Source organism: Drosophila biarmipes, unplaced genomic scaffold (genome assembly GCF_025231255.1).
Source record: "Drosophila biarmipes strain raj3 unplaced genomic scaffold, RU_DBia_V1.1 ptg000017l, whole genome shotgun sequence".
In the NCBI taxonomy this organism is placed as follows: Eukaryota; Metazoa; Arthropoda; class Insecta; order Diptera; family Drosophilidae; genus Drosophila; species Drosophila biarmipes.
Window position 1 is genome coordinate 5,352,458 of NW_026114535.1, and position 72,089 is coordinate 5,424,546.

General features: G+C 37.8%; 1 protein-coding gene across 3 annotated transcripts; it reads left to right on the top strand.

Moving 5' to 3' along the window:
• Nucleotides 1–23,608: 23,608 nt before the first annotated feature.
• LOC108024891 (rabankyrin-5) lies at nucleotides 23,609–53,274 on the top strand. Of its 3 annotated transcripts, none has more exons than XM_050890243.1 (7): nucleotides 23,609–23,833; nucleotides 31,486–32,228; nucleotides 50,324–50,407; nucleotides 50,468–50,562; nucleotides 50,622–51,481; nucleotides 51,536–52,955; nucleotides 53,021–53,274. In XM_050890243.1, exons 1-7 carry the CDS (start codon nucleotides 23,830–23,832, stop codon nucleotides 53,157–53,159), a joined length of 3,345 nt encoding a protein of 1,114 aa, XP_050746200.1. In that variant the 5' UTR covers nucleotides 23,609–23,829; the 3' UTR covers nucleotides 53,160–53,274. The 3 variants fall into 3 exon arrangements, with proteins under 3 accessions (XP_050746200.1, XP_016950521.3, XP_016950519.3); XM_017095030.3 differs by having other exon boundaries at nucleotides 23,610–23,833; nucleotides 50,273–50,407; XM_017095032.3 differs by lacking the exon at nucleotides 31,486–32,228 and having other exon boundaries at nucleotides 50,273–50,407.
• Nucleotides 53,275–72,089: the final 18,815 nt, after the last annotated feature.

Below are 72,089 nucleotides of genomic sequence, written 5' to 3' on the forward strand. Positions count from 1 at the left end.
GCGAAGATGCATATTCACTCGTGGATCCATGCTAAGAAAAAATAACTAATTTCTTAAGTGAAACAAAAAATAAAAAATTTGAATAAAACATGAGTTCTGTAAAGAGCAAAAGCTATGCTTAATCTAAAGCTGCGGTCCACACAGGTTTTTTATTAACCCAAAAAAATAAGTCTATAAATGATTATGAAAATTTTTTTAAATTTTCTTTGAAACCCAACTAACAGTAGCTAATAATAATATACATCTTATTTGATGCATAGTAAGTAAGATTTAAAAAAAAAATTAAAAATATTTTTTTTACCACAAAATGGTCGGTTAAAATAATAGTAGTGAAATGTTTCAAAATTTTTTAAAGCAAAAAGAAAATGTTTTTAGGTTGAATTATTAAATGTATTAAATTGATCTATTTTTCAGTTTTATTTTAGTAGTTTCTTTCATATCCTTTGTTTGCTTTCACAGATTCACAGTCCTTATGCAAGTTATATGACACATTATTTAGGGGCTCTTACCCAATTTGTAAACAACTTTGAGCCGAGAGCCAATTTCCAAATAACTCTGACAGACCCGAGATAAATCCGTGGTCAGTTATTTCTTTCAACCAGACCTCCGAATCATTTCCACCCAGATCAATTTCACGCAGACCAAATCAAACGGATGCTGTAAACATCCAGTCCGCTAACGTAAACAAAAGATTCCCAAAGCAAACATCCAGTCCGCTAACGTAAACAAAAGATTCCCAAAGCGAGCCCCGAGTCTGTTAACGTAAACAAAAAGATCCCCAAAAGCGGTCCCTAAAACTCCGCTAATGTAAACAACAATTTCCGGCTAAGATTGGACTTCAAAATGAATTGGCAAATTGCATCATCCTATTTTCCGACTCTCTTGACCCATTCTCTTTATCAATTTTTGGGGATAAATTCTCTTAAGCCGAGGTTTGATTATTGATCATTGAACTAGAGATCAGGCAGTCCGTTTTTGAGATCCGAATCGAGCAGTAGTGCAAATCGAGGAAAAGTAAGTTCGACCTATTAAAAAATTTTAGTAGAGATTAAGTGATTAATAAATATAGGTAAATTTTTTAAATTAAATCACAAGTGAGAAACTTTATTGGCGCCCAACGTGGGGCCGTGCGATTAAAGAATTCTAAAAAAGCAAAGCTTTAAAATAAAAACCAAAAAAAGTTTTAAAGTGAAAAAAGGAATTTAGCGCGGCCAAAAAAAACCCGATACAGCCGACGTATAAATAAAAAGTTTGTGTTGATAAAAAAAACTAAGGTGGAAATTAATCTATGAAATAATCTCCTTGAAATCTCAAATTACAAAATAGTGATCATAACATAAATTCACTGCTCGGACAATATAAAAATCAAAAAGCGACAAAAAATTGTTTTCATCAAAAAAATAAACATTGTGAAAAACAGTTTTAAAAAATCTTCAAAATCAACAAGAAAGACATTCTGAAAAAACAGGCTGAAGGGCAATCCCTCGCCAAATATTGGAAAAGAAGGAAGACCTAATTTAAAAACAGAATTAAAGAAGGAAGACCCCGAGACAAAATCTAAAAACAAAAAAGAGGAACCACCCCAATAAGGATCATCATTCAGGATAGGGACGACCCCAACAGGCAAAATAACAACAAGAAGAAAAAAAATAAGGACTATTCGTAAGCGATACTATTTTATTATTATCATACATTTTTATTAATATAATTATATTACAAATTTGTATGTAAGGAAATATAAATATACAAAGTGGAAGAGTTAATTTCAAATTTCGAAAGAGTTCTCAAAATGCCAGAACCTTCAATAAGCCAGACTGGAGCAAATAAAAGACTCCACATGAATCCGTCCCAAGAAAATACAAGCCATCCGGCAATAACAAACAACACCATGTTAAATATAGGAGATTTAATTAAGCAAATTGTAAATTTTGAATTAAATCCATTAAATGCGGAGATAGTTAACTTAAGATCGCAGCTTTCTCACAAAATTAAAACGGTTGAGAATTATCGGATAGAGATTGTAGATCCGAATATAAAATGCGACACATCTTATGAGATCATCAAATCTGTTAGGGAATATAAAGGTGAAGAGGATAAATATGTAAGCTGGAGAGAATCGGCAGAAGTAGCCATGGGGCAATATGCCAGAGGGAGTGAAAGATTTTATTCTGCTTTATCAATTTTACGAAACAAGATAACAGGAATGGCAAACGACGCCTTAACCCATAACGGTACTGTATTAAACTTCGATGCCATAATGGCCAGACTTGACTTCGTCTTTAGCGACAAACGACCAATTCACATTATTGAACAGGAATTAAATGTATTGAGTCAGGGAAAATTATCCATAATGGATTATTATGGTACAGTTAATAGAAAATTAACTGTGCTAATTAATAAAACTATTATGACCTACGGTAGAAATAAACCTATAACAGCGGAAATGAATGAGAAACATAGGAAGACAGCTCCTAGAGTTTTCATTACCGGCCTCAACAGCCAAATTTCAGGTACTATTTTCTCAATGAATCCACCTGACCAAATGCAATGGTCATAGTTCAGGAATTGGAAAGCAACAACATGAGGGCTCATTTCGCAAATAGTTTCTCTACTACTCAGAAAAAACATAGCGAGCCAAACCTTAGTGGAAATGGACAAACACATTTCAACCACAAGAAAAGACAGCAAAACAATAGTTACAGTAACCAGCGAAACAATAATAATTTAAGGTTTAATCATGACAACTACCAGAACAAAAATACTTACAGTTATTATAATCAGAATAAAAATAATTCTTGGAACCAGGGTAGATTTTATAATAACCAACAAAAAAAGTGGAACACCTATAGACACCCACAAAATAACCCGGAACCAATGGAGGTAGATGAGTCTATCCAGGTTCAGAATAAGGCTAACAACGGCTTTAATCAAGGCTATAATAAATATCAAAATAATAATTATAGTCAGAACAAGTGGGATCAAAGAAAAAAAATTGAGACCCAGAACACTCAGCAAGGCCGAGCCCAAAATAAAAGGGTACCAACTGGAACTGTTAACCAACCGGCTAACAAATAACATTAAGGAGAACCATTTTTTAGACAAAAGTCAGGAGTAGGCTTACCCTACTTAATTAGAAATGATCCAAAAATAAATAAAAAATTAAAAATATTAATTGACACTGGGGCAATTATAGGGCCATTTACAGCAAACAATAACCTTATGCTCAATCAGCTTCAGATTTTGTAAATTCTGAAATAAATCGAATGTTAAATGAAGAAGTTATAAGGCCAAGTAGAAGTCCTTATAATTCACCAGTACTAGTAGTACCAAAAAAGGGTTTCAATGAAGACGGAACTCCAAAACCCAGACTCGTAATTGATTATAAAAAAGGTAATGAAAATACAATACCAGATAGATATCCAATGCAGGACCCTTCAGTGATTTTGTCAAACCTTGGGAAAGCCAAATACTTTTCAACAATTGACTTGGAATCTAGATTTCATCAGATTCTCATGAATGAACCAGACATTCAGAAAAACTCATTTTCAATAAACAACGGGAAATACGAATTACTAAGAATGCCTTTCGGTTTGACCAACGCTCCAAGAATATTCCAACGAGCGATGGATGATATTTTAAGAGAACAAGTGGGTAAAACATGTCACGTTTATATGGATGACATAATTATATTTTCAAAAACAATTGAACAACATTACAAAGACTTAATTCTCATTATTAAAATTTTGCTGAACGCAAACATGAAAATTTCAATTGAAAAATCAAAGTTCTTTAAATTAGAAACCAATTTTCTCGGTTACTTTGTTTCCCACAATATAATAAAAACCGATCTTAAAAAAATGTATACTATTGTAAAATATCCGATAAAAATATTCGAGAGCTTAGAAGCTTCCTAGGCCTTACAGGATATTACAGAAAATTTGTGCAAAATTACGCAAAGATAGCTAAACTTTTAACAAAATATTTAGAAGGCCAAAATGGCAAAGTATCAAAAAAGGAATCACGTAAAGCTTTAATAAAGTTTGGTGATTCAGCTGTAAGAGCTTTTAACGAGCTCAAAGAAAATTTAATTGCACAAGTAGAACTAGCCATAACTTTTAGCCATTGTATGGGCTTTTAAAAATCTTCGAAATTACTTATATGGGGTTAACAACATCGAGATCTATACCGATCATCAACCTCTTTTATTTTCCATTCCCAAAAAAATCCAAATATTAAGATGAAAAGGTGGTATTCCTTTATTGAAAGCTATTCACCCAAAATTATTTACAAGCCAGGAGCAACAAATGTTGTTGCGGACGCTTTATCTAGGATTCAAATAAATAACATAACGGAAAGTAATGAATCGGTCTCAGATGAAAATACTCAGCATTCAGCAGAGAGTAGTTTTGAGAATGTAATACAAGAAACCCGAAAGCCCTTAAACCAGTTTAAGCAACAATTGCTAATAGCAACGGGGAGGTATACAATACATGAGTCGAATAATGTATTCGGATATAATAGACATATAATAGAGTATGACACTCCAGAAAATTTAGTATCAATCTTAAGGAATATATTCCACCCAATATAACAATAGGAGTTCATTGTTCTCTAGAAGATTTTTACAGAATTCAAAAACCACTTAAGGACAATTTTATAAATATATTTTTATACACTAAGACATTTGTCCAGGATGTCGAGAACGCTGAAGACAGATCTCTTATTATCACAGAAAATCATTGAAGAGCTCATAGAGGGCTTGATGAAAATTATAAACAAATAACTAGACTCTATTATTGGCCAAATTTATACAAAAAGCTTAAGGAGCTTATAAAGAATTGCACTATCTGCAATCAAAACAAATACAAAAGACACCCAGTACAGATTCCTATCGGTCAAGCACCAATTTCAGAAAGAGAAGGTGAGAATTTGCATCTTGACATATTTTACGCCCAAAATCTTATATTCATTACTTGTATAGATTCGTATTCGAAATACTTAGTAGTACAAGAAATCTCTAATAAACTAAATATAGAAAATAAAGTTTCAGAAATTTTACAACAATTTCCATTAGCTAAATCTTTGATGATAGATAACGAACCAAGTTTTTCTTCATCCCAATTTAAATCTTTTGCAGAAAGAAATGGGATATCTTTATTCTTTACAGATCCTCGACATAGTACGTCTAACGGACAAACAGAAAGGGCACACTCTACCTTAACAGAAATTGCTCGCTGCATTAAAGATGAGCTTAATTTAATTGATTATCCCGAAATTATAATTAGAGCAGCACAAAAATACAATTTAACAATTCATTCAATAACCAATCATCGACCTTTTGATATATTATTTAATAAAATCAAACACGATGATATTTCTAAATTATTATAGCAAGCCCAAGAAAAAATGTTGCATTTTCACAATAAAGATAGACAAAATAAGAATTATCACGTAGGAGAGGTTACTTACGAAAAGAAACACGGGGAAAGGAACAAGCTTAATTCTAGATATAAAAAACAAATAGTTAATGAAAATCTCCCAAATAAAGTTATTATAAATAACAGAATTCGTACGATTCATAAAAATAATATTAAATAACTTGTTTCAAATTACAGATAATGATTTCAATAATGTACTTATTATTGCTGGTAGCTACAACCAAATCCGAAATTATGGATTACACGAACAATGATTTCCTTCATTACATCATTCATCACACGCAAATTTATTTCATTTAACTAATATTAGTCTTTATAGAGAAATAATTAATCTTGAAACAGAATTTCAAAAGGGTCACGACAACAAGAAGATTTTTTTTAGGGAAAAATCCCACTTATTAAAAATTATCAAAATACTTATCTCTCAAGTTATACCCATTAGATCAAAAAGAGGCATTAATGAAATAGGCAGCATTTGGAAATGGATAGCGGGAACACCAGATCATGATGATTTCATAACAGTCCAAAATAAAATCGATGAGTTAATACAAAATAATAACGATCAATTCGTTATTAATTCTAAAATATTTAAATAGATTAAATCTTTGTCTGAACAATTCAAAACAGCCTTTAAAAATCAGGAAATTCCACTTTAAAAATATCGTCTGCGCTCGCTTACTTACGATCTTATGAATTTAATGGACACAATTACACTTTCCAAAATTGATGTATTTAATACTAAAATTCGTAACAATGATGATATACTAGAAATTTTTAAGCACGAAGATAGATAGAGAAAAATCCTTTTGTATCAAAATCCGAGAAAAAAATAAAAAAAGTAGATGTAATTCAAGATGGAGCCATTTCTGTAAATGGAGAAAATACAGCTAATGACACTCATTTAAATGGGTCATATTTAATAACTTTTAATGGCACCACTAAAATTAATAATATTTCCTACACCAATGTAGACAGGTACTGGAATACATCACAGCTCGAAAATATACAGATTTTTTAGTAATTTATTATATCTAATGATTCGGAACTCACATTCGATAATATTAACATACTAAATCCATTTATTCAAATTAAACACACTCAAATACCAGTCACGTTAATTTTAATCATATTCACATTTATATTTTTAACTATTATGAAATTAATCAAATTCAGAAAATTTTTAATATTCAAACCATGGCAAATTCATATAGAAATTAAACCAGAAAATAATATTTCCGATAATGAAATAAATAATATACCCGACAATGAAAATACCCTAGAAGAAAATATCATTGTCGAATTAACCCAACAATTACATTCAATATATACCCATCAGTTCCAGAGTCGGGACGATTCAATTTAGAATGGGGGGAGTTATATGACACATAATTTAGGGGCTCTTAACCAATTTCTAAACAACTTTGAGCCGAGAGCCAATTTCCAAATAACTCTGACAGACCCGAGATAAATCCGTGGTCAGCTATTTCTTTCAACCAGACCTCCGAATCATTTCCACCCAGATCAATTTCACGCAGACCAAATCAAACGGATGCTGTAAACATCCAGTACGCTAACGTAAACAAAAGATTCCCAAAGCAAACATCCAGTCCGCTAACGTAAACAAAAGATTCCCAAAGCGAGCCCCGAGTCTGTTAACGTAAACAAAAAGATCCCCAAAAGCGGTCCCTGAAACTCCGCTAATGTAAACACCAATTTCCGGCTAAGATTGGACTTCAAAATGAATTGGCAAATTGCATTATCCTATTTTCCGACTCTCTTGAGCCATTCTCTTTATCAATTTTTGGGGATAAATTCTCTTAAGCCGAGGTTTGATTATTGATCATTGAACTAGAGGTCAGGCAGTCCGTTTTTGAGATCCGAATCGAGCAGTAGTGGAAATCGAGGAAAAGTAAACGAGCAGTAAATTAACTAAGTTCGACCTATTAAAAAATTTTAGTAGAGATTAAGTGATTAATAAATATAGGTAAATTTTTTAAATTAAATCACAAGTGAGAAACTTTATTGGCGCCCAACGTGGGGCCGTGCGATTAAAGAATTCTAAAAAAGCAAAGCTTTAAAATAAAAACCAAAAAAAGTTTTAAAGTGAAAAAAGGAATTTAGCGCGGCCAAAAAAACCCGATACAGCCGACGTATAAATAAAAAGTTTGTGTTGATAAAAAAAAAGTAAGGTGGAAATTAATTTATGAAATAATCTCCTTGAAATCTCAAATTACAAAATAGTGATCATAACATAAATTCACTGCTCGGACAATATAAAAATCAAAAAGCGACAAAAAATTTTTTTCATCAAAAAAATAAACATTGTGAAAAACAGTTTTAAAAAATCTTCAAAATCAACAAGAAAGACATTCTGAAAAAACAGGCTGAAGGGCAATCCCTCGCCAAATATTGGAAAAGAAGGAAGACCTAATTTAAAAACAGAATTAAAGAAGGAAGACCCCGAGAAAAAATCTAAAAACAAAAAAGAGGAACCACCCCAATCAGGATCATCATTCAGGATAGGGACGACCCCAACAGGCAAAATAACAACAAGAAGAAAAAAAATAAGGACTATTCGTGAGCGATACTATTTTATTATTACCATATATTTTTATTAATATAATTATATTACAAATTTGTATGAAAGGAAATATAAATATACAAAGTGGAAGAGTTAATTTCAAATTTCGAAAGAGTTCTCAAAATGCCAGAACCTTCAATAAGCCAGACTGGAGCAAATAAAAGACTCCACATGAATCCGCCCCAAGAAAATACAAGCCATCAGGCAATAACAAACAACACCATGTTAAATATAGGAGATTTAATTAAGCAAATTGTAAATTTTGAATTAAATCCATTAAATGCGGAGATAGTTAACTTAAGATCGCAGCTTTCTCACAAAATTAAAACGGTTGAGAATTATCGGATAGAGATTGTAGATCCGAATATAAAATGCGACACATCTTATGAGATCATCAAATCTGTTAGGGAATATAAAGGTGAAGAGGATAAATATGTAAGCTGGAGAGAATCGGCAGAAGTAGCCATGGGGCAATATGCCAGAGGGAGTCAAAGATTTTATTCTGCTTTATCAATTTTACGAAACAAGATAACAGGAATGGCAAACGACGCCTTAAACCATAACGGTACTGTATTAAACTTCGATGCCATAATGGCCAGACTTGACTTCGTCTTTAGCGACAAACGACCAATTCACATTATTGAACAGGAATTAAATGTATTGAGTCAGGGAAAATTATCCATAATGGATTATTATGGTACAGTTAATAGAAAATTAACTGTGCTAATTAATAAAACTATTATGACCTACGGTAGAAATAAACCTATAACAGCGGAAATGAATGAGAAACATAGGAAGACAGCTCCTAGAGTTTTCATTACCGGCCTCAACGGCCAAATTTCAGGTACTATTTTCTCAATGAATCCACCTGACCAAATGCAATGGTCATAGTTCTGGAATTTGAAAGCAACAACATGAGGGCTCATTTCGTAAATAGTTTCTCTACTACTCAGAAAAAACATAGCGATCCAAACCTTAGAGGAAATGGACAAACACATTTCAACCACAAGAAAAGACAGCAAAACAATAGTTACAGTAACCAGCGAAACAATAATAATTTAAGGTTTAATCATGACAGCTACCAGAACAAAAATACTTACAGTTATTATAATCAGAATAAAAATAATTCTTGGAACCAGGGTAGATTTTATAATAACCAACAAAAAAAGTGGAACACCTATAGACACCCACAAAATAACCCGGAACCAATGGAGGTAGATGAGTCTATCCAGGTTCAGAATAAGGCTAACAACGGCTTTAATCAAGGCTATAATAAATATCAAAATAATAATTATAGTCAGAACAAGTGGGATCAAAGAAAAAAAATTGAGACCCAGAACACTCAGCAAGTCCAAGGCCAAGCCCAAAATAAAAGGGTACCAACTGGAACTGTTAACCAACCGGCTAACAAATAACATTAAGGAGAACCATTTTTTAGACAAAAGTCAGGAGTAGGCTTACCCTACTTAATTAGAAATGATCCAAAAATAAATAAAAAATTAAAAATATTAATTGACACTGGGGCAATTATAGGGCCATTTACAGCAAACAATACCCTTATGCTCAATCAGCTTCAGATTTTGTAAATTCTGAAATAAATCGAATGTTAAATGAAGAAGTTATAAGGCCAAGTAGAAGTCCTTATAATTCACCAGTACTAGTAGTACCAAAAAAGGGTTTCAATGAAGACGGAACTCCAAAACCCAGACTCGTAATTGATTATAAAAAAGTTAATGAAAATACAATACCAGATAGATATCCAATGCAGGACCCTTCAGTGATTTTGTCAAACCTTGGGAAAGCCAAATACTTTTCAACAATTGACTTGGAATCTAGATTTCATCAGATTCTCATGAATGAACCAGACATTCAGAAAAACTCATTTTCAATAAACAACGGGAAATACGAATTACTAAGAATGCCTTTCGGTTTGACCAACGCTCCAAGAATATTCCAACGAGCGATGGATGATATTTTAAGAGAACAAGTGGGTAAAACATGTCACGTTTATATGGATGACATAATTATATTTTCAAAAACAATTGAACAACATTACAAAGACTTAATTCTCATTATTAAAATTTTGCTGAACGCAAACATGAAAATTTCAATTGAAAAATCAAAGTTCTTTAAATTAGAAACCAATTTTCTCGGTTACTTTGTTTCCCACAATATAATAAAAACCGATCTTAAAAAAATGTATACTATTGTAAAATATCCGATAAAAATATTCGAGAGCTTAGAAGCTTCCTAGGCCTTACAGGATATTACAGAAAATTTGTGCAAAATTACGCAAAGATAGCTAAACTTTTAACAAAATATTTAGAAGGCCAAAATGGCAAAGTATCAAAAAAGGAATCACGTAAAGCTTTAATAAAGTTTGGTGATTCAGCTGTAAGAGCTTTTAACGAGCTCAAAGAAAATTTAATTGCACAAGTAGAACTAGCCATAACTTTTAGCCATTGTATGGGCTTTTAAAAATCTTCGAAATTACTTATATGGGGTTAACAACATCGAGATCTATACCGATCATCAACCTCTTTTATTTTCCATTTCTCAAAAAAATCCAAATATTAAGATGAAAAGGTGGTATTCCTTTATTGAAAGCTATTCACCCAAAATTATTTACAAGCCAGGAGCAACAAATGTTGTTGCGGACGCTTTATCTAGGATTCAAATAAATAACATAACGGAAAGTAATGAATCGGTCTCAGATGAAAATACTCAGCATTCAGCAGAGAGTAGTTTTGAGAATGTAATACAAGAAACCCGAAAGCCCTTAAACCAGTTTAAGCAACAATTGCTAATAGCAACGGGGAGGTATACAATACATGAGTCGAATAATGTATTCGGATATAATAGACATATAATAGAGTATGACACTCCAGAAAATTTAGTATCAATCTTAAGGAATATATTCCACCCAATATAACAATAGGAGTTCATTGTTCTCTAGAAGATTTTTACAGAATTCAAAAACCACTTAAGGACAATTTTATAAATATATTTTTATACACTAAGACATTTGTCCAGGATGTCGAGAACGCTGAAGACAGATCTCTTATTATCACAGAAAATCATTGAAGAGCTCATAGAGGGCTTGATGAAAATTATAAACAAATAACTAGACTCTATTATTGGCCAAATTTATACAAAAAGCTTAAGGAGCTTATAAAGAATTGCACTATCTGCAATCAAAACAAATACAAAAGACACCCAGTACAGATTCCTATCGGTCAAGCACCAATTTCAGAAAGAGAAGGTGAGAATTTGCATCTTGACATATTTTACGCCCAAAATCTTATATTCATTACTTGTATAGATTCGTATTCGAAATACTTAGTAGTACAAGAAATCTCTAATAAACTAAATATAGAAAATAAAGTTTCAGAAATTTTACAACAATTTCCATTAGCTAAATCTTTGATGATAGATAACGAACCAAGTTTTTCTTCATCCCAATTTAAATCTTTTGCAGAAAGAAATGGGATATCTTTATTCTTTACAGATCCTCGACATAGTACGTCTAACGGACAAACAGAAAGGGCACACTCTACCTTAACAGAAATTGCTCGCTGCATTAAAGATGAGCTTAATTTAATTGATTATCCCGAAATTATAATTAGAGCAGCACAAAAATACAATTTAACAATTCATTCAATAACCAATCATCGACCTTTTGATATATTATTTAATAAAATCAAACACGATGATATTTCTAAATTATTATAGCAAGCCCAAGAAAAAATGTTGCATTTTCACAATAAAGATAGACAAAATAAGAATTATCACGTAGGAGAGGTTACTTACGAAAAGAAACACGGGGAAAGGAACAAGCTTAATTCTAGATATAAAAAACAAATAGTTAATGAAAATCTCCCAAATAAAGTTATTATAAATAACAGAATTCGTACGATTCATAAAAATAATATTAAATAACTTGTTTCAAATTACAGATAATGATTTCAATAATGTACTTATTATTGCTGGTAGCTACAACCAAATCCGAAATTATGGATTACACGAACAATGATTTCCTTCATTACATCATTCATCACACGCAAATTTATTTCATTTAACTAATATTAGTCTTTATAGAGAAATAATTAATCTTGAAACAGAATTTCAAAAGGGTCACGACAACAAGAAGATTTTTTTTAGGGAAAAATCCCACTTATTAAAAATTATCAAAATACTTATCTCTCAAGTTATACCCATTAGATCAAAAAGAGGCATTAATGAAATAGGCAGCATTTGGAAATAGATAGCGGGAACACCAGATCATGATGATTTCATAACAGTCCAAAATAAAATCGATGAGTTAATACAAAATAATAACGATCAATTCGTTATTAATTCTAAAATATTTAAATAGATTAAATCTTTGTCTGAACAATTCAAAACAGCCTTTAAAAATCAGGAAATTCCACTTTAAAAATATCGTCTGCGCTTGCTTACTTACGATCTTATGAATTTAATGGACACAATTACACTTTCCAAAATTGATGTATTTAATACTAAAATTCGTAACAATGATGATATACTAGAAATTTTTAAGCACGAAGATAGATAGAGAAAAATCCTTTTGTATCAAAATCCGAGAAAAAAATAAAAAAGTAGATGTAATTCAAGATGGAGCCATTTCTGTAAATGGAGAAAATACAGTTAATGACACTCATTTAAATGGGTCATATTTAATAACTTTTAATGGCACCACTAAAATTAATAATATTTCCTACACCAATGTAGACAATAAGGTACTGGAATACATCACAGCTCGAAAATATACAGATTTTTTAGTAATTTATTATATCTAATGATTCGGAACTCACATTCGATAATATTAACATACTAAATCCATTTATTCAAATTAAACACACTCAAATACCAGTCACGTTAATATTAATCATATTCACATTTATATATTTAACTATTATGAAATTAATCAAATTCAGAAAATTTTTAATATTCAAACCATGGCAAATTCATATAGAAATTAAACCAGAAAATAATATTTCCGATAATGAAATAAATAATATACCCGACAATGAAAATACCCTAGAAGAAAATATCATTGTCGAATTAACCCAACAATTACATTCAATATATACCCATCAGTTCCAGAGTCGGGACGATTCAATTTAGAATGGGGGGAGTTATATGACACATAATTTAGGGGCTCTTACCCAATTTCTAAACAACTTTGAGCCGATAGCCAATTTCCAAATAACTCTGACAGACCCGAGATAAATCCGTGGTCAGCTATTTCTTTCAACCAGACCTCCGAATCATTTCCACCCAGATCAATTTCACGCAGACCAAATCAAACGGATGCTGTAAACATCCAGTCCGCTAACGTAAACAAAAGATTCCCAAAGCAAACATCCAGTCCGCTAACGTAAACAAAAGATTCCCAAAGCGAGCCACGAGTCTGTTAACGTAAACAAAAAGATCCCCAAAAGCGGTCCCTAAAACTCCGCTAATGTAAACACCAATTTCCGGCTAAGATTGGACTTCAAAATGAATTGCCAAATTGCATCATCCTATTTTCCGACTCTCTTGAGCCATTCTCTTTATCTATTTTTGGGGATAAATTCTCTTAAGCCGAGGTTTGATTATTGATCATTGAACTAGAGGTCAGGCAGTCCGTTTTTGAGATCCGAATCGAGCAGTAGTGGAAATCGAGGAAAAGTGAACGAGCAGTAAATTAACTAAGTTCGACCTATTAAAAATTTTAGTAGAGATTAAGTGATTAATAAATATAGGTAAATTTTTTAAATTAAATCACAAGTGAGAAACTTTATTGGCGCCCAACGTGGGGCCGTGCGATTAAAGAATTCTAAAAAAGCAAAGCTTTAAAATAAAAACCAAAAAAAAGTTTTAAAGTGAAAAAAGGAATTTAGCGCGGCCAAAAAAACCCGATACAGCCGACGTATAAATAAAAAGTTTGTGTTGATAAAAAAAAAGTAAGGTGGAAATTAATTTATGAAATAATCTCCTTGAAATCTCAAATTACAAAATAGTGATCATAACATAAATTCACTGCTCGGACAATATAAAAATCAAAAAGCGACAAAAAATTGTTTTCATCAAAAAAATAAACATTGTGAAAAACAGTTTTAAAAAATCTTCAAAATCATCAAGAAAGACATTCTGAAAAAACAGGCTGAAGGGCAATCCCTCGCCAAATATTGGAAAAGAAGGAAGACCTAATTTAAAAACAGAATTAAAGAAGGAAGACCCCGAGACAAAATCTAAAAACAAAAAAGAGGAACGACCCCAATCAGGATCATCATTCAGGATAGGGACGACCCCAACAGGCAAAATAACAACAAGAAGAAAAAAAATAAGGACTATTCGTGAGCGATACTATTTTATTATTATCATACATTTTTATTAATATAATTATATTACAAATTTGTATGAAATATAAATATACAAAGTGGAAGAGTTAATTTCAAATTTCGAAAGAGTTCTCAAAATGCCAGAACCTTCAATAAGCCAGACTGGAGCAAATAAAAGACTCCACATGAATCCGCCCCAAGAAAATACAAGCCATCAGGCAATAACAAACAACACCATGTTAAATATAGGAGATTTAATTAAGCAAATTGTAAATTTTGAATTAAATCCATTAAATGCGGAGATAGTTAACTTAAGATCGCAGCTTTCTTACAAAATTAAAACGGTTGAGAATTATCGGATAGAGATTGTAGATCCGAATATAAAATGCGACACATCTTATGAGATCATCAAATCTGTTAGGGAATATAAAGGTGAAGATGATAAATATGTAAGCTGGAGAGAATCGGCAGAAGTAGCCATGGGGCAATATGCCAGAGGGAGTGAAAGATTTTATTCTGCTTTATCAATTTTACGAAACAAAATAACAGGAATGGCAAACGACGCCTTAACCCATAACGGTACTGTATTAAACTTCGATGCCATAATGGCCAGACTTGACTTCGTCTTTAGCGACAAACGACCAATTCACATTATTGAACAGGAATTAAATGTATTGAGTCAGGGAAAATTATCCATAATGGATTATTATGGTACAGTTAATAGAAAATTAACTTTGCTAATTAATAAAACTATTATGACCTACGGTAGAAATAAACCTATAACAGCGGAAATGAATGAGAAACATAGGAAGACAGCTCCTAGAGTTTTCATTACCGGCCTCAACGGCCAAATTTCAGATACTATTTTCTCAATGAATCCACCTGACCAAATGCAATGGTCATAGTTCTGGAATTTGAAAGCAACAACATGAGGGCTCATTTCGCAAATAGTTTCTCTACTACTCAGAAAAAACATAGCGATCCAAACCTTAGTGGAAATGGACAAACACATTTCAACCACAAGAAAAGACAGCAAAACAATAGTTACAGTAACCAGCGAAACAATAATAATTTAAGGTTTAATCATGACAGCTACCAGAACAAAAATACTTACAGTTATTATAATCAGAATAAAAATAATTCTTGGAACCAGGGTAGATTTTATAATAACCAACAAAAAAAGTGGAACACCTATAGACACCCACAAAATAACCCGGAACCAATGGAGGTAGATGAGTCTATCCAGGTTCAGAATAAGGCTAACAACGGCTTTAATCAAGGCTATAATAAATATCAAAATAATAATTATAGTCAGAACAAGTGGGATCAAAGAAAAAAAATTGAGACCCAGAACACTCAGCAAGGCCAAGGCCAAGCCCAAAATAAAAGGGTACCAACTGGAACTGTTAACCAACCGGCTAACAAGACGAAGAGATTAAATAACATTAAGGAGAACCATTTTTTAGACAAAAGTCAGGAGTAGGCTTACCCTACTTAATTAGAAATGATCCAAAAATAAATAAAAAATTAAAAATATTAATTGACACTGGGGCAATTATAGGGCCATTTGCAGCAAACAATACCCTTATGCTCAATCAGCTTCAGATTTTGTAAATTCTGAAATAAATCGAATGTTAAATGAAGAAGTTATAAGGCCAAGTAGAAGTCCTTATAATTCACCAGTACTAGTAGTACCAAAAAAGGGTTTCAATGAAGACGGAACTCCAAAACCCAGACTCGTAATTGATTATAAAAAAGTTAATGAAAATACAATACCAGATAGATATCCAATGCAGGACCCTTCAGTGATTTTGTCAAACCTTGGGAAAGCCAAATACTTTTCAACAATTGACTTGGAATCTAGATTTCATCAGATTCTCATGAATGAACCAGACATTCAGAAAACCTCATTTTCAATAAACAACGGGAAATACGAATTACTAAGAATGCCTTTCGGTTTGACCAACGCTCCAAGAATATTCCAACGAGCGATGGATGATATTTTAAGAGAACAAGTGGGTAAAACATGTCACGTTTATATGGATGACATAATTATATTTTCAAAAACAATTGAACAACATTACAAAGACTTAATTCTCATTATTAAAATTTTGCTGAACGCAAACATGAAAATTTCAATTGAAAAATCAAAGTTCTTTAAATTAGAAACCAATTTTCTCGGTTACTTTGTTTCCCACAATATAATAAAAACCGATCTTAAAAAAATGTATACTATTGTAAAATATCCGATAAAAATATTCGAGAGCTTAGAAGCTTCCTAGGCCTTACAGGATATTACAGAAAATTTGTGCAAAATTACGCAAAGATAGCTAAACTTTTAACAAAATATTTAGAAGGCCAAAATGGCAAAGTATCAAAAAAGGAATCACGTAAAACTTTAATAAAGTTTGGTGATTCAGCTGTAAGAGCTTTTAACGAGCTCAAAGAAAATTTAATTGCACAAGTAGAACTAGCCATAACTTTTAGCCATTGTATGGGCTTTTAAAAATCTTCGAAATTACTTATATGGGGTTAACAACATCGAGATCTATACCGATCATCAACCTCTTTTATTTTCCATTTCTCAAAAAAATCCAAATATTAAGATGAAAAGGTGGTATTCCTTTATTGAAAGCTATTCACCCAAAATTATTTACAAGCCAGGAGCAACAAATGTTGTTGCGGACGCTTTATCTAGGATTCAAATAAATAACATAACGGAAAGTAATGAATCGGTCTCAGATGAAAATACTCAGTATTCAGCAGAGAGTAGTTTTGAGAATGTAATACAAGAAACCCGAAAGCCCTTAAACCAGTTTAAGCAACAATTGCTAATAGCAACGGGGAGGTATACAATACATGAGTCGAATAATGTATTCGGATATAATAGACATATAATAGAGTATGACACTCCAGAAAATTTAGTATCAATCTTAAGGGAATATATTCCACCCAATATAACAATAGGAGTTCATTGTTCTCTAGAAGATTTTTACAGAATTCAAAAACCACTTAAGGACAATTTTATAAATAAATTTTTATACACTAAGACATTTGTCCAGGATGTCGAGAACGCTGAAGACAGATCTCTTATTATCACAGAAAATCATTGAAGAGCTCATAGAGGGCTTGATGAAACTTATAAACAAATAACTAGACTCTATTATTGGCCAAATTTTTACAAAAAGCTTAAGGAGCTTATAAAGAATTGCACTATCTGCAATCAAAACAAATACAAAAGACACCCAGTACAGATTCCTATCGGTCAAGCAACAATTTCAGAAAGAGAAGGTGGAATTTGCATCTTGACATATTTTACGCCCAAAATTTTATATTCATTACTTGTATAGATTCGTATTCGAAATACTTAGTAGTACAAGAAATCTCTAATAAACTAAATATAGAAAATAAAGTTTCAGAAATTTTACAACAATTTCCATTAGCTAAATCTTTGATGATAGATAACGAACCAAGTTTTTCTTCATCCCAATTTAAATCTTTTGCAGAAAGAAATGGGATATCTTTATTCTTTACAGATCCTCGACATAGTACGTCTAACGGACAAATAGAAAGGGCACACTCTACCTTAACAGAAATTGGTCGCTGCATTAAAGATGAGCTTAATTTAATTGATTATCCCGAAATTATAATTAGAGCAGCACAAAAATACAATTTAACAATTCATTCAATAACCAATCATCGACCTTTTGATATATTATTTAATAAAATCAAACACGATGATATTTCTAAATTATTATAGCAAGCCCAAGAAAAAATGTGATGATTTAATACAAAATAATAACGATCATTTCGTTATTAATTCTAAAATATTTAAATAGATAAATCTTTGTCTGAAAAATTCAAAACAGCCTTTAAAAATCAGGAAATTCCACTTAGAAAATATCGTCTGCTCTTGCTTACTTACGATCTTATGAATTTAATGGACACAATTACACTTTCCAAAATTGATGTATTTAATACTAAAATTCGTAACAATGATGATATACTAGAAATTTTTAAGCACGAAGATAGATAGAGAAAAATCCTTTTGTATCAAAATCCGAGAAAAAAATAAAAAAGTAGATGTAATTCAAGATGGAGCCATTTCTGTAAATGGAGAAAATTCAGTTAATGACACTCACTTAACTTTTAATGGCACCACTAAAATAATAATATTTCCTACACCAATGTAGACAATAAGGTACTGGAATACATCACAGCTCGAAAATATACAGATTTTTTAGTAATATATTATATCTAATGATTCGGAACTCACATTCGATAATATTAACATACTAAATCCATTTATTCAAATTAAACAAACTCAAATACCAGTCACGTTAATATTAATCATATTCACATTTATATATTTAACTATTATGAAATTAATCAAATTCAGGAAATTTTTAATATTCAAACCATGGCAAATTCATATAGAAATTAAACCAGAAAATAATATTTCCGATAATGAAATAAATAATATACCCGACAATGAAAATACCCTAGAAGAAAATATCATTGTCGAATTAACCCAACAATTACAGTCAATATACCCATCAGTTCCAATGAATCGGGACGATTCAATTTAGAATGGGGCGAGTTATATGACACATTATTTAGGGGCTCTTACCCAAATTATAAACAACTTTGAGCCGAGAGCCAATTTCCAAATAACTCTGACAGACCCGAGATAAATCCGTGGTCAGCTATTTCTTTCAACCAGGCCTCCGAATCATTTCCACCCAGATCAATTTCATGCAGACCAAATCAAACGGATGCTGTAAACATTCAGTCCGCTAACGAAAACAAAAGATCCCCAAAGCGAGCCCCGAATCCGTTAACGTAAACAAAAAGATCCCCAAAGCGGTCCCTAAAACTCCTAATGTAAACACAATTTCCAAGATTGGACTTCAAAATTAATTGGCAAATTGCATCATCCTATTTTCCGTCTCTTTTGAGCCATTCTCTTTATCAATTTTTGGGGATAAATTCTCTAAAGCCGAGGTTTGATTATTGATCATTGAACTAGAGATCAGGCAGTCCGTTTTTGAGATCCGAATCGAGCAGTAGTGCAAATCGAGGAAAAGTAAACGAGCAGTGAATTAACTAAGTAGAGATTAAGTTATTAATAAATAAAAATAAATTTTTTTAATTAAATCACAAGTGAGAAACTAAATGTGCATGGAATAAGCCAAGAAATGGCATCTCTGTACAGGAAAAGAGCTACAAGTCCTTTTTAGAGCTTCCAAAAGTTAATAGTTATAGCTTGGTTTTATTTCTGAGATTGATATATTGACATCACACCACAAATTCTCAACAGGATTGAGATTGGGTTACTGTGGCGGCCTTTCCATTACATTTACTTGGTTGGACGAAAACAAATTCATACTTGAATGTTTTGGATCGTTATCCTGCTGGAACGTCCAAGCAAGAGGCCTTTCCTCGGGGGCATATGGGCATATATATTAGCCTTACTCCATAATACGAAAAACTCGCCGAAATTATAATTGATGAACCACCATGCCTTACCATTTTTAACGTATATTTTGGGATAAAAGCACATGGGTTGGTCATCTAACAAACTGCCGAGAGCCTTGGTCTCCAAACAAAAAAAATTTTGGACACACCGACCACTAAAATGTTCCTTCACTTATCCAAAGGCCAATTCAAGTGCTATCTTGCGAATTTTAAACATTTGGCGGCATATTTTTTTGTGAGTAGGGGCTTTTTTCTTGGACTTCTTGAAATTAGGTTAATATCTCTAAGCCATCTTGTTACCGTTTCCAAACTTACATCTGAGTCACATCATTTTTTAAGGATGCAGCAGTCGCAAAAGGCTCTGTTCTTGCCTGTCTTGTTAAGCGATCCACTGATTTTTTGTCCAATAATTTGGATCGACCATACGTTTCATTTGCTGGCTCACATCTAATAGCAATTCTGACTATTGTAGAAGAGCAATCAATACTATTGTGCACTAAGGCAAAAGTCTTTCCAGCAGAAATCAATTTTTTAATCAGATCTCTCCTCTCGGCAGTATATTGTTTTTTGCGCCCCTTGTAGCCAGGAGTGTCGAGAAAGAATCTAAGAATGCTCGGGACTATTAAATAACATATAAATGTATTGTTTAACAACACATACCTTCTTAAAAATGTAGTAAATTTAATTATTTTTGTAATTTTTTTTGTCACTACTATTATTTTTACTGGGTCATACACGCGGGTTTTTTCAAAAAAATGCTAGAATAATTAAAAAGTGTTATGAGAACCAAATTTAACTCCACAATTTTAAAGGGTAGATACTTAGACTTACTTAGGTGAAAAAATAAACTAGATTTGCCAAGAAATAAAGAAAATAGTAAGAAAAACTCTTAGTGCAAGCGGCACTACTATTATTTTGACCGCAACTGTATGCTTCTGACGGTGGGCCAGTAAATGTATTCAGTTAAACAGAGTTTTTGCCATAGAGAGCATAGAGAGCTCTGCCGCTCTCTTTGGAGACTTTGCCATTGATGCCACCCAGTCGAAAAACGAAAATTTCCCAAGTTCTTAAAATATGACAATTCGTTCATGCGGTGAGTTTCTTGGGATATTATATATCCGAACCGGTCTCACTCAATGTTTTGTTTTCGTATTTGATCCTCACCACTATTGCTGTTGCTTTGCACATGTGTGGTGTGTTGAAAAATCAAAGTTAGCAACTTGAATTGGCTCTCAGCAGAGGTTGGTCAGGGGTTCGGGCAGAGAAAATGGTTTCTCTAAATTGTTTTTTACTCCATATTTTCGCTTCAGCGTCCAACTACCGCTTCTGCGACATTTTCTCACATAAGAAATACACGTGTATAAAAAAAGACGACAAAAAGGCGCTACAGGCGACAGTTCGCTATAATACCGCTTACACAAACCGATTCAGTACTCCAGTTTTTGTTCGGTATTTGTGTCAGGAGTTTAGGTGATTTATGTACTTGGCGATTGGGGTTTTTTTTTTTAGAGAAAGTCATTTAAATCCAATGGTATCGTTCTAAATGTTGGTCGGAAGCCAGCAATTAATATAATTTTAAAATCAAATATTGCTTTGCTTCTTTTAAGAAAATTACGAACTTCTGCTTATTGCCTACTTAGACTTATCATCTTTTGCAACAAAACGAGCATTAAAAAAGTCTGCTAATTGCGCATCCATGTCCCAGTATTATTGTTTAAAATATGCATATGTCTAGGAACCGTATGCGAGAAATATGTTAAAAATGCTTTTAAGGACCAAAGACTTTTACCTTGTGAAATTTCTTGTGGCGTCACCAAAAACGTCTTTATTTCATATATTCACTACTCTTGCTTGGATAAAAATCTCATCCTTGAACAAGTTGCTATTATCATACAAATAATCCTTTGGCGCTGAAACCATTTCACAAGTTAGCGTTAAATTAGTTTTGCGTTTTGGTTAAGTTCTTTTCCGGAGCAACGCAATTTAAATTTCCTCTCCCATTGGATAGGGGTAGCTTATCACGATTCGCTTAAGATAATCTTTATGTGGGAGAAATCCGCTTTTCGCTGTTGCAAATTTAGTGGCTGTGTGAACAGGGTATAAGGCTGTAAAAACATCGATAGTGGCGCCGTCAACGTATTCTAATGCTTAAAAGGAGATTATCGATATTATCGCTCTAAGCAAAATTGTTCCATTAAAGATATTCTGTATAAATAAATTCACAAGCTTTTTAATAATAAACCTTTTCTATTAATATTAATCATTTAATTTTAAAATAAATTTTTTGTTTATGTTAACAAGTGATTCTTCCTTTTAGTGTCCGTGCAATCTGCAATGCACTTCCGATTCCCAAATTGCCAACATGGTCCCTGGTAAACCGAGTTCGACCGACATATACTCCAGCTAACCCTTAGAGGGCTGCTTTTTTCGCTGGTGGTTCTCATAAAAAGATACTAATACCCTGCAAGCATTTTCTATCTCGGAAGACACTTCTAAGTGACTTCTAGAAGATGAAAACTATCGTCCGCGATATCGCATTCGGATCGCGAAAGTCATTCCCGCCGGTGTCACTTCGGCGACTCTTGAAGTGTCTTCGGCGACACTTCTTGTAGTTACTTAGAAGTGACTTAACAGATGCTTGTAGAATATAACAGAATGGATTTTTCCCATTGGAACTCTTGAATAAAACATTCAATATTTTGCACTTTTTTCTATAAGGTCTTTGAGCGTTGTAGACACGGTCCTTGGCATGTCTGAAATGCTGCTTAATAATTTTATTTATGTCCATCTCCGTTCACATCAGAAATTTAAAAATAAGCATTTTTAAAATAAACAGACAAAATTTTTTTATATTTAAATTTAAAAAAATTTTAAGGAATTAACTTTCATAATCAGGTGAATGGTCATTTCACTGCAATCACGCCAGGTAATGTGTATGTATCTTAAAGTAATCGTACAGCTTCACGTAAATTCGGACTCTTCGTTGAGTTGGACATTTTAATATGTTAAACTATTAAAAAATTCCGAATATTAAAGCAAAACACCCATTTTATATAAAACTGGACTGACCACATGCAAATTGCGAAATAAGCTGACGCTCGGACGAAAAACAATAGCATATGTAAAAAGGGATAGGAAATTTTAGAAATAAAGGGTAATAAAAGGGTATCGTTTCCTTCTTTTTTCCCAGTAACTTTATTTGTATCATCTATATATCGTCCAGAGGTGTCTCAGTAGCGTGATTTTTGTGTTTTCAATCAATTTTTAAATTTGTAATACCTCTTCGGCACGAACACAGCAATTGCTTAAATTTCTTATTCTTTGGCCGTGGCTAACGGCGTCACGTCAAATTCACTGCCTACATCTGGTATTTTTTCTGGTATATTTTTAGTATGAGTACGGCGCTGAGAAGCAGACTTGACAAATAGCGTATGCTGCCTATTGGCATCTAGCTTATAACTGAGGTCAGCTCGCGCTTTTCGTCGATGTGAGTACTAGGCTTTAAAGGTAAAACATTCATTACGAAAACGTTATCAATGGTGAAAAGTAGCATTTGAAATAGAAGGCGCTTAAGCAAAAGGAATGTTTTGATTAGCTGCAGTTGTTTAAATCAGATGCTAGATTTAGTTTTACATTTTCTAAAAACCGACCTGTTTCCAACAGATGGGCTCTAGGGACAAACGAATAAGCTGCATGATACGCATGGTTAAAAAACATCGATAGTGCCGATATTACCATCGATGTTTTCACAGCTCTGCTAATTATTTAGTTTTACATTTTCTAAAAACCCAACTGTTTCCAACAGATGGGCTCTAGGGACATAAGAATAAGCTGCATGATACGCATGGATAAAAAACATCGATAGTGCCGATATTACCATCGAAGTTTTCACAGCTCTGCTAATGCAAAACATTGGTATACGCCTTCCATTTCATTTTATAAACATCTTTTGATTATAAGTGGAAGTTGTTCATAATTACATGATAAAATGGGTATGTAATTAAAAGTTGTGTTTTTCTTTTCTATTTCTTATTATATTTTATTCAACCTTGGAAAACGAGTTTCAACTTAGTTACAAATATGTTATATTATGGTTTTTATAAGATTCAAATAAAATGTAAAATTTATATTGATGATAGAAGATATGCTCCTTAATCAGCGGTCGGCAGAGCCCTTTAGGTGAGCATAGGGAATTGTTCTGACCACCCGCTGCTCGCTCACGTATAAAGTATGTATGTAAACCAGCGGTCGATCCTAGATTCCTATATATATAAATATGTATATTGTTGATATTTTTTGAATAATAATAATAATTGTATGAATAATTGTATGAGAAACGAGGGATGCCACAGGAAGCGCAGAACAGCGATTCAGCGTAAGATACTTGTGTGCATTAATATTAACTTTACACGGCCTAGCGCTTAAAGTGCTGCATTATCCCTTAAGCAGTCTTATTTACCATAGGACTATCAAATAATTAAAACGGAGTCACAGATATGGCGCACCGCTGAATAAATTTAGAATACTAAAAAACTTCATTATAGATTTCAGTGCAATTAAGAAGTTTTTTACAGCAACGTTTTAAAATAAAATTATTGATTTAAATGTCGTTAAAAACGATGCAACCGCAACTTTCTACATATTTGCGCAAAGCAATCCTTGACACGTAAAATCAATGTGGCCAAAATAGTTGTATAAGATTTACTTACATATTGGTTTTTTAATAATTTAATTATTTCCTATATAGGCAAACGATAAAACATGAAAGCAACAATGTAACATATATAACAAAAAGGAGCGTACTATTTTTACGCCCTGTTTTTCCTGGTCATGATGATTTTTAAATCATAATTAGTAATTAGTTCAGCAGAAATTCCCTCAGTGATCAGGTATCATTTTGTTCTGCTGAACGCAGGCATTGTTAGCCAATGTCAAGCCTTTCGAAGGACCCTGCAAAGTTTTTGGCAGCTTAAAAATATTTTAAAGGTTCATTTGCCAGATCCTATTGCCTGGAGAACACATCATGTCACATGAGATGGTGAATAGAACCGAGATCGGTTGCTATATTCAGATATCGTCTTTACATCTTTATATTGTTAGTTTCTTGGTTTATTATTGGAGGATTTTTCTAATAGCTAACAAGTATTTAGCTAACTAGTAAATCTGAGGGCATAATCTTGCATTTTTGATTTATGTCTTCCATGCGCCTCCCCTACTTTAGTATAGATGCTTTTTAAAGTATAACCACTTTTGCTTTAACTAAAGTTAAAAAAGATTTAGTGATACAGAAATACCTGAGTGCCTCGCATTCGTAAGATCAAGAACGAATTCCAATTTTGACACAAAACGATTCAGATGAACATTTTTTAAGGTAAATATGCGTGCCTGTTGCGTTTGAATTAAGGGCCATTCTAAGTGTTTTTCAATAGAATGCATCGAGGAAGATCACCAAACGGAATCAAATGTTGATTTAAATCGTATGATTTCTGTACACATCCCTATGGACGGCAGTCCACTTAGTAACGAAGGGCACCAGGAGGGTGTGCGAAAGCGACTACTATATATACACGAAGTATTTACAATCTACAGTAATCGCCCGATTGTTTTGAGTGAGTGTTTTCGAAAGGTATTGCAAAAACTAAAAGAATTTCATACCAATCAATTGTTTTGGGAGAAAAAGTGGTAAAAGTGTAACAGTTAAAATTAAATACCACCGCTTTAAAATTATGGTCTAATGTTTTTTATTTAGATTTTTTTGTATCCTTTATTTTGATTTCTCAAAAACGGCTCTAACGATTATAATTTAAATTTACGACATATTATTCATCAAAAATGGCATTTACCAATTCAGAACATCTACCACTGCATTAGAATTAGTTTGCGTATCCAAACTCTTTTTGAAGGCCCTGAAAATTTAAGGTGTTGTGAAACTTGGTAGTTTGGCGAGAAAACAGCTATAAATAGCTTAATTTTGAACTTGTAAATATAAAGGAATTTTGAAATAGTTTTTTCGCTTTCCTAACATGATTTGTCGAAATACTAGCGTTTAAGAATTATGACCAAACGTTTTTTTGTTCCGATATTTTTTTTTAAATTTTTCTTATTTCTCAAAATTTGCCCAAACGATTTCGGGCTAAGCCCTAAAGTGTATACCCATTTACATTTCCTCACGTTTTACATGCAACACATTGTTGTAAAGGTCCCGTTTAAAAATTTTGTTTCAACAAAAGTGGCTATATGTACTGGTTCAGAACCCATAATACTGCCTGAATGTTAAACTATTTTTTGCGTATCCATACGGTATAGGGTGTATGTTTTACATAAGAAACTTGAATACTATTTATTTTCTGAAAGTAGATGAATTTGGTGCTTGATTTTTAACACATCAATTTCTGATATCAAACAAAAACACATCTGAACGAGGTAAAAATCTAATCACAATCTGACTTACAGCAAACAAATGTTTTGATATTAACTTTTGTGACGAAAATGTATTATACGATCTACTAAATACATTTTTCTTAATTTTACATTCGGCACACTGCTGTTCAGTTGTCAGAAAATTAAATCCGATCGAACCACCATATATTTCGAAAAATCGGATGGCATTGGTAAGCCAAGAAACCTATCAGGAACGCATTAGTTAAAAAAATTATTTAACACTATATAGAATAGTTCAGTGGCACTTTTAATGTCTGTACAATTGTACAAGTCTGTCGATTATAATAATAAATCATATCGTTAAGTTTATTATAGTCACACTTACGATAACATATCATTTTAGTTGGAGAAACTAAAGGAGAGAGGATATCAGCGCAGGGGAGGCCATTGTGACCAGAATTAAGATCAATAAAATTTTTATCTCTGCCAGTAAATCCAGCACATTTAGCGTGCATCGTCGATTCGCAGAGCCAGCTGAAAATAAAAGGGTCTTTAGTTGAATACGCCAGAGTACAATTTTTCTTAGAACAGACAGGAGCCATTTTATTTAATGAAAATGAAATGAAATAGAATATGAACTAGAAAGGAAATTAACTTCGGCAAGCCGAAGTTTGTATACCCCTTCAATTATAATAAATAATCAACTTTAGTAACACCATGTACAATTTTTAAGAACTGTTGCTGACTTCAGTGATATTAAAAAAAAATTATTTCATTTTTTTTTTTGAAATTCTTAAAAATATAAGAATTTATATTCCCAATATTATAAGATAATATTTTAAAAAGCCCCAAAGCTATAATTTGTTTCATTTTATATTCCACCCATTTTCCGATCGTTCCTATGACAGCTATATGATATAGTCGTCCGGTTTTTATAAAATTTCATTAAAAATTCAGAACTAATAAAAAAATGTTATTTCCAAGCTTAGAAGGTTATTTGTCATATAGCACCAAAGCTATAATTTATTTCATATTATTTTCCCACACAGACGTTTCCGACCCCATAAAGTATATATATTCTTGATCAGCATCACTAGACGAGTCGGTCTAGCCGTGTCCGTCTGTCTGTCCGTTTCTACGCAAACTAGTCTCTCAGTTTTAAAGCTATCGGGCTGAAACTTTCCCTAAAGTCTTCTTTCTATTGCAGGTAGTATATAAGTCGGAACCAGCCGGATCGGACAACTATATCTTATAGCTACCATAGGAACTATCGTGGTAAAATAATATGAAAAAATTATATCTTTGATGTTTTTGTACATACAACCTTCTAAGCTTGAAAATAACATTTTTTAATTATTTCTGAATTTTGAATTAAATTGTATTAAAATCGGACTAAATCATATAGCAGTCATAGGAACGATCGGAAAATTGGTGCGAATAATATGAAACAAATTAAAGCTTTGGGCCTCTTTGACTTATTATCTTATAGTATTGGGAATATAATTTTTACCATTTTTAAGAATTTCAAAATCAATTTAATAAAAATCGGACTACGCTTTTATACAGATGTACGCTACGCTTTTATACTGAAGTCAGCAACAATCCTTAAAATTTCACATGGTGTTACTAAAGTTGATTAATTCTTATAACTGCAAGGGCTGGTTCCGACTTATATACTACCTGCAATAAAGTTTCAGCACTATAGCTTCAAAACTGAGGGACTAGTTTGCGTAGAAACGGACGGACAGACGGACAGAGGGACGGACAGACGGACATGGCTAGATCGACTCGTCTAGTGATGCTGTATAAAAATTAGAAATCGGTGTATAAAAAATCAGAAAAGAAAAATACGCGAAAGCCGCAGTACAAGCCCAGTATAATAGAATGCTTGCTGAGCTGAGTTTTCTCACGCCACTAAAAAGTAAGCATAGGAGAACTGTGCAAACAAACTGTGCTCTTGACAAGCAGAGAAAAGACAAAACAGAAACACGTGTCTCGTCCATTTCTCGTCACTTGAAGTTTTAATTTGAAAAAACTGTGTTATCTTTCTCCTGTTTTGTTAATTTTTTTGCTTTTGCCACCAACCTTTAATTATTACAGGTAAGTTAGTTTATTAATTAATCAATGAAGTAAAAAGTTAAATGTGTTTGCAAGCACATGTGTACAATGTGAACACAAGTAAATCGTTTTGTTAATTTGACCAATACAAACAATGTAATAGTAAAAAACTGTCCCAAACCATCAAATTGTTATTTGTACTCATTACGAAGAAGTTACTAATTCTAATAAGTAAAATTAGGAATTCATATACAAACTCATTATGTAACTATAAAAATGTATAAAATGGACACAACCCATTGATTGTATTTAAATAACTATGATTACAGTTAGGTTACTCACTATAACGTGTTAATTTATAAGCAAAATAAAAAAATAATCATATTTGTTTTTTATCCATTCTTTATAATATACAATTGATTTAGTTTTGTTTAGGCGCACAGGACTGCATTTATGAAAATTTAATTTGTTTCCTTATTGATCTACAAAAAATTATTATCACTTGGAAATTCAACGGCGAAATTCTCGACCGCAAACGCGTTTTGGACTGCTTATTTTGGTATTACTATGGATAACAAATTTAAGTATTATTAAATGTTACCTTTAACTACATTTCCCCAAAGGGAGTGTTAAAAAAATTTCGCTTCTAAAACAAATTACATTAATAAACACAAAAAAGAGCGACCTATGTAAAATAAGGGTATACAGAATGAAAATTTGATGAAGTTAGACATTTGCAGATATTAATTCATAACTTCTTCGTCTAATGACGATTAAAGAAATAATTGGTGTGTTCTTGTAGGCTTGTAGGCATTAAAAATGGCTCCCATTTTAAACGAGCCGTTAAGTCACTAGGCTCACATCCTATCCTTCCATTTCAACTATTCATGCCCCACTCTCCCCTATACTACTGTGGGCAAAAACCAGGAGTTGTTGGCCCATACCTCTGGTCTTTTTCGACGAATTGCTTCACGCAAGCGACGCATAACGCTCAAATAATATTCCTTATTAACAGTTTGGCCAGGTGAAAGAAATTCATAGTGCACCGTACTATGAAAATTGAATAAAACTGCCATCATAACCTTGATTTTTGAACAACTTTGACGTGCTTTTTTTGCCTTTAGCACGATATTCGCTTGATTGGTCTGTTGCTTCAGGGTCGTAAGCATAAAACAAAGTCTCATCGACCGAGAGATTTGACTTTTCGTAGGCCCAAATGGTCTTTCATAATGGTTTTCACAGATCCTTCTGATATTCTGACCATGTCAGTAAGGTCTATAACAGTCAACCGACAATTTTTGAGCACTAATTCCTTCACTTTATTGACGTGTTGGTCATCTGCTGACGTCGATGGTCGTCCGGAGCGCTTCAAGTGATCAACACGTTCACAAGCGTAAATATAGTACTGATACTGACATTGACATAAAATTACCCCAGTGCCATAAACAGTCCTGCCAACTCAAAAAAGGAAATATTTCATAATTTATTATATTATGTTGTTCATAAGCGAATTAGTTATTGAACAAAGCTAATAATATTAAATACCTTTTTGCTTGCAGAATAACAAAAAAGAAAGTGCGCAAAGAAAAGTAAACCGCAAACCACGACGGCTTCTGGAAACTGTACCGGTGGATAGCGATATATATCTAATCTACTTGTGTTCCTAGAATAAAAATAAAAAAAATTGGGATTGAAATCTTTTGTATATATTCTATGGGAAATGTACATAGTACAGTTGCATTCTATATAAAAAGATAATTTAAACTACTATTCTATGGTCTTTGGTACAAGCTAGAGGGTTGAAACTTCAGATTTAGACTCCTAATTTTTGAACACATCTTAGCCATAAAGCTTATATGCAGTAACTATTATTTTTGTTTAAAAAAAGTTTAATAAGTAAATTTTTACAAAATTGGTCCTTTTCAATAAGTACTGTATTGGTCAAGAAAAGAGTTGTATCATTCAAAAGGCATTTAAATGACTTCCATTGTGTGTCCAGTGTGTATATATAAAAAAGTCCAAGCCACTGTTCCGACCAAGAGCTGCTAGCAATGGTGTTAGGCACTGTAGACTTGGGCCTTCAAATTTCAAATTCGATTTTTTGAGTTGCATTTTGTTAGAGAAGTGAACTTCCACCGATAAATCAAACGCGAAGAGAAGAATGCTAGAAGGAGCAAGGCCGAGAGCACAACAGCAAAATAACTGTTGAGAGGGAAGTGTAGAGCTGTTATAGAAGGGTAGAGGCAAATAACGCAAACATTTTTTAATTCCCATCTTAATTTGTCAACTTTTTTTGTTCTGATCGAAAGAAAAATTAATATCATAAAATAGAACAGTTCGGAGAAGCCTAGTTCGTAGACCTTCCGTCTCTGAATCAAAAAGGACCGAGTTCGGAGCAATATTCAACAGTCCAGCCTTTTAGAAAAAGAAATTTCTTTCTCACAACCTTCACGTAGAAAAAACATTACTGACGATTACTGAAAAAAATGAATTAACAGAAAATGTAAAATGCTGGTAAACTGGCAAATAGTTCTCGGCCATAGACAAAAAGAAGGACTTTCGAGCCAAAGCAACATTTTGAGATCTTTAAATTAAATGGCTAAAAATACAATATTAGGGGAGTGGGATTCTAACTCTTTGCATTAGCCATTTCTTCATTTTGACCTGCAATTCATTCACATAGGAAAGAAAGATAAGGAAGATTATTTACCCAGTGTTGAAAAGCACTAGAAGGCAGTGAAAGGAGCGAAAGTTCGCACGCGTAATATTGAGGGGCAATAACTTTACAGCGCTCTATATCATTAAGTTTTATCATTATCATTACAACTATCTATGGCCAGGCCCGTGTGCCTAATGCTATTTCTTTCGAATTTTTTTTAGACGTATTCCCATTTTTAAGCTCTTAACATTTTAACTTAAATCTTTTAATTTTTTTGTTTTAAAGCTTAGAGAGAGAGAGAGAGCGAACATAAAACTGAAAGTTTTTAAAAACTTGTAAATCTGCTAATGCTTACACACCTTACAGGTCTGCCACGCTTTTATTAAACAGGTCGTGTTACAACTAGTTGGTAGCCTAATTTCGATAGTAAGCTTCTTGCTTAAATCTAATACAATTATATATATATATAATATATATAAAATATCTCATGATTACTTAAAAACATGAATAATCAATTTATTGTTTAACTTAAATATATATTTAAAGGTAGAAATGATGGTTCTACAGTACAAAAATTGGAAAAACATTTGACGTTGTTAAAGGAAGAATATTCAAAACAGCAACGCAGCTATGCTGAATTGCAGCGAAAGTATAACGAAATTACTGCTACATCAAAAAATGAAGAATTATCAGGAGGACTCAATAATTTGTTCTCTCGACTTTCAAAGACAGTTGCATTATTATTTGGTAGTCATACTTATGCTGACATTAATATCCGAACGCATTCAAAAGTATTTCCGGCACATAAGATCGTCCTTCATGCCCGCTCCGAAAAATGGGGAGATGGTGATTTGGGCAGCAAACAAGAACTGGACTGGAGTGATTTTAATGAAGATGCTGTTTTTGCACTTTTGCGTTGGATTTACACAGATCTAATTGACTTGCAGCATGACGGGCTAGCACTGGATCTTCTCCGCGCTGCACACCGATTTGGTTTGCCATCTCTTTTAGAAATGTGTGAAACGGCATTAGTTGCTTCGGTTGGAGTAAGGTCTTGTATAAAATTTTATTGTGTTGCCGATGAAGTAGGTGCACTAACACTGCTACAATATTGCTCCGAAATAATATCAACACACTGGGATGACCTTGCTAGACAAGACTTTGAATACATGTCCGGACCTTTGTTGTTTAAAATGCTTAAGAACAAAACAAAATATCCACTTCATTCTGCTGTAAGACTTTTAAGAGAAGACGTCGTGTACCTGTGCATTCAAGAAAATAGCGACGCAGTAAGTTAAATTTTATTTTTAATTAAGTAATACACTGGCCGTCAAAAATACCTCATCATGGCTTCTACCAGCATACCATCCGATAAATATGACAAAATACCAAAGAAGAGTATTTCTTTTTTTATACATTTAAAAATACGGTTCATGGCTAAAATTGAGTTTTAAGGAAAAGAAAAGTGTGCGAATAATGCTAATACACGTGAGAATACAACAATAATATTAATTCTTTTTTTGTTTTTGCTGAACGCTAAGTTTTTAAATATTGAGAGAACTACACTATTACCGTTTTAAGCTAATTTTGGGGGATATTTTTGCGTTACATAACAATTTGACCAGATTCAACATTGATGGTGTTTGTTCTTTTTATGATTTTCCCGCGTGTGGCTTTTATTACATTGATATTTTGGTTACAGTTTTTAATTTAAATTGTTCTTAAGTTTTGAATCCTAAAACGTGTTCAGCTGAAACAAAGTCTATCCAGTCTATCCATATTCATTTGAATGAATGAATAACAAAAATCCCATTTACACTTTTTCACAAATTTTAAAAATGTGAGCGACATTCATGTTTTAACGTAATGGCCCGTTAGAATGGGCGTGGTATTCTGAAGTAATCTCAGCGTTCACCCACCCCATCCCTGAACATAGTCAGCAAGTTGGTATACCAGAGTCAATTCTCGTGGATAGACAGTCGTGGTCTGCCGGCGACGCAGTTGATTGCGTAACGATTTTGTGCCAGGGGTAATTGTGGAACGTCACAATCAAATTTAACTCAATGCGCCAATCCTCAATCCTTTCTCAATCTTGTTGTTGATATTTTTTATATCGGGAACTGTAGGACTAAGACTCAAATAAATATGTTTTTGCGGATCAGTGTAGGAGATTGTTTTATCAGTTAACATTAACTTTATCGAAATTAGATTATTAAAATTGGTATGGAGAAGTATTGGAGTATTGGAGTGGGCGGTCAAACTTTTTTTTATTGGTATTGATGAGAGAAATACATTTCATCTTATAATTGTTTTAGTATAAAAAGTTGTTAAGTATAAAAACTGTAGGGCCTATATTTTTCAAAGACATTTCAGTTAACAATTTTGTTCTGGCATAAAAACTGTAAGGTCTACAAATTTTCGCGGGTTGTGGGCGTCAGAGTTGCCGTGGCACCAAAGAAACTTGCGATGTGCAAGAAGCTCAAGAATCTAAATGCCAAGTTTCAACTTTCTAGCTTTTATAGTTTCCAAGGTAGACATGGTTAGATCGACTCGGCTAGTGAGCCTGATCAGGTATATATATGGGGTCGGAAACGCTTTTTTGTACCTGATACATTTTTTCCGACAAATCTAGTAAACCCTTTTACTATACGAGTAAGGTGTATAAAAACTTTGTCACGGTCACTCTATTGCCTACAAATGTCCATGTATTGAAATAATGGATGGGTGGCGCATTGCGATGTTTCGGTGCTCTTTACTTGTATTTGACAGTAAAGGCACTCGAATATAGCGTTTTTCTTTGTTTTATATTATACTTTTCGTCGACAAGCCTTTTTACGTTTGAGTAACGGTAGTGAAAAGCGTCGATGTCGTTAGTTCCATGATAAGCGTGATGAATGAGCATCGGCGAGTTCAAGATTATCGACGAACACTGCTCCGGCATGCATCGAAAAGTTGACCAGCAATCTGCTGCCCTCCCGTCAGCTTGGCTAAGTTGTGCTCACCATTTCGAGCGGCAATTTTTGAAATTGACGAGATCTATGCAACCAACTTCGTTTTGTATGCAACAAAAGAAAGGGGAAAAACATTTACACAACCTGGGAAAATAAGTGTTGACAAAGAATTTAATTGATTGATTGCGTTACTTCTTCTTAGATCAGTGAAAACATAGGATTCGAATAACAGTGGTTTTTTTCTCGTTTTACTTATTACAGCGGATGGGTGGCTTGGGTGGTTTCGGTGTCGCTCGTCGATGCGTTAACTCGGTAATCGCTGCATCTTTCCTGTGCTCGAAATGCTCGTATTGACCCGCCTCTGCTCGCTCGCCGACTCGAGGCCGGTTGTCGCGCCGTGGACTAGAAGACAGATCGGCATATCTTATATCTCATATTCCCCAAACTGGCTTTCCTCGCACTCCTTAAACTGTCTTTCTTCGTACTCTCCAAACTCTCTCCAACTGCACTTACCAAACTCTATTTAACTGTTTGAAGTCTTTGACAAGCCAATAGCAAGCTGCTAATACTGATCAAATCGTTGCACTGCCCCACCGTACTGGGAAAATATGCTTGTGCACGATATGCAAACAAAACTAGGGAGTCGAAAAGTCAGACACAACGTGAGCAAGAGGCAATACAGCTTAAACAAGGAAGAACGCTATAGTCGAGTGCCTCGGCGATCAGATACGTTTGTAACGAAATGATTTTTTACGTTATGCTCGCTACGAGATTCGTACGGCTAGCTCAGTAGATTTTTTGTGTTCGTCCCACCAAATTTATATAAACTTGACCGCCTTGTAGGTCAGTTCCTAGACAGAATGACGTGCTCTCCAGGACCACTCCTTTTGACTCACGACTGCCTGTCCCTTGCTCAGAGCGCGCGGACAGTCAAGCCAATCGCCGGGAAGCTGCCTCCAATTTCACTTCCCTTCTGTAAACGAACGTTCCACCCTAACCTCACCCTTTCGCTTACTGTCCGTGCCGTTCCTGCGGGGTTAGATCTGTCTTGGGTGGCTGTCACGATCGTGTCCTGCCAACTGCTCATGGCTGCGTGCCTGGACGTAGTGTGGCTTCTGGTACTCGGGTTCTCATAAGTTTATCCGGAACTTCACGAGTGGGAACCGTAGGCTCAAGACCTGCTCAACTCCACTTGACGCACGGGGCTTTGCTGTGTGGCAGCGGCGAAGAATACTGCCACAGCCTGTCATTGCTTGTCGTAGGAGGCGACTGATATGACATGGTTGCCCCATCCGAGCTTGTCGGAGCTGAAGGGGTGAGGCCCACCGAGCCTGTAATTTCGGTGCCAGGGGTTGAGTAGTTCTCCACGGTTACTCATTTAGGTTGGCCGCCTAGTGAAAGTTTCGTGGTGGCTGTGGTTGAAACCTATATCGCGGGTAGAGTCTCCGGGCTCGACGTGGATGTTGCGTTTATACAACTCGGGTGCTGCGACCCAAAGAACAGTAGAGATTTTAGATAGATCTCGCCCTTACGCAAAGGGGAGTGCTTGCCCTACAAGCAAGAACTTAAATTGCTACTGGGGTGGTTGCTATGAACATAGCTTTAACTTCTAGTCCAGGGCGTTGGTTTGGCGCTTAATCCAGAACCGTACATTATATACTCACTCGTGGGTATATTGTGGCGAGGTACACTGGGTTTAGATAGGCTTAAGCCTACCCCGAGCTCACGATTTCTTCTCGCAGGCCTCGACTGCTCAAACTCTGACAGACTCTCCAGGAGTCACGCCAGGACATCGTTGACAGGAATAAACATATCGCTTTGACTAAGCCGTGGTATGCCCTCTGGATCAGCTATCTGTGTCTCAGCTCGGGGATTCCTTGTGATCCAAATCCCGAACGTTTCGTCGTAGCGATCTTAATCCTCCCACGGCGCTGCTTCTGACGACTCGACTTGTTGTGGCTCCCTTGTAGTTTACTTCGTTCACTTTGATATCTGCTCTTGATGGTTTGACATTGATCTGATCGACTGACCGTGATCAACTGCTTGTCTCGACTGCGTGGGATCGACTGAACTGTTATTTCCCTTTTGAGCACGGCCTGCCAAATCTCTTCACTCCAGGTCCGAAGTCCATGACTTCCCTTTGACCCACTTGTCTTTTAAGCGCTGATTCCAACCGACGTCCTGCCTAATGCTGACGTCCCACTGGTTCCCATTTCGCATGTGGCATTCATGTGTGCCGTTTCGCTGCTGAGATGTTGCACCTTCTCCTATGGTCCAAAGTTTACGGCAGAGTCCAAAGTCCGGCGAAGTCCCGTTACTCCCTTTTGTCCTCGCTTGTCTGTGCCCGCCAGGTCTCCGCTCTTTCTTTCTCCATTCTTGGTCTCCAAACCCTCACGTTTTCCGTCCTTGATCTCCAAACTCTAACGTTCTTCATCCTTGTTCTCCAAACTAACTTCCTCTCCAACCGCTCTTCGCCGCGCCATTACTACTTGAATTCGCCGGCCATCTTTGCCTCTGTTGAGTTTCTACTGCGTTGGTCCCGCGACGATACTCACCCTGTTTCCACTGGACACCGATAGTAATCGGCTACCGATACCCAGAAAGCCTCCTCATGACATCGATATGCCCCACCCGATATCGCAGGTGCTGCGTTACCACTTGCTCGCCGCGATATTCACCATCACTGATTTTTATACCCTTGCAGAGGGTATAATAAATTCAGTCAGAAGTTTGCAACGCAGTGAAGGAGACGTTTCCGACCCCATAAAGTATATACGAGGTGTGTTCAAAAAGTAAGGTGACTTTGTATTTTCAAGAAAAACTATTAATTTATTTATCAATATTAATGTTGTCCCCTTCAAAGCAATCCCCCTCAGATACAATACACTTATGCCAACGGTTTTTCCAATCCTCAAAGCACTTCCCATAAGCACTTTTCGGTATAGCCTTGAGCTCTTCCAGCGATGCAGTCTTTATCTCTTTAATCGTTGCAAATCTCCGTCCTTTCATAGGTCTCTTTAGTTTTGGGAACAAGAAAAAGTCACATGGGGACAAATCCGGTGAATATGGTGGCTGAGGAATTATTGTGGTGTTGTTTTTGGCCAAAAAATCTCACACAAGCAAAGATGAGTGAGCAGGGGCATAATACTGTTTATTGACCGTACGACCATATGGTAAAAACTCCTGATGCACCACGCCATGGTAATCGAAGAATACAGTGATCAAAACTTTGACATTTGATCGAATGTGGCGTGCTTTTTTCGGTCTTGGCTCACCTGGGCTCTTCCATTGTGACGATTGGGCTTTGGTTTCGATCGTCATAGGCATCTTCCCGGCCATCTTGGAAGAGTTTGTACCACTTGGAAACATTTTTTTTACTCAGAACACTTTCACCGTATGCCACTGTCAACATTTTAAGTGTTTCGGAGCACTTAATTTTATTTTTTACACAAAATTTGATGCAAATCCTTTGATCCATATTTTTCGATAGCAAAAAATCGCTGAGCACGCAAAACAACTTGTTACCTTTACGCCTCTCACAACTAAACAAAAAAGGGGATTCAATTGAAACTTGGTACAGATGTTAGGGAAGAGTGTACCAACATAACAAAACAAAGTCGATCTAGCCATGTCCGTCTGTCTTTCCGTTTTTACGTAAACTAGTCTCTTAGTTTTGAAGCTATCGGGCTGAAACTTTCCCAAAAGTCTTCTTTCTATTGCAGGTAGTATATAAGTCGGAACCAGCCGGATCGGACAACTATATCTTATAGCTACCATAGGAACTATCGTGGTAAAATAATATGAAAAAATTATATCTTTGATGTTTTTGTACATACAACCTTCTATGCTTGGAAATAACATTTTTTAATTGGTTCTGAATTTTGAATAAAATTTGATGAAAATCGGACGACTATATCATATAGCTGTTTCTTGTTCCATTTGCTTATGCCCATCGATCGCACCATCGTTCAGTGCCAATCGAACGCCTATCGAGAAGCCCCTTTCTCTGGTGCATGGTGATTTTGCAAATCTTGCAACTTTAAATTTCCTTCCCACCTCTCCATCTCATCCTTTCTGTCTTCTCTTCTTCAGTTCCTTGGGCTCTTGTTTGTCCCGCATCGCCCACTCTGATCTCCCAGGGCAGCTGATTTAACGCTTCTGCGCATTGACCGTTAAAGCTGCGAGACAGGGCGGGTATATCATTAGCGGGCAGCACTTGGCAGGTGCGTTCCTTCTCTTGCAGACTGACGTAGATGCGACTCAGCGGAAACCATGCCACCACCACTGTCTTCCCCATGGGCTGCGCAAGTCGTTCGACGCTAGACCCTGGTCTAGCAGTGGACCTTGGGCTAGCAGTGCAGTGCCGAGGAAGCAGCTGGTGCAAAACCGAATGAATAAACTGCTAGCTGAGCCGCTAGCAGCAAGGTTCGATGCGTTTTGGGTCCCTGGTCAGTGTTTGTCTGCCTTTCCTCGGCAGACTGCTGATTCGCATTTCCTGTCAGTCCCAACCGAATTATTGTTTTTGTGTTATTCTCAACGTGTTCCTTGTATATGGTTCCCTCGTGCTGCCTTGTAGTGTCCTTCGGGATTCCTTGTTTTGTTGATCCTTGGAGTTTTCCGTTGAGTTTCGAAGTTCGTAGAACCCTGGGAGAAGCCTTTGATTTACTCTTTCCTCCGTGTCTTTGGAGTTATCCTTGGGCTCTTTCCTCCGTATTCTTTGAGCATTCTTGGAACATCCTTAGGGCGCTCGGTAATCTTGGTTCTCTGACTTGAGTAATGAACGCCGGTGTGTAGCGTGTAGATTCCGGACCACTTGTATTTACTCCCAGCATGATCTCATTTCTCGCCCCAGTTTCCCTGATCGTGCCCCTCGAACTGTTGCTTGGCTTCCTTCTTGGCCAGGAAGCTCTTGAAGACTCTGCTGTACTGTACATCGTTGTCCGTTATTAATACCTTCGGGACCCCATACCTCACGATGATGCGTTCCCTGAACGCTTTCTTTAGGGACTCGGCTGCCGCACTTCCCAGTGGGACTAACACCGTCCACTTGGAGAACCGGTCTATCAGCAACAGCAACATTTGCTTGTCGTGCTTTGAACGTGGTAGGGGTCCGACGAAGTCAATACATACTGTAGCTAATGGTTCCTATGGCACCTGCGTCAGCATTTTCCCAGTTGTGGGCGTCAGAGTTGCCGTGGCACCAAAGAAACTTGCGATGTGCAAGAAGCTCAAGAATCTAAATGCCAAGTTTCAACTTTCTAGCTTTTATAGTTTCCAAGGTAGACATGGTTAGATCGACTCGGCTAGTGAGCCTGATCAGGTATATATATGGGGTCGGAAACGCTTTTTTGTACCTGATACATTTTTTCCGACAAATCTAGTAAACCCTTTTACTATACGAGTAAGGTGTATAAAAACTTTGTCACGGTCACTCTATTGCCTACAAATGTCCATGTATCGAAATAATGGATGGGTGGCGCATTGCGATGTTTCGGTGCTCTTTACTTGTATTTGACAGTAAAGGCACTCGAATATAGCGTTTTTCTTTGTTTTATATTATACTTTTCGTCGACAAGCCTTTTTACGTTTGAGTAACGGTAGTGAAAAGCGTCGATGTCGTTAGTTCCATGATAAGCGTGATGAATGAGCATCGGCGAGTTCAAGATTATCGACGAACACTGCTCCGGCATGCATCGAAAAGTTGACCAGCAATCTGCTGCCCTCCCGTCAGCTTGGCTAAGTTGTGCTCACCATTTCGAGCGGCAATTTTTGAAATTGACGAGATCTATGCAACCAACTTCGTTTTGTATGCAACAAAAGAAAGGGGAAAAACATTTACACAACCTGGGAAAATAAGTGTTGACAAAGAATTTAATTGATTGATTGCGTTACTTCTTCTTAGATCAGTGAAAACATAGGATTCGAATAACAGTGGTTTTTTTCTCGTTTTACTTATTACAGCGGATGGGTGGCTTGGGTGGTTTCGGTGTCGCTCGTCGATGCGTTAACTCGGTAATCGCTGCATCTTTCCTGTGCTCGAAATGCTCGTATTGACCCGCCTCTGCTCGCTCGCCGACTCGAGGCCGGTTGTCGCGCCGTGGACTAGAAGACAGATCGGCATATCTTATATCTCATATTCCCCAAACTGGCTTTCCTCGCACTCCTTAAACTGTCTTTCTTCGTACTCTCCAAACTCTCTCCAACTGCACTTACCAAACTCTATTTAACTGTTTGAAGTCTTTGACAAGCCAATAGCAAGCTGCTAATACTGATCAAATCGTTGCACTGCCCCACCGTACTGGGAAAATATGCTTGTGCACGATATGCAAACAAAACTAGGGAGTCGAAAAGTCAGACACAACGTGAGCAAGAGGCAATACAGCTTAAACAAGGAAGAACGCTATAGTCGAGTGCCTCGGCGATCAGATACGTTTGTAACGAAATGATTTTTTACGTTATGCTCGCTACGAGATTCGTACGGCTAGCTCAGTAGATTTTTTGTGTTCGTCCCACCAAATTTATATAAACTTGACCGCCTTGTAGGTCAGTTCCTAGACAGAATGACGTGCTCTCCAGGACCACTCCTTTTGACTCACGACTGCCTGTCCCTTGCTCAGAGCGCGCGGACAGTCAAGCCAATCGCCGGGAAGCTGCCTCCAATTTCACTTCCCTTCTGTAAACGAACGTTCCACCCTAACCTCACCCTTTCGCTTACTGTCCGTGCCGTTCCTGCGGGGCTAGATCTGTCTTGGGTGGCTGTCACGATCGTGTCCTGCCAACTGCTCATGGCTGCGTGCCTGGACGTAGTGTGGCTTCTGGTACTCGGGTTCTCATAAGTTTATCCGGAACTTCACGAGTGGGAACCGTAGGCTCAAGACCTGCTCAACTCCACTTGACGCACGGGGCTTTGCTGTGTGGCAGCGGCGAAGAATACTGCCACAGCCTGTCATTGCTTGTCGTAGGAGGCGACTGATATGACATGGTTGCCCCATCCGAGCTTGTCGAAGCTGAAGGGGTGAGGCCCACCGAGCCTGTAATTTCGGTGCCAGGGGTTGAGTAGTTCTCCACGGTTACTCATTTAGGTTGGCCGCCTAGTGAAAGTTTCGTGGTGGCTGTGGTTGAAACCTATATCGCGGGTAGAGTCTCCGGGCTCGACGTGGATGTTGCGTTTATACAACTCGGGTGCTGCGACCCAAAGAACAGTAGAGATTTTAGATAGATCTCGCCCTTACGCAAAGGGGAGTGCTTGCCCTACAAGCAAGAACTTAAATTGCTACTGGGGTGGTTGCTATGAACATAGCTTTAACTTCTAGTCCAGGGCGTTGGTTTGGCGCTTAATCCAGAACCGTACATTATATACTCACTCGTGGGTATATTGTGGCGAGGTACACTGGGTTTAGATAGGCTTAAGCCTACCCCGAGCTCACGATTTCTTCTCGCAGGCCTCGACTGCTCAAACTCTGACAGACTCTCCAGGAGTCACGCCAGGACATCGTTGACAGGAATAAACATATCGCTTTGACTAAGCCGTGGTATGCCCTCTGGATCAGCTATCTGTGTCTCAGCTCGGGGATTCCTTGTGATCCAAATCCCGAACGTTTCGTCGTAGCGATCTTAATCCTCCCACGGCGCTGCTTCTGACGACTCGACTTGTTGTGGCTCCCTTGTAGTTTACTTCGTTCACTTTGATATCTGCTCTTGATGGTTTGACATTGATCTGATCGACTGACCGTGATCAACTGCTTGTCTCGACTGCGTGGGATCGACTGAACTGTTATTTCCCTTTTGAGCACGGCCTGCCAAATCTCTTCACTCCAGGTCCGAAGTCCATGACTTCCCTTTGACCCACTTGTCTTTTAAGCGCTGATTCCAACCGACGTCCTGCCTAATGCTGACGTCCCACTGGTTCCCATTTCGCATGTGGCATTCATGTGTGCCGTTTCGCTGCTGAGATGTTGCACCTTCTCCTATGGTCCAAAGTTTACGGCAGAGTCCAAAGTCCGGCGAAGTCCCGTTACTCCCTTTTGTCCTCGCTTGTCTGTGCCCGCCAGGTCTCCGCTCTTTCTTTCTCCATCCTTGGTCTCCAAACTCTCACGTTTTCCGTCCTTGATCTCCAAACTCTAACGTTCTTCATCCTTGTTCTCCAAACTAACTTCCTCTCCAACCGCTCTTCGCCGCGCCATTACTACTTGAATTCGCCGGCCATCTTTGCCTCTGTTGAGTTTCTACTGCGTTGGTCCCGCGACGATACTCACCCTGTTTCCACTGGACACCGATAGTAATCGGCTACCGATACCCAGAAAGCCTCCTCATGACATCGATATGCCCCACCCGATATCGCAGGTGCTGCGTTACCACTTGCTCGCCGCGATATTCACCATCACTGATTTTTATACCCTTGCAGAGGGTATAATAAATTCAGTCAGAAGTTTGCAACGCAGTGAAGGAGACGTTTCCGACCCCATAAAGTATATACGAGGTGTGTTCAAAAAGTAAGGTGACTTTGTATTTTCAAGAAAAACTATTAATTTATTTATCAATATTAATGTTGTCCCCTTCAAAGCAATCCCCCTCAGATACAATACACTTATGCCAACGGTTTTTCCAATCCTCAAAGCACTTCCCATAAGCACTTTTCGGTATAGCCTTGAGCTCTTCCAGCGATGCAGTCTTTATCTCTTTAATCGTTGCAAATCTCCGTCCTTTCATAGGTCTCTTTAGTTTTGGGAACAAGAAAAAGTCACATGGGGACAAATCCGGTGAATATGGTGGCTGAGGAATTATTGTGGTGTTGTTTTTGGCCAAAAAATCTCACACAAGCAAAGATGAGTGAGCAGGGGCATAATACTGTTTATTGACCGTACGACCATATGGTAAAAACTCCTGATGCACCACGCCATGGTAATCGAAGAATACAGTGATCAAAACTTTGACATTTGATCGAATGTGGCGTGCTTTTTTCGGTCTTGGCTCACATGGGCTCTTCCATTGTGACGATTGGGCTTTGGTTTCGATCGTCATAGGCATCTTCCCGGCCATCTTGGAAGAGTTTGTACCACTTGGAAACATTTTTTTTACTCAGAACACTTTCACCGTATGCCACTGTCAACATTTTAAGTGTTTCGGAGCACTTAATTTTATTTTTTACACAAAATTTGATGCAAATCCTTTGATCCATATTTTTCGATAGCAAAAAATCGCTGAGCACGCAAAACAACTTGTTACCTTTACGCCTCTCACAACTAAACAAAAAAGGGGATTCAATTGAAACTTGGTACAGATGTTAGGGAAGAGTGTACCAACATAACAAAACAAAGTCGATCTAGCCATGTCCGTCTGTCTTTCCGTTTTTACGTAAACTAGTCTCTTAGTTTTGAAGCTATCGGGCTGAAACTTTCCCAAAAGTCTTCTTTCTATTGCAGGTAGTATATAAGTCGGAACCAGCCGGATCGGACAACTATATCTTATAGCTACCATAGGAACTATCGTGGTAAAATAATATGAAAAAATTATATCTTTGATGTTTTTGTACATACAACCTTCTATGCTTGGAAATAACATTTTTTAATTGGTTCTGAATTTTGAATAAAATTTGATGAAAATCGGACGACTATATCATATAGCTGTTTCTTGTTCCATTTGCTTATGCCCATCGATCGCACCATCGTTCAGTGCCAATCGAACGCCTATCGAGAAGCCCCTTTCTCTGGTGCATGGTGATTTTGCAAATCTTGCAACTTTAAATTTCCTTCCCACCTCTCCATCTCATCCTTTCTGTCTTCTCTTCTTCAGTTCCTTGGGCTCTTGTTTGTCCCGCATCGCCCACTCTGATCTCCCAGGGCAGCTGATTTAACGCTTCTGCGCATTGACCGTTAAAGCTGCGAGACAGGGCGGGTATATCATTAGCGGGCAGCACTTGGCAGGTGCGTTCCTTCTCTTGCAGACTGACGTAGATGCGACTCAGCGGAAACCATGCCACCACCACTGTCTTCCCCATGGGCTGCGCAAGTCGTTCGACGCTAGACCCTGGTCTAGCAGTGGACCTTGGGCTAGCAGTGCAGTGCCGAGGAAGCAGCTGGTGCAAAACCGAATGAATAAACTGCTAGCTGAGCCGCTAGCAGCAAGGTTCGATGCGTTTTGGGTCCCTGGTCAGTGTTTGTCTGCCTTTCCTCGGCAGACTGCTGATTCGCATTTCCTGTCAGTCCCAACCGAATTATTGTTTTTGTGTTATTCTCAACGTGTTCCTTGTATATGGTTCCCTCGTGCTGCCTTGTAGTGTCCTTCGGGATTCCTTGTTTTGTTGATCCTTGGAGTTTTCCGTTGAGTTTCGAAGTTCGTAGAACCCTGGGAGAAGCCTTTGATTTACTCTTTCCTCCGTGTCTTTGGAGTTATCCTTGGGCTCTTTCCTCCGTATTCTTTGAGCATTCTTGGAACATCCTTAGGGCGCTCGGTAATCTTGGTTCTCTGACTTGAGTAATGAACGCCGGTGTGTAGCGTGTAGATTCCGGACCACTTGTATTTACTCCCAGCATGATCTCATTTCTCGCCCCAGTTTCCCTGATCGTGCCCCTCGAACTGTTGCTTGGCTTCCTTCTTGGCCAGGAAGCTCTTGAAGACTCTGCTGTACTGTACATCGTTGTCCGTTATTAATACCTTCGGGACCCCATACCTCACGATGATGCGTTCCCTGAACGCTTTCTTTAGGGACTCGGCTGCCGCACTTCCTTCCTAGTGGGACTAACACCGTCCACTTGGAGAACCGGTCTATCAGCAACAGCAACATTTGCTTGTCGTGCTTTGAACGTGGTAGGGGTCCGACGAAGTCAATACATACTGTAGCTAATGGTTCCTATGGCACCTGCGTCAGCATTTTCCCAGCCGCCTGCATCTGATTTGGCTTGAATCTCATGCATGCACAGTTTCCCGTACAGCTTTCGGAGCACACAGCTTCCACCTCGCTACCTGAATCCAGCTGCGTGCTGCAGGCTTCCGCCGCCGATGCCTCCTTGATCCCTCGAATCGTTTCTGATTGTGGCTGTCTCGACAATGCGTCTGCCACCATGTTGACTTGTCCGTGTAGTAGTGCAACGCCTCAGACTTGCTAGGGGTCAGCTGTGAGTACTTAGGGAAGCATCACCATTTTCAGACTGAGTGAACAGAATGACGCGCTCTCCAGGACCACTCCTTTTGACACTCGGCCTGTCCCTGGCTCTGTCCCGGATGTTCTTATTGGGGTTTCTGCTCTTCGCGCGGAAAGTCAAAACAGTCCAGGAAGCTGCCTCGCGCTTCACTTCACTAAACAAACGTTCCACCCTAGCCTCACCCTTTCGCTTACTGTCCGTGCCGTTCCTGCGGGGCTAGATCTGTCTTGGGTGGCTGTCGCGATGTGATGTCTTGCTTGCTGATGACGGTGTCCTGCGAACTGCTCATGGATGCGTGGCTGGACGTAGCGTGTCCTCTGGTACTCGGGTTCTCGGGCATACGCCGATCCGGGACTTCACAAGTCGGATCCGTATCCTCTCCTGGAAACTTCCACTCGAGACAGTACTGATTGACCAAAGTAGTGTTTGGGCCGAGGTACACTGGGCTTAGATAGCCTTAACCCCGAGCTCACGTGACCACGCAATCCACCGCTCTGCGGCTTTATATTGGGCCTCTGGGAACCGTTATTTCCCTTTTGCGCACAGTCCGCCGAACTTCTCCACTTCGGGTCCAAAGTCCATGGCTCCTGTTTGACCCACTTGTCCTTCATGCGCTGATTCCAACCTCTGGTTCCGCTCTGCTGCTGAGATGTGGCACCTTCTCCCTTGGTACAAGGTTCACGGCAGAGTCCAAAGTTTTTAAAATGCCTTACAAGTAAGGTTATTTTTTAATGTTGTAAAAAAGTTTAAACAAATAAAATCCCGAAAGCAGCGGGTAGGAGAAATTATATTTTAATCTGGTTAATAAAATTTAAATAAAAATTTAAATTATTATTAAATTAAAAATCTGAAGTGTAAATTGTGTACAGAACCGGGCTGATGGCGCTCCCATGTGGGACACCAGCTCGAATTTGATGTAGTCCAGAAAAAAAAAAGAAAGAAAACAAAATCATTTTAACTAGAACACCAATCCAAGGGAATGGTAAATAGCGAAGGTTCTGGATTAACAAAACATTAAACTATTATGCCTCAAACTTAAAGTGTTAAGAGTTAACAGTTTTATGTTAGCACAACGGCTGTAAAGTCAGCTGTTGTCTCCGATAGCAAGTCAGCACGTCATGCTTGCATAGTTTTTGCTGTACAAAACAAAACAAAAAACGCACCAACTTGTGCACTTGTATTTGACAGTATTAAACTTAATTTTTAATGTTATTTATTGGTCAAATTGAGAGTGTTTATACTAACATTCGTTAATTTTATAAATACATCTGAAGCTGGATTTAGAGAAACAAATTTAAATTTTTTATTATTTTGAAGCAGGTGGTTCTACCATAAAGCCTTTTATAGCAGGCTGGGTTAGCGGACGCAACAAAATTTGAAACGAATTGATGCCATTAAAGAAAACCTCAAAGGAAACCAAGCATTCAGACCCGGGAGTGGTATAACAGCAGTTTGCTTCTGAGGCCTTTGACGTTCTGAAGTGCTGTAAGGCTTACGTTCGTAAGTTTTAGTTAGGGATGAAACCGCTGAAGGAAGCACTTTAAATTGACCCACAATTAAGATAGTCCTGGATGTCCTTGACATTGGTGTCATGGTTGCCAGAACACCCAGCACCGTTTTTCGATTTGTTAGATAACTGACATTTAAAACACCTCAAACGGCCCTTCCTTTGAATGTGCCTATTACTCGAATGTTATTTACGTCTTGGTTTTTTTAAGCTGGCTTTAATTCAACATAGAATATGTCTCGTTTGGCCTTACCTTTTTCACCAGGAAAGTTATATATATGCCGAGGGTTTTTTAAATCTTGCAATTGATTTTGGACCACACGGTATATACTGCCATCATCTGCAGTTATCAGTCGTTTTTAGGCGAAAGCTTTATAGTAATGCAATCGTTTTCTTAAAATCCGTGACACTTCTTCATAAGAAGGATTTAGACGAGGATCTCGTTTCCTATTTCTATTTCCCGAACAATGATTAGCTTGAGGTAATTCAGGTAGTTCAAAAGTGTACAAGCAATTGTTTGTTCCTAAGTATGAGGGCTTTTCTCTATTAGAAAGGTGTGAAAGTAAGTTCACAGACTTGGTCTTTAGCATCATTCATTATTATGATTTCATTTAAAGCTTAATTATCGGGATCGACCATTGTGACGGGTATTCTGTTTTTCTATTTTCACTGCTTCTTTTAAAAAAAGTGCAGCCAATGAGCTATCGAAGTCTGTTAATAAACCAACCTCAATTTGTGTATGAAATAATTTTATTGTTTTAAATGATAAGCCGTATACGTAAAACAATACGAACATGTTTTTTTACTGCTAAATTTTAATGTGTACTACATAACCTATTGCAATTTACGGTGATTGCCCTTCTAATATTGTTTGCATTAAAATTATGTAAGACAGATGTTAAAATACTGTTTGTTCTCCTGTAGTTGTATTTTTATTGATACACTCATAGCTTTTTTATGTACACTTATTTTTGTCGGTAAATAATTGTTTTTCTTAGACTGACGCCTGATCGTTAAAATAACTACGAATTTTAGATTTTACTTGGTAATTATTAACCACGGAAACAAAACGCACACTTGGAACTGTTGCTAATATAATTTGCCATTTCTGTTATATTTCAACTTGTCGGTATCGGACTATCCCTTAAAAAGCAAATAAAGAAATCGACTCAAGGTTAAGTCGTTGCGGGTGTACAATTGAGAACAGTTGCTTCGCTAAAGTGCAGCTTCATTTTACTTTTAGCTGACTAACAGGTAGAGTTTGCTATTATTCTTGTAGGATTGATGTAATATTTAAGTTCACATCAAAAATAATATTAAACATCAAATAAAAATAAGTTTGAACATTGATTGCACAATTAACAGCACTTAAATAATCTCAATAAAGTGCGTCGAAAAAAATAGCGCAAAGAAAGGACAGACAAGAGAAAAAGTAAGCATTCACAGACAAAGCAATGCCCCTTCATAGAGTGCAAATTGCGCATATTTGCATCTTTCCGGTTAGCTATCGTGCAAATATAGAAAAGGGAATTTTTGATCAAACTCGACAGGGACGTTTAACAGATACAGGAGTAAAATGCACCGGCCAACTAAGAACGTCAGCAGAATTGATAGCATCTGCAGAGAATGTTTCAGTGGTGGATCGACAAGTAGTTTTAATGACAATCGTTAATTATAAATATAGTCCTAATCCAATTTAATAAGGAAACGTTTGATTTATTTTTAATTTAATCAATCTTTAAATTAATATAAATTAAAATTTAAAAATTTTATTAAAAGACAATTATAAAATGATTAAGGTGTAAACTATTTTACGAGATACTCATTGAAAGATTGCTAGTTGTGCCTTAATAGGTCACATTCGGCAAGACGATGTTTTTATACCCTTACAGTTACAAGAAGTAATCAACTTTAGTAACACAATGTGAAATTTTTAAAGATTGTTGCTGCCTTCAGTTATATTAAAAAAAAATTTCAATCTTTTTTAGATAATTTTGTACACATCTATATGTTAGAGTAGTCCGATTTTTATTAAATTTAATTCGAAATTGGTAAAAATTTAAAAAATGTTATTTCCAAGCTTTGAAGGTTATAGTAAAAAAACACCATAGATATAATTTTTTCATATATTCAGACTAATTTTCCGATCGCTTCTATGGCAGCTATAAGGTATAGTCGTCCGTGTTTTATTGAAAACCAATTACAAAATGGTATTTCCAAGCGTAGAAGGTTATATGTTAAAAACACCATATTATTTTACCACTAATTTTCCGATCGTTCCTATGGCACCTCTACGATATAGTCGTCCGATTTTAATAACATTTAATTCGAAATTCAGAACTAATTAAAATAATTTTTTTGTTTACAAGCTTAGATACTTTTTTTTTATTTTCCGATCGTTTCTATGGCAGTTATATAATATAGTTGTCCGATTACGATAAAATTTTATTCGGAATTCAAAACCAATTAAAAAATGTTATTTTCAAGCGTGGTTATATGTTAAAAAAACCGAAGATATAATTTTTGCATATTATTTTACTACTAATTTTCCGATCGTTCCCATGGCAGCTATATTATATAGTCTTCCGATTTTATTAAAATTTAATTCGAAATTCAGAACTAATTTAAAATGTTATTTCCAAGCTATGTTAAAAAATACCGAGGATATATATTTTTTATAAATTTTTTCCTTGATAGTTCCTATGGGAGCTATAAGATATAGTTGTCTGATCCGGCTGGTTCCGACTTATATACTACCTGCAATAGGAGAAAGGCTTTTGGAAGCCCGATAGCTTTAAAACTGAGAGACTAGTTTACGTACAAACGGACGGACAGACGGACACGGCTAGATCGACTCGGCTAGTGATGCTGATCAAGAATATATATACTTTATGGGGTCGGAAACGTCTCCTTCACTCCGTTGCAAACTCCTGACTGAAATCATTATACCCTCTGCAAGGGTATAAAAATTGGATTAAGCGGACTTAGTTCACCATATGTGAATGTGGTTGTTATATAAGAAAACGATAAGCGATAAATTATAATATATATTTTACAATATTTTCACTTTTATAAAGCTTACACCAAAATGTATGTGTAAGTATGAGTGTGAATTAATGAATATGGTCTTAATTTACGAACCCCACGTAAAAGCGTTGCAAGTGCTGCAAAGAATCTGCAGTGAATAATTTCTTAGTCCACTCATCTCCCGATGGTAGTTAGCTTAGTTAGCCGTTGTAATTTTCCCTTGTTTTTCTAGGGTCTTTCTGCTTTCAGCTCTTCAAAATCACAGGAACACTTAATTGAACTTTTTAAAATTTCCACGAACCATTCATAGTGTTCCACGATAATTCAATCCTCTTTCCCATCATCTACAAGTTCCACACTATATCTCAGGATACAAAAAACTGATGTTTGCCCACATATTGAATTATGTGGTCCACGTCATTAGACTTATTTAAACATACTCTAAATACATGACGGCATTATTAAAAATAATTTTGACGTCAAAATTTAAACTAAATTATTTCACTTTCTCTGAACTTGCTTGCCGCTCTTTTTTTTTGACGCCCTCTGCAAGGGTATACAAAATTGTTTGCTAAAGACTCCTTTAATTACGGTTACTTTGCCAAAATGTGATTAAGGCTTGCTTTGGAAATTTTAATTAAATAACATATGTAAAAAAAAGTTTATTGTAAAATTGAGAAATAATCAATATTTTTCTTCGATTTTAGCTCCCACAACTAGTTAATAGTTTTTCTGAAAATGGTTTTTTGCCTCTTCAGATGGCTTTATCAGCAAAAAGTTACAAAATCGCGCAGACTCTGGTAAAAAACGGAATGGCAAATATAAATGCTGTTGATATAGAGGTAAAATACAATATCAGTTATTTTTTTATTTTACTAATTTTCTAAATATTCTTTTAACAGGGATTACCACTCCTAATTGCTGCTTTAAAAAATAATGACGTTTTTTCAGCACATTTTCTTTTGGATCAAAATTGCCTTGTAGACCTTTCATCTAAGTAGTTACATTTTTAAAATAATTAACCAAAATTATTAATTTTTATAATTCATTTTTTAGAACATCATCGGATACTGCATTACACGTTATTTGTAACTATAAGGAATTTAAAAATAGTTCTAACAATGCCGCAGATATATTAAATATTGGGATAAAGATTTTAGAAAAAAATCCTAACGTAAACATAAAAAACCTTAAAGGAGAAACGCCTTTGCATATAGCAATTATCAGACAAAATTTACAAATGGTGGATCTTTTGCTTAAAGTGCCAAATATTGATATTAACTTGCGCACTTTTGACGAAAAGAGTGCTTTGGAGCTTTGTCTATCATTGGATGATCAAGACTTTAAGACGGCGTCAATGCTAATTAATATGGGTGCACAACCAAATGCCATAAAGACAAAAACGGGTGACAGCCTATTACAGGTTTTTGCAATGGACGGATATCGTGGGGAGAAGGCCGCAATTTTTTTGGCAGATTATACCAATCTCGATCATTTTAATTTACGTGGGCTAACAGCATTACATATTGCATCTTTGAATAACTTGCCAAACCTAGTAAAAAAGTTGGTTGTTAATGGTGCTTCGTGCAATTTACAATCCATTGACGCCGGTTTAAAGTCAGCTTTGCACATTGCAGTTGAAGCTAATGCTGTTGAAGCCTTAGAAGCTTTTGTTCACTTAAAAAACAATCTGAGCTATGTTATTGATTTCAATTCTAAAGATATAAATGGAGACTCCCCGCTAAGCTTGGCTCTCAATAAAACTAGCCTGGTTCCAATTCTTATAAGAGGCGGTTCAGATGTTAACGCGAAGAATAAAAATAATTTGACACTGTTGCACCAATCAATAAAGAATAGAGATAGTGACACATGCTTATTTTTACTAGAGCAGGGAGCAGACTTTACTGCTGTTACAGGTACAATAATTTAAGAATCCTTTATTTCATTATATTAATTTTATACCATTATAGATGATCAGGATTCTGTTTTGGACTTATCCATCAAATACGATCTTCCTAGAGTTGTAGATGCTCTTTGCACAAGAGGAGTCGCACTAGCATCTGAGAAAAGTGGAGTCTCACCATTATGGACTGCTTTAGAATTGGGATTTGAAGATGTGGCTAATATACTTGTTCAACACGGTGTTGATACTGACAGTTGGGATAAAGGACCAGAGGAATGCCAACAAACGCTTTTACATCGTGCTATAGACGAAAGCAAAGAATCAATAGCTATATTTCTAATTCAAAACCAATGCGATTTAGATTCTTCACGTCAGCTAGGTCCCAATGGGGAGGGTGGCCATGAAGCCCAGCAAAAGGCATCACCGTTGCACTTATGTTGTCAATGTGGCTTGACCAAAGTCCTCCAGACTTTAATTGATCATGGTGCTAATGTTAACGTTGTAGACTCTAAAAACAAATCACCACTCCATATAGCTATTGAAAACCAACATGAAGAGATTATATCGATTCTTCTTTGTCACCCTGATATAGACTTAAAACTACGTGATATGTCTGGAAACACGCCGTTTGCAGCCGCTTTGAGCATTCGTAACGACAAGGCCGCTCAACGCATTTTAGTTAGATTCCCCACAGCAGCAGAGCAAATGGACTCGCGCGGTCGAAGCTTTTTGCATTTGGCAATTATGAAAGACGATTTGGAAAGTGTTTTGTTTTTGCTAGCTATTCAGGTAGATGTCAACTCGCGGGTACATGACGTCAATCAGTCTACGCCCTTACATCTGGCAGCAGCATCTCATAATGAAATGATTACCAGAAATCTTATTTTAGCCGGAGCCCGTATGAATGAGCGGGATGCCGTCCAAAAACTGCCTCTTCATATTGCCATTGAACGCGGGAATCTACCTGCGGTTTCTGCTTTGATTCAAAACAATGCCGACTTTGACGCAACGGATGCTGACGGCAATAATGCTTTACACATTGCAGTACGATATAGCCAGTTGTTTATTGTACGTGAATTATTAACTGAATCTAGAGTGAATGCAGAAGCAACAAATTTAAAAGGTCGAAATCCTATGCACGAATTGTGTCGGATTGTGGAGGATAATACGGCAGCACTTATTTGTGAGTTATTTCTTGAGTGTATGCCAAAATATCCAATTAACATGCCCGATATGGATGGTAATACTCCTCTTTTGCTTTCATTTATGAGAGGGCAATCCCCTCTTTGTAAAATACTGGTCAAGGCAGGGGCTTGCCTTGGCACTGAAAACAGAGAAGGAATGAATATTTTTAATTTCAAGCTAGCCACGGATCAATTACTTCACAAATTATTGGACCTTTTACCACAGGAATCACCGTGGGCAGAATGTGACTTATGCCAGGAGTGTACCACTAGGTTTACTCTTACGATGAGAAAACACCATTGGTAAGAACGGAATCTTTGTAAATTATAAGTATTTTCTTTTTTTAATTCCCTGGTTGATATTTAAGCCGACATTGTGGACGCGTGCTTTGCTCCAAATGTTCCAGTAACGATGTACCTATTATAAAATTCGGAATTAACAAACCTGTTCGAGTTTGTGGTGTTTGCTTCAATGTCCTGCAATGCGGAAACGGATTAATTTCATAGTTTACCTATAAAAAATTTATCATTTATGTGTATATAATTTTATGCAATTATGCTGTTGAAATAAGTTTTTAAAAATTATTACGACAAAAATTATTACATTTACACAAATTTACAATTTGTGTGTTTTATTTGACTATGGACGGCAGTCTTACATTTTGCATATATAAAACATGCCAAAACTAGTAAAAATGTTGGTTGTTAATGGTGCTTCGTGCAATTTGCAACCCATTGATGGCGGCTTTAAATCAGCTTTGCATATTGCAGTGGAAGCTAACGCTGTTGAAGCCTTGGAAGCTTTTGTTCAGTTAAAAAACAATCTGAGTTATGTTATTAATTTCAATTCTAAAGATATAAATGGAGACTCCCCGCTAAGCCTATAAAACTGAACTGGTTCCAATTCTTATAAGAGGCGGCTCAGAGATAGGGACACATCATTATTTTTACTAAAGCAGGTAGCAGACTTTACAACTGTTACAGATTCAAAAATTTAAGAATCCCTTATTTGATAATAATAATTTCATACGATTGTAGATGATCAGGATTCTGTATTGGATTTATCGATCGAATACGATCTTCCCAGAGTTGTAGATGCTCTTTTCACAAGAGGAATCGCACTAATATCTGAGAGAAGTGGAGTCTCACCATTTAGAATTGGGATTTGAAGAAGTAGCCATAAAAGCTACGTTTATTTTAAGATTTAATGTTTCTTTAATAGCTTTGGATAACCTAGCTCCTAGCATGGTTCCTTAAAGCTCTAGTCTAGGAATTGACAATAAGTTAAGGGGCGCTTCTCGCTGAAATCATGGTAGTTCCCATTTGGCTGTTGCACTCGAGGCCAAGGTATGCGCATGTTTCGTATGCGTATTGTGGGGCATCGCAAAATATATGTAATTGGATATTACAAAATTTTAAGTGAAATGTGTTTGTCTCATTAATACCTATCGACTGACCTAAAAAAAGTGTGCCACGCCCACTCTAAAGCACACAAACGGATTAAACTCTTAAATCTGTCTGGCGCCCACATAACATCTACTGAAATAGCCGCTAGGTGGCGCCGTAAAATATAGCTTCGCTGCTCCATTTCCCTTTGGCTCTCTTTAGACGAGTAAAGGGTATTTGATAGTCGAGGCACTTGATTATAGCGTTCTTCCTTGTTTTATTTATGTTGCTACACAATGCCCTCCAAATTTGAAACTGATCGTCTGAAATGTAGTTGACCCAATGGACGTCATGGTATCTTGACCAATCCAAATCTTTTGATGTGCATTTCGGTTTTAGACTTGTCCCTTATTGAAAGGGTTTGTTAAGGTAAAGTTAGGCATGAAGTCTGCTCTATACCTCGGATACCCACACTAACTACCTTTGAGTTACCTATTTCATAACCCCTTGTCCTTCTAGTTGTAGGTCCGTGGCTAGTTGTTCATCGAGCAATGAAATTGTCGAGGCTTCGTCAAGTAAAGCATTCGTTTAGATTGCTTTTTTGGGACCTATTAGTGTGACTGGAATGACTTTTAGTAATACTTTGTTACATCCAAATTTGTTGTTGCAGTTGGTATCGGAGCAATGTCGCTGATTTTATGGTTGGACCTAACCATTCGTGAAATACATGTCGTCAGACTTGATTTTTTGAAAATATTTTATAAATGAAATTCTTTGAGAAACATGAATTTTTTCAAGAATTTCCTGAAACAGCAAATTATTGCGAATATTGATCCATACCATTAAAAGACAGTAAAGTTTGAATGATCATATGTGATAAAAAGTGTTGAGTCTGTCATATCCTCTTTGATTGCAGGAAAGGCTCGAATTTTATCTATCATTTTCAATTATATCATCAACATTTTCTGGCACTAATAGAAAATACTGTACACATTCTTTGCCTCGCCTTGTCAATTTTCTTCGCAAGCGATTGATATTTTTGTAGACGATAAATTTACGTACTTGAGAACTGTTCCAAACTCCAGTTTAATTGTTTGCCTCGCAATAAAGCCAACGATCGCATTTGAATTGATGTCATCTGGCTAAGCTTCATATGGTCACTCACGTGACCACCTCTTGCTGCTTTTGTAAATGCTCCATTTGAAGCTGAAGTTTTTGGGCTTCGCCGGATCGTTGAGATTGGTTAATGCTGCTTATGGATTCACCGTTGCCTTTGACATATCCAGTAGATTGCCGCAGAGGTTCCTGGTAGCGGTGTGTCCTCTATTTCCCTGGACGTATTGTCGTGATATGTTTGGGTTTGCGATTGTCCAGTTTCAAGTATCGCAGTTGCATACACTAGTCGTCGTCAATAAAAGTGCGAAAAGTCTTCTGTGCTCACAAGTTTTGGCTAATGAAATGCGCTCTAGTTTCGCGTAATCCATGTGCCGTTAAGGAGGCAAAGAAAGACCATTTGTTGGGGTAGTTACCTGGTAAAGGTTATACCGATTTTGGGTTATGCGGCTGGAAAGACTGAGTTCTAGCTAACACAAACCACAGTCGTTGTAGTCGTCGAATGCATTGGTTGAATTTAAACACCGTTTATTTTTAGATCTTTCAGATCTTTCTGTTTACTGTTGTTCTTTAAAACTTTTTTCACCTTTCAATCGGTGGTATGTACGAGATTTTTATAACATTTTAGTATTTTCTTTCTTAAAGTAAAAAGTTCGTTAACAATTCAAATCTATTGTACTAAATCAACAGGATGCTTTGTGCTGTTCTTTTTCTCTTCATATACTTACCAACGTGCATATATACCAGTAAATACTTCGATGAGTACAGGTTACCGATCAGAGCATCTTGATTGCACTTAGCCCGAGTTTTGTGAATTCGAGTTGGGTTTCAAGTTGTCTCTCTGCCTGAGAGTGACGGCTCACAGTTGCAAATCAGTTTGTATTCAATAATTGTAGAGGTATAAAATCTATTAAAATAAAAACAAATGTTTAAATCAGAAGATAAAAATTATTTTGACCAATAGAAACTATGGCAACACTAGATAACTGTGCTTTCTTCTTGAGAATTTCAGCGGTTTGCTAACTTTTAAATATTTCGTCGTCAGCAAAGTTCAAGTGTAAATGATGTCAATAATCGTTTATTATGCATTATTTATTTATTGTTGGATATTGGATAAATCCTGGCTAAAATAAATCAACTTAAATCTATTATCAGAAATCTATTAAATGCCTTAGCGAATTTTTCTTGACCCCAATTAAATCTTATGGTCGAATGCAGGGAATTAAATATTTTCAGAGCAGGGTCATTGCGTGTATAGTTTGTACTGGCGGTCCATGAAGGGAACTAAGATACGGAGATTCCTGGCAGGAACATAAAAAGTTAGTGCATTCCAGCAAGCAAGGACAATCAATATTTCCTTCCAGCATATCTTTCAGAAAGAGAAGGCCACTTGCATCTTAAAGGATTGCCGTATAATTAATCCTTTAAGATACAATATGCAGCTGGGAACACTGACTAGCGTAGGGTGGCGCCGTTGCGATAAAATGCAAGAATTGTAATGCAAACTTAAACAACTTTTTCTGCAACCTCTCAATTCTATTGATCTGGACACTTCCCGAAGGATTCCATTTATAGGAAGCATATTTAACTCTAGAAAGGACGAACGCAGAGTAAACAGACAGTGTGGAATACGGATACGTGTCACGCTTAACAAAGCCTAAGATTGCACGTGCTTTTGGTAATATGAAATTCAGGTGTTCATTAGACAAACATTTTTCATAAAATTATCCCCCCAGATCAACTTTATCATTCAAGACAGAGAGATTGTGGTTATTGTGAGAAGAGTTTAGAATGGTTGTACTACGTTTTCCATAGCGAACGATTTGGTATTTGTTAAGATTATAGGGCGAATTATTCTAAGAACACACCCTACCGATATTATCTAGGTAGCAATATCGAATCATGTAGGTACTGACAGTCCTATAAATCTTCAGATCATCCGCATAAAGAAGCAAGTTAGAAAAATCGATACAGCCACGAATGTCATTTATAATAAAATAATTTGAAATAGAGGGCCAAGTGAGCTACCGTGAGGTTGACTAAATGTCGCTTTATTCACCACCTACTTCAACTTGATAATCTCGGTTATCCAAATTCTATGCTATCCAACTAAGAAATGAGGAGTGCAAGCCAAGTTTGAAAAGTTCAGAGAGTTTGAAACGTTTAGCAGAGTGACAAACCTTGTCAAACGCTTTGCCAAAATCTGTGTAGATCGTGTCCATCTACGAATAATCCTCAAATGCATGGAAAAAACAGCAAAGTTGGTCGTCGTAGATCGATTAGGCATAAAGCCATAAGGGAAAGATTCGATACAACCCCCAATTAAGAAAGATAATTTTTTGAAAATTATTTTTTTCTTACAATATAGCTATGTATGTTGCTAATTTTAGCAATTGGCCTCTAGTTCGATATAGCAAAATTACTTCCTTTTTATGGACCGGCATGACTCTAAAAATATTCCATTTACCAGGGAATCTACCTTAAGACAAAGAGAAGAAGAACATAATTTGCAGAGGTGGGTAGAGGCTGGCAATTCTTGAGAAAGAATGAAGAAATTCCATCAAATTCTAGCCTTGTGGAATCATCAAAACAACTAATTGCTTCAGAAATATAATAATACGAGGTGTGTTCAAAAAGTAAGGTGACTTTGTATTTTCAAGAAAAACTATTAATTTATTTATCAATATTAATGTTATCCCCTTCAAAGTAATCCCCCTCAGATACAATACACTTATGCCAACGGTTTTTCTAATCCACAAAGCACCTCCCATAAGCACTTTTCGGTATAGCCTTGAGCTCTTCCAGCGATGCAGTCTTTATCTCTTCAATCGTTGCAAATCTCCGTCCTTTCATAGGTCTCTTTGGTTTTGGGAACAAGAAAAAGTCACATGGGGCCAAATTCGGTGAATATGGTGGTTGAGGCATTATTGCGGTGTTCTTTTTGGCCAAAAAATCTCTCACAAGCAAAGATGAGTGAGCTGGGGCATTATCGTGATGCAAAAGCCATGAATTGTTTTTCCACAGTTCTGGACGTTTCTTTCGTATTGCTTCTCGCAAACGGCGCATAACTTCCAGATAATACTGTTTATTGACCGTACGACCATATGGTAAGAACTCCTGATGCACCACGCCATGGTAATCGAAGAATACAGTGATCAAAACTTTGACATTTGATCGAATGTGGCGTGCTTTTTTCGGTCTTGGCTCACCTGGGCTCTTCCATTGTGACGATTGGGCTTTGGTTTCGATATCATAACCATATTCCCATGATTCGTCACCAGTTATGACCCTTTTGAGTAAACCTGGGTCGTCGTTGACGTCATCCAACAGCTCTTGAGCGATGCTCATGCGACGGTTCAAAATTCAGCAATTTTGAAATAAACTTCGCTAAATACACGACTCATGCCCAAAACGTTTGAAAAATTTCATGGCACGAGCCACGCGATATACCGACATCTTCAGCAACTTCTCTGATAGTGATTCGACGATTTTCCAAAACAATTTTCTTCACTGCTTGAACGTTTTCATCAGTTGTTGACGAGCTTGGGCGTCCAGAGCGAGGCTCGTCATTGGCATCTTCCCGGCCATCTTGGAAGAGTTTGTACCACTTGTAAACATTTTAATTACTTAGAACAGTTTCACCGTATGCACTGTCAACATTTCAAGTGTTTCAGAGCACTTCATTTTATTTTTTACACAAAATTTGATGCAAATCCTTTGATCCATATTTTTTGATAGCAAAAAATCGCTGAGCACGCAAAACAACTAGTTACCTTTACGACTCTCACAACTAAACAAAAAAGGGGATTCAATTGAAACTTGGTACAGATGTCAGGGAAGAGTGTACCAACATCACAAAACAAAAAAATCGATAATCGAAAATATGTTGCCCGCGAAATTTGAAAAGTCACCTTACTTTTTGAACACACCTCGTATGTTATGTCCAGCCTTCCAATGTTGCAAGTTTCAGTGAAAAGAACGGTTTTATTTCCGAGAAACGCGCCGATATTAGAGGCAGGCGGACGGAAAATGTCGCACGAAGCGGACGACAAGAGCTCGAGTGATGTTGATGCGTAAGAAAAGATACAGAAGATGATGAGAGTGCAGTGAGAAACAAATGTTTCAGTACATCACCCGGAGCTACGCAAGAAATATGGTAAGCTCGACGGCACAAAGAAGAACGGGAACAGCATCCGAAGCGCGAACCTGGGCGAATGTGATATAGACCTTATGGTAGATCTTATAACAACAAAAATGCAGATTAGACATTTTAAGCAATTTTTTTAATTCAGTTTTTTATCCAAAATGGACATTTTTAATGGTTTTTCACATGTAGTTCAGTTAAATCAAGTCGTGCATCTAAAGACCGACTGTTTTGAACAGTATGCGAAAAATGCTAACGATCCGCGTCTCTTGGGAGCAATTTATTTTTTGAACAATTTTTGTATTTTTTGTAAGGGTGGGAATCGTTATTTTTTTGAATTCAGGTTTTGTTCAAATAGACTAATTTTTAATGGTTTTTTACTTGTAGTTCAATCAAATCAAGTCGCACAACTACAAGACCGACTGTTTTGAACAGTAAGCGAAAAGTGCTAACAATCCGCGTCACTTTGGGGACAATTTATTTATTTTTTTTTAACAGTTTTTGCATTATTTGTAAGGTCGTAAATTTTTTAAATTCAGTTTTTGTTCAAAAGTATTCATTTTTTAGTGGCTTTTTACTTGTACTTGTACAAGACCGACTGTTTTGAACAGTATGCGAAAAATGCTAACGATCCGCGTCACTTTAGGGACATTTTATTTTTTGAACAATTTTTAAAATTTTTGATATGGGTGGGGGTTGTAATTATTCTGAATAAAATTTTTGTTCAAAAATACTCAGTTTTTATTGGTTTTTCACTTGTAGTTCAGCCAAATCAAGTCGTACAGCAAAAATACCGACTGTTTTGAACAGTATGCGAAAAATGCTAACGATCCGCGTCTCTTGGGAGCAATTTGTTTTTTGAACAATTTTTGTATTTTTTGTAAGGGTGGGAATCGTTAATTTTTTTGAATTCAGGTTTTATTCAAATAGACTAATTTTTAATGGTTTTTTACTTGTAGTTCAATCAAATCAAGTCGTACAACTACAAGACCGACTGTTTTGAACAGTATGCGAAAAATGCTAACGATCCGCGTCACTTTAGGGACATTTTATTTTTTGATCAATTTTTAAAATTTTTGATATGGGTGGGGGTTGTAATTTTTCTGAATAAAATTTTTGTTCAAAAATACTCAGTTTTTATTGGTTTTTCACTTGTAGTTCAGCCAAATCAAGTCGTACAGCAAAATACCGACTGTTTTGAACAGTATGCTAAAAATGCTAACGATTCGCGTCTCTTCGGGGACAACTTTGAGTGCATCTACTGCGCTGGAAAGCCGAGCTTTAAAATATGCGTCAGCTGCACTGAAAAGATCAGCTTGATGAGTCATCAGCTGCGTTGCAAAGCTTAGCTTGACGTTTCGTCAGCTGCGTTGAAAAGCTTAGCTTGACGTTTGGCCAGCTGCACCGCGCACAAGCGCAGCCAACTTAAGCTGAGAAGGCGAGCAAAGACGCGCATTTGCAATTGTGTGAAAATATTTGTGCATAAGTCCCAATTAGGTTATTTTCTTGGATTTGAGTCTGGTGAGCGTTGGATTCTTTTTAAATTGTCAATTTCGCAAGCCGTTTTCGTTGCTTTCTTGGCCTTGTGGTTCGGCTCTTTTTGAGCGCGACAGTGCCTTCAAGCGACACTGAGCGCCGTCTTTGTCGGCGCACTAACTGTCAGCGGAGTGGCACCGAGCGCCGTCTTTGTCGCCGCACTAGCTGCCAGAGGAGCGGCACCGAGCGCCTTCTTTGCAGCTCACTAGCGGCCGGCAGAGCGCCACTTAGTGCCATCTTTGGCGGCTCACTAGCGGCCAGCGAAGCGCTAGTGAGCGCCATCTTTGCCGCCGCACTTTGGACCTGCGCATCTGTGGCCAGCATCTGAATCTTTAAACCTCAACTTTAGTCGTCAACCTCAGCGACTAGTTCGGAAATTCCAAATCTTGTGTGTGTGAAAAGCGATGCGAGCATACCATTAAAATAATTCCAAAGAACAAAAGTTTAAAAGTGATGCGAGCATACATTTAAAACAATTTTAAAGTAAATTAAAGTACAGAAGTTTAATAGCGATGCGATACATTGTTTGAAAGAAAAAAATAGTTAAAAAGAGAAAAATTAGAAAGGCAAAAGTAGAGCGTGACTCTGTCGCACAAATTTAAATAGAAATATATTATTAAAATTTAGGATTGCCGAACTTCAAAATTACATAAAAAAAAATGATGAAAAAATTAAAACAACGAAAAAAGTAAAAGAAAAAAAAGAAAAAACATAAAAAGAAAAATGTCAGATAAAATGATTTAATTCAAAACTGATTTGTTCACAAAATATTTAAAATTTGAATTAAAATTAAAGCTCTACTATATGGTATAATAAATTAAAAAGCAAAGCGCTAGAAAATTATACCAATACAAATGTACCAACACAAATTAGTCAGTTGATCAAAAAATAAAAATGTAGAGCAAGGAAAATTTTAGGAAATTTAAACAATTGTTGAAAGTGATGCGTACAAGTTATAAAACAAGACAGCTAAAAGCTTTTCAGGCTAAATGCCTAACCAAGAAACAGAGAATTAAATCAAATCGAATCAATAAATAATGGAAGTCGGTGCAAGTTTAAATCAAATCAGAATTACATACATATTATTTTTCCTTATGCCTCGCGATTGTGCAAGGTTTCAGTACTTCGCCGGAGATCGATCGCCGCCGCTAGAGTTCCGTCTGTAAGTTTTTTTTTTATTGAAAACCCATACATTTTATTGACATGATTCATTAGGCACATACACGCAACATATATAGTTAAAAGAAACGCATGAGAAATAAATTAAAATTATTAAATCGAATGATAAAAACTAAAAGAAAAAAAAACGATTATTATAGGAATACAAATCATGCAGCAAGCAAAACTAATTAAAATATGAAGCACTGGGAAAAATTACTTATACATATTTAAAAGAAAAAATTATTATAATATTACAACTAATTATTGATAATTTTGCACTATTTTCTTGTTTATAATAAATTATTATTGTTCAACATTTATTGCTAATTAAATTTTATTAATTATGAAGTAATTTAGTCTTTTTTAGCCGAGACGAGCCGTTGACAACACTGTCGTAGGGTTAAAAGGGATGACCAGAGCTATGCAGCTGTGATGACCTACCTTAATACTCGCTCCCTCTCTCTGCCTCTCGTTTTTTTCTCTCTCTCCTTGCTCTCTCTCTTTCTCTTCTTATCTCTCACTCTTTCTTTTGGTTTTTTTCTTATTTTTTTTGAGACATTTTTGGATTTTTCTTCTCTTTCCGGCTAATCTTCTAGCAATTATTTTTTTGTCGCAGCACGCTCAATTCTGATCTTTAATTAATTATAATGATTAGCGAAGAAAAGGGCTATTTGTATAGGCAAGGCCACCACCCCAAAGCCGACAAGCTAGAGCCGGACTCTAAAGCGTGCCCCGCACATACCATTAGCTCTGTCGCCTTGAGCTTCCTTCCGTTGCACGTTACAGTTATAATTAATTATTATTAATTAAGAAAAGGTGGCGCCCAACGTGGGGCCCTTAGTGAGTACAGTAATCACTCATTAAGACTCTCGGATAAGTTCAAAGTTCGTACTCTACTAACACTTTATTTTCTTTCATTCGTTTTCTTTTCAAGAAAATTCGACTTTATCTCAAAAATCTTTATGGATTACAAAGAAGGAATATACAATCAGTTCCTTTTTGGCTAAAAAGAAAAAGTTGGGTTCGAATTTTCCATTTCAATATTTGCGAATAATGGGGTATTTATTTGCATGAGGAAATAAAAAATTATTTAACTACGGTTGATTATTTTGCCAGATTTAAATTATTTTTATTATTGGTGAAACAGCACAAATTTTGATGTCCTTCATGTCAGTCGGATGGAAAATGTAGACATTTACAACCACGATTGACTGAAGAATATCCAAAAATTCTTCTTCTTTAGAATTTAGGCTTCTGTGATTTGCTGGAATACAACAAAAGTATTGAAGATTGCTTTGTTGGCCGTTAATCAGGCCTAAAATAAGTCCAACCAGAATTATTTGATTTTTGTATTTTTGTTGTATGACTTTGTAACAGTACGATTTTTGAGTTGTGTTTTTATTTGGTCATTCATTTACTTTTTCATTTATTTATTTATACATTTATTTATTTATTCATATATTTATTTATTTCTTTATTTTACAATTATTTTTGAAGTTGTTATATTAGGTGTGATCGCTATCACTGTTCAGTCCTGGTGCAAAAGCGAATGAATAAACTGCTAGCTGAGCCGCTAGCAGCAAGGTTTGATGCGTTTTGGGTCCCTGGTCAGTGTTTGTCTGCCTTTCCTCGGCAGACTGCTGATTCGCATTTCCTATCAGTCCCAACCGAGTTATTGTTTTAGTGTTATTCTTAACGTGTTCCTTGTATATGGTTACCTCGTAATGCCTTGTAGTGTCCTTGGGGATTCCTTGATTTGTTGATCCTTGGAGTTTTCCTTGGAGTTTCGTAGTTCGTAGAACCCTGGGAGAAGCCTTTGATTGAGTTATCCTTGGGCTCTTTCCTACGTATCCTTTGAGCATTCTTGGAGTTATCCTTGGGCTTTTCCCTCAGTATCCTTTGAACATCCTAGGGCGCTCGGTAATCTTGGTTCTCTGTCTTGAGTAATGAACGCAGGTGTGTAGCCTGTAGATTCCGGACCACTTGTATTTACTCCCAGCATGATCTCAGGGTATTTCTCGTCTCTGTTTCTCTGATCGTGCCCCGCGAACTGTTGCTTGGCTTCCATCTTGGCCAGGAAGCTCTTGAAGACTCTGCTTTACTGTACATCGTTGTCCGTTATGAATACCTTCGGGACCCCATACCTCACGATGATGCGTTCCCTGAACGCTTTCTTTAGGGACTCAGCCGCCGCACTTCGTAGTGGCACCAACACAGTCCACTTGGAGAACCGGTCTATCAGCAACAGCAACATTTGCTTGCCGTGCTTTGAACGCGGTAGGGGCCCGACGAAGTCTACACATACTGTATCCCATTGTTCCTCTGGCACCTGCGTCATCATTTTCCCAGCCGCCTGCATCTGATTTGGCTTGAATCTCATGCATGCCTGGCCAGTAGTACCGGGCTGCTAAACGTGCTATTGTCTTTTTTCAGCACTGTTTCCCGTACAACTTTCGGTGCACACAGCTTCCACGTCGCTACCTGAATCCAGCTGCATGCTGCAGGCTTCCGATGCCGATGCCTCCTTGATCCCTCGAATCGTTTCTGATTGTGGCTGTCTCGACAATGCGTCTGCCACCACGTTGACTTGTCCGTGTAGTAGTGCAACGCCTCAGACTCGCTAGGGGTCAGCTGTGAGGGCTTAGGGAAGCGTCACCATTTTCAGACTGAGAGAACAGAATGACGCGCTTTCCAGGACCACTCCTTTTGACACTCGGCCTGTCCCTGGCTCTGTCCCGGATGGTCTCACTGGGGTTTCTGCTCTTCGCGCGGAAAGTCAAAACAGTCCACGAAGCTTCACTTCTCTTCTTCGCCTAGTGTAAACAAACGTTCCACCCTAGCCTCAGCCTTTCGCTTTCTGTCCGTGCCGTACCTGCGGGGCTTGATCTGTCTTGGGTGGCTGTCGCGATGTGATGTCTTGCTTGCTGATGACGGTGTCCTGCGAACTGCTCATGGATGCGTGGCTGGACGTAGCGTGTCTTCTGGTACTCGGGTTCTCGGGCATACGCCGATCCGGGACTTCACAAGTCGGATCCGTAGGCTCTCCTGGAAACTTCCACTCGAGACAGTACTGATCAACCAAAGTAGTGCTTGGGCCGAGGTACACTGGGCTTAGATAGGCTTAACCCCGAGCTCACGGCCCCACGCAATCCAGCGCTCTGCGGCTTTATATTGGGCCTCCGGGAACCGTTATTTCCCTTTTGCGCACAGTCCGCCGAATCTCTCCACTCCGGGTCCAAAGTCCATGGCTCCTGTTTGACCCACTTGTCCTTCATGCGCTGATTCCAACCGCTGGTTCCGCTCCGCTGCTGATATGTGGCACCTTCTCCCTTGCTCCAAGGTTCACGGCAGAGTCCAAAGTTTTTAACATGCCTCACAAGTAAGGTTCTTTTTTTAATGTTGCAGATGTGCAGTTTTTTAAGAACTATTGTGGCCATGTTACATACAGCGGACAAATTTACTTCTGATTCAAGCATAATTTCCACCAGGTTACAAACGGCTGGCGTCCTCCCAACCCTTATGCTCAGATCTTGACGTTCATTTTCAAATATCGAACAGACAAAAAATACGTGCTCTGCGTCTTCATTATCCGACTCGCAGAGTGGGCAGTGCGGATAACGTTCATGCTTAAACCTATTCGGGTAGTATTTAAAGCATCCATGTCCTGTCAGCAGTTGCGTTAAGTAAAAGTCCACATGTCCATGCTTCCTTCCCAGCCATCTCTGCAGTCCTTTGCTGCTATTTGCCCACCTCTCCTGCCACTTTGCAATGGTAAGTTGTCTGCACCTTTTTCGTAGGGATTCGACAGTTTCGACCCCTGTGCTACCTGCGCGGATACCCGCTGACTTCACTGCTAGCAGGTCCATCGGTATTACTCCTAAAATAACTAGTGCCGCGTCATGGGATACCGTGCGGAACGCACAGCAAACCCTCAGGGCACACAGTCTCTGTACGGAATCACCCTCCTGCAAATAACTTCCATTTTTTGTGTCTCGGGCCCATATGGGAGCAGCGTACATCAGCGTCGATGTGACAACGCTAACCAGTAATCTACGTCCTGGTTGCCTCGGTCCACGAGTGTTCGCCATAATTCGCAAAATTTCGGGCGCGGTTCTGCCTGCCTTGCCACTAGCGTACGCTAGATGCTCTTTGAAAGAAAGCCGGTGGTCGATCATGACCCCCAAGTATTTTAGGCTTGTGCGAGATTTTATGGTGGCTTCTCCAATTTTAATAGTGGCCGTTTCCACTTTCTGCTAGCTACTTATCAGGACTGCTTTGGTCTTATGAGCTGCCAAGGCGAGACCCTTAGAGTCGAGCCATGCGCTTGCTCGTTTCCCATCTTCATTACAGATTCTTTCCGCGTCTGGGAGTTTCTTGGCCTTAACTACTATGGCTACGTCATCCGCGAAACTAATGAGTCGTGCCCCTTCGGGCATCGTGATCCTAAGGATCTCGTCGCACATGACATTCCACAACAAAGGGCCTAGGACTGATCCTTGGGGGACTCCCCCGGTGACCCTGTGAGTCGATGTGGTGCCAGCTAGCGGAGTTGAATGCGTTTTTAACATCCAATGTTGTCGCTATGCAACATTGCTTAGTGCCGTACAACCACCTTTTTCCCTCAATGGCTTTGTCTGCGATCTCACACAGTTTACCAATGGCATCGATTGTAGATAGTCCCTTTCGAAAACCATACTGCATCTCAGAGAGGCCGTTGGTTCCGACAAGGGCACCTTCTAGCCGGGAGTGGATTATTCTTTCAAGAATTTTATCTACCGTATCCAGCATACAGAGTGGCCTATACGAGGAACGCTTCTCGGCTTGCTTGTCCCTTTGGTATGAGTACCAACCGCTGAGTTTTCCAGCAACTAGGGAACACACCTTCTGTTAGGCATGCATTATACATGTCAACATACTGTTTTGTGTTTGCTTTTATGGCTATTTTTAATACTTTATTTGGGATTCCATCAGGTCCCGGTGCCTTATCGTCCTTTATTGTCTTAAGAACCTCAAGGACTTCCTCAGGACTTGTGAGCTTAATGCTTCTCGTGTCTACGATCTGTGCTATACGCCCATACCCTCTTGCTCAGGGATAGTGTTTCTACTACCCTTTTTAGGAAGTCTGGGCATGTCGGCGACGGTCTACTAAATGCCCGAAGCCGTTTTGTGACGAGTTTATATGCGAAGCCCCAAGGGTTGGAGTCTATTGCTTCGCTTATTAAAACACCTGCTTTGCTTTCTTTTATTAGTTTTTCCAGGGCTCGTCTTTTTTCCCTGTAATATATCTGAAGTGCCCTAAATTCGAGTCTTCCTCTTGCTCGTTGGTATGCGCGTCTTGCTCTATGGCATTCTTTCCTGGCTTTCGCAATGGATTCGTTCCACCAGTATGCCGGTCTTCTCCTTGATGGGAGTTTCCCCTTCCTTTGCATAGATGCATCACAGGCTACCTTGGTGTAATCTGCGATGTGGTTTGCCCTTTCGTCTGCTGATCCGTTTGTAGAGAGGTCCTCGAATAACATATGCACCATCTCCACGTCTAGCGTTTCTACTTTGACCCTACCAAGGTCTTTGGAACGCGGGGTGGGCCATCTGTGGACTTATTATCACTACCCATATAGGCGTCACTAACAAATTTAAGGTCAATGATGGAACTTATTCCTTCTCTAGAGAAAATCGGTTTTGTTCCAGAGTTCAGCAGTACTAGCTCAGGTGCGGCGAAGCTCTCCAGTAGCGCCCTTCCCCTCGCATTTGTTCGGGGGGAGCCCCACTCCGTAGCCCAGGCGTTGAAGTCCCCGGCAATTACCGCAGCCGATTTTCCCAGACGTCTTCTGAAATCTCTTCGAGCACATTTATTGCCTGGGGGAGACTAAGGCTTGGCGGCAGGTAGCAGCTATAGAAAGCTATACCATTCACCTGGGCCCTGGCGAAGCAATTTCCGCTTTTTTCCTGCTAATCTGGCGCCTTGGGTTTCCGCAGCTCCATATTGCCGATGTTTTGCTACTATTTGCTAGCCATTCACCGGAGTTTTTATTTCTATATTGCTCGCTTATGAGTGCCATGTCTACGTTTTGCTCGATGACATTTTGCTCCAGCAACGATTGGGCAACCTCGCAGTGGTTTAGGTTGATCTGAAGAATCTTCATTAGCCCCTCAGCCCTTGCAAAGCCCTCTTGAAGTACGGACATTTTCCACTCATTGTTGGGTGGTCACAGTCCTTCTCCTTTTTGCGCTTGCAGAGCATACAGCAGGCCTTTGCTTTGCAGCCTCTGGCTTGGTGCTCCTTCGCGCCGCAGTTGTAGCAGCATTTAGAGCAGTCCTCCTGGGATCTGCAGTTCCCTGCTATATGGTTGAATTCCATACACTTAAAACACATTTTGGGTGCGTCTTTGAGCGGATTCTGCACCAGGTCCATCCCAACCTGAGTTTTCCCTTTTCCATGAGACGCCTCCCTATGTCGGGCATATCTTTTAGTGTGGCGGTTTGCCGCCCGTAGTCCTACCACTGCAGATTCTGGCAGTTCCACTAAAACTGTGACCTCACCGCACATATGACATCCGTTTTGTCCGTGGTCTCGTGGATGTCCTTCACCTCGATCAGCGTTGTCTCAGTCAGTGCTCTGACGTCAACATTGCTGCCCAGAACCGCTTTCATTTTGCTCTGAAATCCGCGGTTTTTGGGTCAGAGACCTTGTTTAGGAGGATTAGCAGTTCCCCCCTTTGCTGTTCGCCTGACGGCCTGTACAGCTTGACCTAGGTCTTCCAGCTGAGGATCTGCCTTTACCTTTTTAAGGATATACGCGTAAGATGTTGCGATAACTATCGCGTCATTTCGTGGCTGACGTACCTTGGGCTTCCTCGCCTTCAGTTCTACTTTTTTCCACACCTGTGGGGGTTTTTGGGGCTTACTGGTGCTCTCGGTCCCAGCATGTTTGCCCCTATTTCCCCCTTGGCTAGCTTCGCTTGCCGGCGCTTTATGCATCGCCTTTTTTGCTGGCATGGCTAGCGTTTTCCCAGTTTCATGTCCCCTGGGTCGCTTGCTATTGCCGCTTGCGAGCACTTCTGCACTGGTTTTTATTAGAGGTCACCTTAGCTCTTTCCTGTTCTTCCAAGTTGCCTTGCACAGCCGACAGAACTTCTCTCTGAAGATAGTCAATTTCATCGACTATTTCCCTCATAGGGTTTGTGATGGAGCGCTTTCCGTCCATTAGCTTCTTCAGCTCCCTTCGATCCAAGGTCAGTAAGCTGATTCAGCACACCCCCTTGCTCTTCATCAGCAGCTTTTGGGCTGCCTTTTTCTACTATTGGAGGGGTGCCAGGATGCTTGCCGCTGCTCTCCGGCCTTTTTTCTGGCGTTCTCGCCATTACGTTGCTTTTTTTGGGTCAGCTCCCATGTTGGCCCAGTCGGGTAAACTGGACAGTGGCGTGTGGAATCCGTCCGCATTAGCCGGCGCCGCCAGTCCTTTGCTTGCCGACGTACCACTGCCCACCACCAGTCCAACTCCTAGGCTTGCTCCAGGGGGTTATGCCCCCGGTCCCCTACCCACCATATCCCCGCCTGGGGAATTCACCGGTACTGCACTAAAATCTGGGCCTTTACACGCAGTGACCTGTTTCTCTTCGATCGGACTTTGCTCAATTATTTAATAAAAAGGAATAAATCTTAGTGATAAGGTTTTAAAGAAATACCGCCCAAGGTGTTCCTACGTGCTACGGCACGCACTTATGTGCTTGGCCTGCACCCTGTCCGAAGCTTGCTGCTATGACACCCGCAGCCCCTTTCGCACACTACGACCAGCTGGTCGCGCAAGCGCTTTTCACCACTGATTTAGTGTTTACGAACAAAAAGCGCGAGTGGAAAATTAAACAAACAACGAGTTGAAATAAGGAAGAGGAAAAAGATGCATCCTCTCCCTCGCCTACGACCGGCCCCTGCCTGGCCGCCAAACCTGTTGGCGATAAATTCCCGGGTTGTTCGTAGATGTCGTCCACGACCTCCTGGCCACCAGCTGACGTCAAGGTATGTGTCCAGATGCTCCAGGCCGGATAACCGACTGTTCCTTCGGGTTTTTGCTGAAAACTTGGCAAAATAGACGGAGCGATTTAAAAACGCGACCGCACTCTCTGCTTTCACAACTCTCTCTTCCGGGGTGCGAGGGATACGGGAGATCCGAAGTGTAAATTGTATACAGAACCGGGCCGAGGGCGCTCCCATGTGGGACACCAACTCCAATTTGACGTAGTCCAGAAAAGAAAACAAAGAAAGAAAACAAAACAAATGTCAACTGCAAGTATTTTATTGTCCAGTAATGACACAAGGCGCGTCCAGGTTTTCTTAGGCAATAGTGGCATTAGCTTGTAGAAAATCCCTTCAAACCAAACCACAACAAAAGCCTTTCTGACATTAAAAAAAACAGCGAAGCAGTATTTATAATCTTTTAAATCATGGTAAAGCGTCATTAAAGGTGTAAATATCCAAGAGCCATTAAGTTCGATCCGTTCAAAAATCTTGGAAAACGTGAACAGAAGACTTATTGACCTGTAGGACTCGGACGAGCACGGGTCTTAATACCTTTTGGACACCATTGTAACTAGAACACCAATTCAAGGGAATGGTAAATGGCGAAGGTTCTGGCTTAACAAAACATTAAACTATTATACCTCAAACTTAAAGTGTTAAGAGTTAACAGTTTTATGTTAGCACAACGGCTGTAAAGTCAGCTGTTGTCTCCGATAGCAAGTCAGCACGTCATGCTTGCATAGTTTTTGCTGTACAAAACAAAACAAAAAACGCACCAACTTGTGCACTTGTAATTGACAGTATTAAACTTAATTTTTAATGTTATTTATTGGTCAAATTGAGAGTGTTTATACTAACATTCGTTAATTTTATAAATACATCTGAAGCTGGATTTAGAGAAAAAATTTAAGTTTTCTATTATTTTGAAGCTGGTGGTTCTACCATAGAGCCCTTAATAGCAGGCTGGGTTAGCGGACGCGTCTTTGAGCGGATTCTGCACCAGGTCCATCCCAACCTGAGTTTTCCCTTTTCCATGAGACGCCTCCCTATGTCGGGCATATCTTTTAGTGTGGCGGTTTGCCGCCCGTAGTCCTACCACTGCAGATTCTGGCAGTTCCACTAAAACTGTGACCTCACCGCACATATGACATCCGTTTTGTCCGTGGTCTCGTGGATGTCCTTCACCTCGATCAGCGTTGTCTCAGTCAGTGCTCTGACGTCAACATTGCTGCCCAGAACCGCTTTCATTTTGCTCTGAAATCCGCGGTTTTTGGGTCAGAGACCTTGTTTAGGAGGATTAGCAGTTCCCCCCTTTGCTGTTCGCCTGACGGCCTGTACAGCTTGACCTAGGTCTTCCAGCTGAGGATCTGCCTTTACCTTTTTAAGGATATACGCGTAAGATGTTGCGATAACTATCGCGTCATTTCGTGGCTGACGTACCTTGGGCTTCCTCGCCTTCAGTTCTACTTTTTTCCACACCTGTGGGGGTTTTTGGGGCTTACTGGTGCTCTCGGTCCCAGCATGTTTGCCCCTATTTCCCCCTTGGCTAGCTTCGCTTGCCAGCGCTTTATGCATCGCCTTTTTTGCTGGCATGGCTAGCGTTTTCCCAGTTTCATGTCCCCTGGGTCGCTTGCTATTGCCGCTTGCGAGCACTTCTGCACTGGTTTTTATTAGAGGTCACCTTAGCTCTTTCCTGTTCTTCCAAGTTGCCTTGCACAGCCGACAGAACTTCTCTCTGAAGATAGTCAATTTCATCGACTATTTCCCTCATAGGGTTTGTGATGGAGCGCTTTCCGTCCATTAGCTTCTTCAGCTCCCTTCGATCCAAGGTCAGTAAGCTGATTCAGCACACCCCCTTGCTCTTCATCAGCAGCTTTTGGGCTGCCTTTTTCTACTATTGGAGGGGTGCCAGGATGCTTGCCGCTGCTCTCCGGCCTTTTTTCTGGCGTTCTCGCCATTACGTTGCTTTTTTTGGGTCAGCTCCCATGTTGGCCCAGTCGGGTAAACTGGACAGTGGCGTGTGGAATCCGTCCGCATTAGCCGGCGCCGCCAGTCCTTTGCTTGCCGACGTACCACTGCCC

Excerpts from the sequence above, each read along its gene's own strand:
- LOC108024891 (XM_017095030.3), top strand. Across the intron at positions 50,563-50,621 it reads CTTGTAGACCTTTCATCTAA|AACATCATCGGATACTGCAT; the intron begins GTAGTTACATTT and ends TTCATTTTTTAG. Across the intron at positions 52,956-53,020 it reads ACGATGAGAAAACACCATTG|CCGACATTGTGGACGCGTGC; the intron begins GTAAGAACGGAA and ends TTGATATTTAAG.